General features: G+C 36.9%; 1 pseudogene; it reads right to left on the reverse strand.

Annotated features, from left to right (window-relative positions):
* Nucleotides 1–35,646: 35,646 nt before the first annotated feature.
* LOC125777911 (small nucleolar RNA U3) lies at nucleotides 35,647–35,780 on the reverse strand (annotated as a pseudogene).
* Nucleotides 35,781–72,089: the final 36,309 nt, after the last annotated feature.

Below are 72,089 nucleotides of genomic sequence, written 5' to 3' on the forward strand. Positions count from 1 at the left end.
CACATATGATGAAGTAATAGATGCAGCTAAAAGGTTCGGAAACACAAAATCACAAAGCGAGCTCCTTTTCAGAGCTCTTTACGCGCTGTTTGCGAGAAGGGGTCTTCCCAAAAATATGGAAGAAGCAGCGATTAGTACTTTTGCAGAAACCTAATAAACCGGCTCTAGAACCAAGCTCGTACCGTCCGCTCTGCATGCTGGACACGCTTGGAAAAATCTTAGAGAAAATAATATGCGTACGACTTAAGAAGCATCTGGAGCAAGAATATCCAGGACTTGCCGAAAACCAATTTGGTTTCCGTAAGCACAGGTCAACCATCGATGCGATCACAAAAGTGACAAATGTGGCAAGCAAGGCCATCGAAGGAACGAGGTGGATGTATGGTACAAAAGAATACTGCGCAGTCGTAACGTTTGATGTAAAAAATGCGTTCAACTCTGCGTATTGGCCATATATAATGAGGGCCATCGAATCCAAAAGAACAACAAAGTATTTGTTGAGAATTATCTCCAAATACCTTTCGAATAGGTTGTTACTCTATGATACCGATGATGGACCAAAAAAGTACAGGGTGACGGATGGGATACCACAAGGCTCAGTTCTGGGCCCACTACTGTGGAACGTGTTACACGACGGAGTGCTTCGACTTTCATTAGAAAGAGGTGTTCAGATTATCGGGTACGCCGATGACATTGCGGTAACGGTGGTAGGAAAAGAAATCAACCAGGTAGAAAGCTTATGCGAGGACACCGCTTTAAAAATAAAGAGCTGGCTCACGGCGAAAATGGTCCAACTAGCAGCCCAAAAAACGGAAGCAGTGCTAATTACCAGTAGAAAAAAAGTGGAAAACGCTACTCTTAATATTGATGGCTATAGTATAACGACTCAGCAGTCATTAAAATACCTAGGCGTTGTAATAGACACGCGACTTAACTATTACACGCATATTGACAAAGCATGTGCAAAAGCGACGCGAATAACGGTGGCCCTATCGAGGATGATGGCCAATATTGGAGGACCAAGCCAGGGCAGACGAGCACTCTTGGCTAAAGTGAGTCAGTCGGTGCTAATGTACGCGGCGCCCATGTGGGGACTAGCAATGCATAATAAGACATACGTGAAGAAAGCAAGATCTCTGACTCGACTTAATGCAATAAGAGTTATTTGTGGATTCCGCACGGTGTCTCACGAGGCGGCTGGACTCATAGCGGGCATCATACCACCGGACATAATGGCACTAGAGATCAAAAGGATCTACGAGAAATCAAGAAGAGTTGGGAGGCGTCTTACAACAGCAGAATGAAATAAAGAAAGGGAGGAAAGTTTATGTGGGTGGCAGAGGCGCTGGGACATGGCAGGAAATGGAAGGTGGACATATACGCTAATCAGAAAGGTGAAAACATGGGTTGAGAGGAAGAACGGCGATTCTGACTACTACCTGACGCAATTCCTGACCGGACACGGATGCTTCCGAGAGTACCTGTATAAATACGGGCACGATAGCGGGACGGAATGTTCATTCTGTGTAAATGATAGCGAAAACGCGCAGCATATTTTCTTTTACTGTCCGAAATTTGAAGCAGAAAGAAACGACTTGGAAATTATTATCAACGAACGTATCACTCCAGATATCGTGCACCACATGATAAAAAGCAAAACCGTGTGGAATAGAGTGAAGAATTGGTCCGCAATTGCCCTACAGGAACTGAGAAACAAAGAAAGGCAACGAAGTAGCGAGAGCAGAAGAAATAGAGAAGAGTAGTCCAGAAAGGAGCCCCTGAAGAGCCAATTTTGGCTGACCCTGGTCCTGCGAAGAAATGCTGAACGGTAGTACCGTAGGATTAGTGAACTGCAGTCGGAGTTAGGGTTTAGTACGTAGGTGTACTGTTACGCAAGTTCAGCATGGTAAGATCATCCATACTTGGCGTGGTCCCGAAAGAGGTGTACCCTTAGCGTGCAGTATGAATCGTGTATGCCGTCTGGGACTGACGGTATCTATGAAAGATTCCCCCTTCGAAACAAAAAAAAAAACATATACTATATGTACATATATTTGAATATATTGCAGAACAAATAATGCACAAGTATACAAACATACATATATGTACATGAGTAGTGAATATGCCACCAACAAAAAATTGAAACATTGTTCTACAAAAAGAACAAGGGTCTCGAATAGCAAAAGCATCACAAGTCAATATGCCAGCCGAATTGGCGAAGCCCAAATGTAGTAAATTTTACAACAAAAATTATTTCATTCATAAATGCAGGCGCATATTCCATAAGCAACCTCGCTTCATTCATAAAAACAGACGCCGTAACATCTTCCCGCCGTAACATCTTCCGCGTCGATATGTATGCAAGCTCATATAAAAACATACATATTTACGCTAGTTTGTTGGCAAAGCTGTTGCAGCGGCAAGGGAAGCGGTGACAATCGGCGGCCATTCGTTTATTTTTTTCGGCACTGGTTGGATTTTTTACCAGCAACACAATGTTGTGACGCTTTGTCGTCGCATCAGTGCTTCGACAGATTGACTCTTTGGCAAAACGTTAGTTTCGACCATTGGTTGACCGTGACAACGGCGATGCAAAAAGATGCGTGCGGCACTTGTTATTCCCTTATGAATGTTTGTAGATATGTACATATGTGGTTCGTATTTGCTTTCGTAAACATACAGACAAATGTGCCAAAGAAATAATATATCGTCACCTGAAATGCAAAATAACGTATCATCAAAAAATTCGAAATTGAGTGTCATATTGATTACGCTTCACTACTTCAAATTACATACATAATATTTAATATGTTCAACATTTTCTGGTTCTGCGGTCATATATAAACCAGTTTTAACCAATATTAATATTTTGTTTCACTCATGTTCCGTTTTATTCCATGTTTCATTCATGCCACTGTAAATTTCTGAAAATGTTGTTACGTTATTTTGCATTTCAGGTGACGATATGTACATATATGCCACAGATATTTTATTGCTACAAATATGGAAATGATAACGAAAGAATGCGAATATGCATATATCATGAAGGTCATCAATTTTCTTTGCAGAAATGAAGTTCTTTTGGCACATCTTCATTTTGTAATAGTCGAAATTAATATAATTTTTGAAATAATAATTTATTTAAAATTATTTTTTATTTAATTTTTCCCGATTTTGAAAACAAAAATTAAAATGTTTACCATTTTTCGGAAAACAATGGTTCATATAATTCAAAATAATTACGCATATGTGACTCGGAGAATGCTGTTTTACATTCTCTGTGTGACTTTGTATATTTTTCTTCAAAGCATTTCCCTTTATTTATTCTCGCATGAATTCAGTCGTTTTACATGTATTTCTGCCATTGAACGAGCTCATTTCTGCTAAATAGCAGCCAGAATGGTGAATTCCTTACTATAATTTTATCAGCTTTGTTAATTCATTTTACACCTTCTCTAGTTATATAGTTATCTATCAAACTCGGTAGTAATTTGACAAAACCGTCACAGGTTCTACTTTCTCCATTAATTTTTTTTATAGTAAATCCTCTTCGTGAGGCTTCAACCAAAGTCTTCCTCGACAATAAAGGAGGTGGTTCCACCTCATCGTCGTGTGGCATGTATCCAGAAATTAACCAGAAACCGAAGCGTTGTTGAAATTGGGTAAAACAAATACCGTTAATTCAATTCCGAACATCGGTGGTCGCCAGCTGCGCCCATGTCCCGCACCTCCTCTAACAACTGTTCGAGGCTAAGGACAGAGTCACCGATTGGCGACCGCGAACCAGAAGGTTCAGCTGCCAGCTAGATGCCAGCCCTTTGTCCACAACCTCCAATCTGGCTCCCCTCCATGCCAAAGAGACTGTTTCCTTATAAAGAAGAGCCGATCGTTTTTCGGCACATCTAGTGAACTTATGTAGCCTCTGGTTTCATCCGACACTCTTACAGTTTTGGGGGTGGCCCAGGGTTTCCTTTGACATCTTCCCTTCTGCAGTTGAAGACGCCAAGCTCTATTGAGCCAGCGTACTTATCGATTTCGCCTCAACTTACACCTGTAAGTGAAATTTGACTTCAATTGTCAATTCAAGAGTTTGAGTTAGGAAGAACTTGGACTTATAGAAGGTCGAGTTATGGAAGTTCATCTGTATCTATACATATTTATAAAAATTAATTGCTGTTCGTTTGTCTCGCTAAAACTCGAGAACGGCTGAACGGATTTATCCTTTCTTAGTCTTGAAATGGTCGTGGAGGTCTAGGGAAGGTTTAAAAGGCGAAAAATCGTATAATTGCCGGAAAAATTTCAAAAACAGCCATTTTCTATTTTCCATAAGTGACGTGATGTCACATCGCATGGCATGATATCACATCACATTGCATAAATACCCATCTTATATAAAAAAAAAAGTTGGGCTATAGCTGACTAACCCGTTACATGAAATGAAAAATGGCCTGAACCACTTTGAAGGAAATCCAGTGAGGATGGTCATTGCGTACTGTGAATGGTACGGTGTGTGCAACTTTTTGAGAAGCATGCCATCAATTACAATTACTGGAACATGATAATCGATGGAATCGAACCGATGGATGATTTGATAGCTACTTGGCATGCCACTGAATTTCGCACACTTTTCGCGATGATCATTTCGACACATCTGCCTTCAAATCGGCGTCAATTATGTGATACGAACAAAAATGACATTGCCGAGGACACTTTAAATCGTATTTGATAAGAATTGGAAATAGGCAAATTCCGGTTGATACTTCCAGTGGTTTGATATCAATTCCACCTGCTTTTTGTCAGTTCACTTCAACGAAAGATGAACTATCACGAATGTTTATCCGAACATTAACCAAATTATCGTAACTACGATTTTTTGAGTGCACGCACAATTTTAGCAGCCAAAAATACGGATGTTTATGACTTAAACTGGAAGATTCTATGTCAAATTCCGGGAGGTTTGAGCTCATACAAATCGATCGTCTTGACAATGAATACGAAGTCGTAAATTATCCAGTGAAATTTCTAAATGCTTTGGAGAGACTTGATATACATATGTACATATTGAACATATGTTTAAACAACATAAAGTAACATTTTTTTTGGTGATAACTATAAACCCCAGAAATTTCGTTTTAATCAATTATTTCTTTCCCTCCCAAAAAAAAATCAAAAAATCGATTTTTTAAGCTTCTAAAGCAGGCTCCCTCCTTAAATATCTGCATTTTTTCCAAAGAATGCGAATATGCATATATCATGAAGGTCATCAATTTTCTTTGCAGAAATGAAGTTCTTTTGGCACATCTTCATTTTGTAATAGTCGAAATTAATATAATTTTTGAAATAATAATTTATTTAAAATTATTTTTTATTTAATTTTTCCCGATTTTGAAAACAAAAATTAAAATGTTTACCATTTTTCGGAAAACAATGGTTCATATAATTCAAAATAATTACGCATATGTGACTCGGAGAATGCTGTTTTACATTCTCTGTGTGACTTTGTATATTTTTCTTCAAAGCATTTCCCTTTATTTATTCTCGCATGAATTCAGTCGTTTTACATGTATTTCTGCCATTGAACGAGCTCATTTCTGCTAAATAGCAGCCAGAATGGTGAATTCCTTACTATAATTTTATCAGCTTTGTTAATTCATTTTACACCTTCTCTAGTTATATAGTTATCTATCAAACTCGGTAGTAATTTGACAAAACCGTCACAGGTTCTACTTTCTCCATTAATTTTTTTTTATAGTAAATCCTCTTCGTGAGGCTTCAACCAAAGTCTTCCTCGACAATAAAGGAGGTGGTTCCACCTCATCGTCGTGTGGCATGTATCCAGAAATTAACCAGAAACCGAAGCGTTGTTGAAATTGGGTAAAACAAATACCGTTAATTCAATTCCGAACATCGGTGGTCGCCAGCTGCGCCCATGTCCCGCACCTCCTCTAACAACTGTTCGAGGCTAAGGACAGAGTCACCGATTGGCGACCGCGAACCAGAAGGTTCAGCTGCCAGCTTGATGCCAGCCCTTTGTCCACAACCTCCAATCTGGCTCCCCTCCATGCCAAAGAGACTGTTTCCTTATAAAGAAGAGCCGATCGTTTTTCGGCACATCTAGTGAACTTATGTAGCCTCTGGTTTCATCCGACACTCTTACAGTTTTGGGGGTGGCCCAGGGTTTCCTTTGACATCTTCCCTTCTGCAGTTGAAGACGCCAAGCTCTATTGAGCCAGCGTACTTATCGATTTCGCCTCAACTTACACCTGTAAGTGAAATTTGACTTCAATTGTCAATTCAAGAGTTTGAGTTAGGAAGAACTTGGACTTATAGAAGGTCGAGTTATGGAAGTTCATCTGTATCTATACATATTTATAAAAATTAATTGCTGTTCGTTTGTCTCGCTAAAACTCGAGAACGGCTGAACGGATTTATCCTTTCTTAGTCTTGAAATGGTCGTGGAGGTCTAGGGAAGGTTTAAAAGACGAAATCGTATAATTGCCGGAAAAATTTCAAAAACAGCCATTTTCTATTTTCCATAAGTGACGTGATGTCACATCGCATGGCATGATATCACATCACATTGCATAAATACCCATCTTATATAAAAAAAAAAGTTGGGCTATAGCTGACTAACCCGTTACATGAAATGAAAAATGGCCTGAACCACTTTGAAGGAAATCCAGTGAGGATGGTTCGTAAAAAAAAAATAAAAAATGTTAATTTTTAACGCACTTACTTCTCAAAAAGTGATTTTTCCATATCACAATTTTTTCAAATTTTTTTTTTGTTTTGTTTTTCAAATGACTTATTTGTAAATTATTGAATCGTGATCTATCAGCAGGATCGCCACGATGTCACAGAACGACTTTTTAAACAACAGCTATGATGTTTGATGGACTTTATCTTGAAGCAACGTATGTATATATGGTGCTGTTAGATGCAAGATGTATTCTGTTGAGGGGCAAAAAAGAGATTTGCCGCACGCACATATTCTTAGGATGGTGAATGGTGGTTACACCAGATCAAATTGATGAAATCATTTCATCGGAAATTCCTGATCAGAGATAGACCCAGAATTGTGCGAAGTGGTGAAAACCAATCTGGTTTATGGACCTTGTGGACATCAAAATCGCACTTCGATGTGTATGTCTGACGTGCTTTTCTTTCGGAAATGCAAATTGGAAATGATAGATATCCATTGTATCGGATTCGCTCACCAGACGACAAAGGCAGAACAATTAGCATTCAATGTAGAGGTGTGAAGGTGACAACACATGGATTGTACCATATTCGCCATTATTGTCTAATTCACATTCAAAGTTCATATCAATGTTGAGTTTTGCAGTTTGGTGAAATCGATCAAGTAAGTTTGCAAGTACATCACCAAAGGACGTAGCGGCCAATAACCGATATGGCCGAGAACGAGATGAGATCAGCAAGTATCAAATGGGTCGATGTGTGAACTGCAATGAAGCATTTTATGAGATATATACTTTTGCAATTCATGAACGTTTTCCGACTGTTGTGCATCTCGCAGTTCATTCGTGTATTTCAACCCTTAGAGTACAGTACAGCCAGCGGAAACACTTCCAACGATTGCTTCTACTATTGATAAATGTACGTGGTTCCATTTCAATTGAGTCATTGCGTACTGTGAATGGTACGGTGTGTGCAACTTTTTGAGAAGCATGCCATCAATTACAATTACTGGAACATGATAATCGATGGAATCGAACCGATGGATGATTTGATAGCTACTTGGCATGCCACTGAATTTCGCACACTTTTCGCGATGATCATTTCGACACATCTGCCTTCAAATCGGCGTCAATTATGTGATACGAACAAAAATGACATTGCCGAGGACACTTTAAATCGTATTTGATAAGAATTGGAAATAGGCAAATTCCGGTTGATACTTCCAGTGGTTTGATATCAATTCCACCTGCTTTTTGTCAGTTCACTTCAACGAAAGATGAACTATCACGAATGTTTATCCGAACATTAACCAAATTATCGTAACTACGATTTTTTGAGTGCACGCACAATTTTAGCAGCCAAAAATACGGATGTTTATGACTTAAACTGGAAGATTCTATGTCAAATTCCGGGAGGTTTGAGCTCATACAAATCGATCGTCTTGACAATGAATACGAAGTCGTAAATTATCCAGTGAAATTTCTAAATGCTTTGGAGAGACTTGATATACATATGTACATATTGAACATATGTTTAAACAACATAAAGTAACATTTTTTTTGGTGATAACTATAAACCCCAGAAATTTCGTTTTAATCAATTATTTCTTTCCCTCCCAAAAAAAAATCAAAAAATCGATTTTTTAAGCTTCTAAAGCAGGCTCCCTCCTTAAATATCTGCATTTTTTCCAAAACTCAATAATTAAGACATTTCGTTTCATTTTATTCTTATGTTTCTTCTATAGAAATAAAGATAAATCAATTCGTAACAATAAAATAACTTGATTTCTTAACTTACATGTCAAATCTGTGTGCGACTATCTTCTTGTTTTGTTTCTGGCAGCAAAACCGATAAAATTGGTTTCCGTGACACCCAAAACCGATACAAATTCTGTTTCGAATATCAAACCAATAATGTCTGAATTCATGACACCTACTGCTTTTTTTGATGGGTTTTAATTCTAATTCCAACAACTATCAGATTCCACAACACCCCTGATTATTATGTTTCCCAATCTGCATGCGCCGAAACTGCGTAATGGAACCCATAATGTGATGCAGCTATAGAATACAATGGGACAGAAAGCTTGATTCTACGAATTTCTTTGAGTTCCAACGATTTGCCATTTCAGTTCAAACCTATGCACTTTCCAGGGAAAATTGCATTTGAGATTACAATCAACAGGACACAGGGTAGTCGCTAGAAGTGTGTGATATAAATCTGGAAATGCACCGAAACAAACTACGCTACATTGAAAAAAAAATGTGGAAAAATCGCAAATAAATAATTCTTAACATAATATAAATTAGACTTTCTTTTCATTTTAAAACATATAATTTCACGAGCACGTAACCAATATCATTTTTGGCTTTTTAAAAACCAAAGTTAATTTTCAATTGCCAATTCATGTAGAAATTTTCTCTTTTCGTGGTATTCTATTGATGGTTGACATAGAACATCCATATTTGTTGCGAAGTTCAGCTCTTCCCTCGATTTTTGCTTTTGTTATAACTTTTATTCTCTGTTTTAAAGACAAAGTAACATTATTTTCACGACCCATATTGTCATTTTATTTACTACATGTGGGCATGCGGACATATCAAACTATTTTTTAAGCTCCCAATTTAGTGCAATTTTTGTAGAGCATTTATGCGAGAAAACTTTTAATGGACATTCCGTCTTTGGAAAATGGATTTTAATGCATTTTGGGTGAAACTTATTTAAGCGGGTTTCATTTAACCGTGAAAATCATTGTATATGAGAATCTGAAATTGCCCATCTTCAAACTTATTAAACCGAGAAACGCAATTAAGCGTGGTTCATTTATCCGTGAAATACTGTACCTAATATAGGGTCCTCATTGTCTATGGTTGGGTGACTCGGACCACTATCTTGTTGCAGCCAAGATTCGCAGCCGCCTCTGTGCAGCAAAAAACGCCCGTTAACAAAAAGAATGAAAGTTCGACGTCGAGAAGCTGCAATCACAATAAACAGCCGAACGATTTTCTACTCAAATTGCACTCCTGCTCTCAGAGAGCACTCGTCAACAACTCGGTATAACGGAACTGTGGACGGCATTTTAAGTTCCTTACGCGCAGCTGCAACCAAAATCATTGCTATTAGGAAAATGCAAAAAAACAGCTGGTACGACGAAGAGTGTCGCAGCGGAGAGAAAACCGTACGGGATGGGATAGATACCGAGAGTTCAAGAGTGAAGCGAGAGGGAAGCAAGACGCATTTGTAGACAAAAAAAGAGAGAGGTCGAAATGCGTCAGTATAAGAGCTTGACCAGCTTTGCCGCAGGGGTAATGCTCTAAAATTCTACGAAAAAATGCAGCGACTAACAGGTTTCATAATCTTGTAGAACCCAAGGTGGTGATCTAGTAATCGTTATCCAGAGCATAAACATCAGGTTCTTTCGAGCGTATTGTGTGAAATATCAAAGCCCACCGCCAACAAACTGATTGGACGTTATCAGTGTGCCTTTAGACCTGGCAAATCAACAACCGACCAGATATTCACCATGCGCCAAATCTGGGAAAATACCCGTGACAAGAGAATCGACATACACTACCTTTTCGTCGATTTCAAAGTAGCTTTTGACAGTACGAAAAAGCGCTGCTTTTATGCCGCGTTGTCTTAATTTGGTATCCCCGGCTGTGTAAACTGGCGTTGAGCAACACCCAAAACTCCATTAGGATAGGGAAGGACCTTTCCGAGCCGTTCGATACCAAACGAGGTTTCAGACAAGGTGATTTCCTATAGTGCGACTTTGTAAAAATAAAAATATAATATGGCACATAAACGAGTGCGAATACTTAAGCGAGTGGTACTTGAAACAATATTTTATATATTTCATAAAAATAAACCGTGAGATGCAGCAAGATATAGACAGTTAAGAGGAATGATTTTCATTTAAGCGGAGTACTACTTAACCGGGAATCACTGTACAAATAAATCAGAGGAATATTGAATATTTTCTTTGAAATATTTCTTGAATTTAAAATCGACAAATAATCTATGTTGTAAATTTTATTCTAATATATATTAATACTTATTTTTGCGGGGTTGACACTTTTTCCTTCTCATACATTTCAGAAATATAATATTTAGCTTTTGAAATCGTCGCGAAAAGACACTAACGGCAAGGCATGCTCGGGGAGATGTAATAGCGTCTGCTTTTTTGAATGAATCGAATATGGTTTTTTAAAATACGTTTGCGTCCATGAATGAAAATTTTGTTGTTGTGTAATTTACTATAAATTTTGACGTCGGCAATTTGGCTGTCATATTGGTTCTGATGCTTTTTCAAACCATTGTTGTTTTTGTAGAACAATATTTGTAATTTTTACGGGTAAAAATAAAAATAAGCATCCACAACCCCATATAGGGCTGCCTCGAGGGATCACCTACCCATGAGAGGGAGGCAACATAGCAACGAGGGACGCTACAACGGAAACCGTAAGGAAAAGAAATCCCCAACTGTAAATGCTCGGCCGGGGCAACAAATGGCAGATAGCAAACTGCCTGAGAAACGCAGATTAGTCGTAAATACCAAATACAGCACCCGACTAAAGAGCACAGCACAGATGACAAAGAAAGAAAACACGCAACGAAGTAGGACCACGATTTTGACACACTATTTGGAAACGTTGAATTAGGGCTGACGGCTGTGGCATTCTGTTACCTCAGTATGCAAGAGTGACATCTTGCAGAAATGGCTTTAAGGGTAATGTCAAAGGCGCCTCCGTCCCGTTAAAACTTTGGCAGGGCTTCAAGTCAAGAGCAAACTCAAGGACAAAAAGGTGACAAGCTCCAGAAGCAGAAACGGGCACCCAGAACAAGAGTTCGACCAGAAGCAGTGATAATTAAACCGGCAGAAGGCCGGATCTACGCGGAGGTGCTTCAAAACATACGGCAACAAAACAAACTGGAAGACCGAGCAATATGGAAAACAAAATCAGGCACCTTTCTCCTAGAACTGAAGAAAGGAGAAAACCCGAAACCGGAGCTCGAAAATGTTCTCAAGGGAAATCTACGTGGTATAGCTTCTGTAAGCGAGCTAAAGCAGAAAGCCACAATTGAGATCCGAGACCTCGACTTCTTATCCACCGCATCAGAAGTCACGACCTCTGTAAGGCGTGTGCTAGAGAATTCAGATGAAGAAATCACAGTGAGGACAAGCGCTCCAAACACTCGCGAATAAATACGCGCATATGTGACGCTGACAGCCGATAACGCAAACAGGGTACTAAAAGAAGGTCACATAAAAATAGAATGGATCAGCTACAAGATGAAGCTTATGAAGGAAGTCAAAAAATGCTACAGATGCTTCGACTTCAGCCACTTACAATGGGAATGCAAAGGGCCCGACAGAAAAGGCCAAGGATTATGCAAGTTATCGCGAAGAAACGACACACCCTAATTCCCGTCGTAATAAGAGCCTACCACTCTGCACATGTCGCTAAGTCAGCACATTTTGCGTGAGAACATTGGCCAGACATCTAAGTAAACAAACACCATGCACGAGGCGCAAGGTCAGCAAAACGTCAGCAGAGGAGCTACAACGCGATGCGGGTTGGTGGCTTGAGCTAAGTTAGGAATAATTTAATGGGTACTTTATACTTGACAACTAAGCCGTGATGACGGCAAATAAAATAACTTCAAATTGAATAATACATTTGAATAATTGGCGCCCAACGTGGGGCTCGCGAGTGAAAAGTTTAATAGAAAAATATAAAGTTCTTAACTCGACTCGTGTAACTACGACAGTTGGCTCACTTAAAATCGACAACAATCAACTACTTGGACTCAGCGTGGACTTAAAGAAGAGACAACCTTTGGCCCGATCAATTAACCGGAAGAACCTGAACCTAATTTTAATCTATTCAAATCCAATGGAAGGGTAAGTGAGATGCTCGTTTCCTGGAATAAATATAGCAATAATTGTGAATAAAATAAAGGAAAGTGACAGAACAAAAATTAATGTGTGAAGGTCTGGAAGACCTTTTTAGAAATTTAAAGTTAGGAAGTCAGAAAGCAAATATGAACACGGAACAAATAACCGAGTTAATTAAGGCGGAAGTTAGAAGTGCTTTGGCAGCACAAAGGTTGGAGTTCGATAGGAAGTTAGGAGCAATCCAAAACCAGGTGACAGGCAGCAGGCCAAAGGTAGAAAAATATCTAAAGGTATCTGTAAATCCACTAGTGACATGTGACATAACGCTTGATGCTATCAAATCACTTCCAGAATTTCATGGTCACATAGGCACATATGTGTCATGGCGCGAGGCGGCGCATAACGCTTATGAACTGTTCAAAAGGTACGATGGCAGTGAACGACACTACCAAGCAGTTACCATTTTGAGGAACAAAATAAGAGGGGCTGCCGATGCGGTCCTCTCATCGTTTAGTACTGTGCTGAACTTTAATGCCATTATAGCACGTTTAGACTTTACGTACGCGGACAAACGTCCCGTATATCTTATAGAGCAGGAATTATCTACCTTAAGACAGGGTTCTAGGTCCTGTCTGGAATTCTACGATGAGGTAGAAAAGAAGCTAACGTTACTAGCTAATAAGACTATAATGTCTTACGAGAGTAGCGTGGCAGAAATTATAAACGAGAAATATAGGGCAGATGCCCTAAGAGTTTTCATTTCCGGCTTAAGGAAGCCCTTATGCGACATTCTTTTCGCCTCACGGCCGTCTGACCTTCCGTCTGCTCTTGCTTTAGCACAGGAGGTAGACTCAAACCATGAGCGGTATGCGTTCGCGGCCAATTTTGCTGCCAGGAACGTCGAGGGCAACCACATTAAAAAAAATAATAATATAATTTCAAGCCAGAACAACCATAGGACAAACACTTATGATCCACCCTCAGCTCATAAGAGCCCACACTACTATAGTAATAGGCAGTACAAACCCGGACATGCACCTCATTTTACGGAAAATCAAAGGGTAAATAACGGACGTGACAACGACAGACTAGTCAGAGCGGAACCAATGGACGTTGATCCATCCTTATCGAAATTTAAACACCAATCGTTTGACAGAGACCGAGGTGCCTATCAAGGAAACAGTAATAGAATGCAACAGGGCTATCAACAAAAACGTCCAGCAAATTCTGGACGTTACACAGGACCAAAGATCCAACGTGTTAATCATCTGGAGGAGGAAGTTGAGCTACAGAGTGAATCATTGTACGGTGCAGAAGCCGAACAAGCGGCGGATGACGTAAGTTTAGATCAACTTAATTTTTTAGGGGAAGGTCCCTCCTACCCTGGATTTCAAAGTTCCTAGGAGGGAAAGAAGTGAAACTCCTTATCGATACTGGTGCGTCGAGGAGTTATATGAAACCAACACCGGCTTTAAGGACACAACATTTCAGGGACACATTCTCTGTAAAATCTATTCACGGGGTTACTTCTATCATGGAAAAATGCTACATGAAAATATTTGGCGTAGTGGCAGAATTTTTCATCTTACCGGACTTAACATCATTTGATGGCGTGATTGGGCTCGACATACTAAACAGGGTCCATGCGAACATTGACCTTAAATCGAATACAATAAATCATGATTTTGGTGAGGAGGAAATCTTCTTCATTTCCAGTCATGACGTAAGCCATCTTAGGCTTCAAACAAATCTAGTACCAACAGACGTTAGGGAAGATTTTTCTAGAATGATCAAAAGGATGAATAGGGTTTTTGCTGACCCCAATGAGGCACTACCGTACAATACAAAGGTGATAGCAACAATTCGCACGGAGGACGAAACACCAGTTTACTCAAGATTATACCCGTACCCACTGAGTGTAGCGGATTTCGTGGACAAAGAAATCAAGGATTTGTTAGCAAATGGAGTTATCCGGCCATCAAGATCACCCTTTAACAACCCTATATGGGTGGTAAAGAAAAAGGGGGTAGACGAAAACGGACAGGCGAAGCAGAGATTAGTTATAGATTTTCGGAAACTCAATGAAAAAACTATCGGTGATAAATACCCAATTCCCGACATAACAGGAATTCTTTCCAATTTGGGTGGTAGTAAATACTTCACCACTTTGGACTTAAAATCTGGTTTCCATCAGATTAAACTATTGGAGCGTGATAGGGAAAAAACAGCTTTCTCTGTCAAGAATGGCAAGTATGAATTTTGCCGGTTACCTTTTGGATTAAAAAACGCGCCGAGCATCTTTCAACGCGCCATAGACGACGTATTAAGAGAGCATATTGGGAAAAGCTGTTTTGTCTATGTAGACGATGTTATTATTTTTTCGGAAAACAAACAGCAGCATCTGAAAGATATAGAATCAATTTTAAATGAATTATTTAGGGCCAACATGAGAGTGTCAGTTGAAAAATCCAAATTTTTTAGGACTGAGGTCGAATACCTGGGGTTCTTAGTTTCACAAGGAGGAATAAAAACGTGTCCAGACAAAGTCGACACAATACGAAGTTTCCCTGAGCCCACCACTCTAAGGGGACTCAGATCATTCCTAGGTCTAGCGGGTTATTATAGATGTTTTATAAGGGATTTCGCTAGAATATCAAAACCATTGTCGAGCATCATGAGAGGCGAATACGGTCGAGTTACTGCGTCCCAATCAAAAAAAATCAGAATTGATTTGACGGACGAACAGAAAAAGACCTTCGAAACAATTAAAGAAATTTTAGCGTCAGAGGATGTAACCCTGACGTATCCAGATTTTAACAAACAATTCGACCTAACTACTGACGCGTCGGCTCATGCTATAGGCGCCGTCCTCTCTCAGGAGGGCAAACCGATTACCATGATTTCTCGCACTCTGTCCGGGAGCGAGGAGCATTACGCTACCAATGAAAGGGAATTGTTAGCTATTGTATGGGCATTGAAAGCTCTTAGAAACTACCTGTACGGCGTAACAAACCTTAATGTTTATACTGACCACCAGCCGCTGACCTTTGCGGTTTCGGATAGGAATCCTAATTCGAAAATTAAAAGATGGAAAGCCTTCATAGACGAATGCAACGCAAAGCTAATCTACAAACCAGGAAAGGAAAATGTGGTGGCAGACGCTCTATCTAGGCAACATATAAATGCTTTAGATAACACGAGCATCGAGACAATTCATAGCGAGGAATCATCAACCCATACAATTGAAAGATCGGAAAAACCGGTAAATTGCTTCCGCAACCAGATTATTGTGGAGGTAGGCACAGAACCTCAAAGAAAAACTTTTATAATTTTTGGAAAAAAGACAAGGCATATCATTTCTTACCGAGAAAAAAAGGATTTATTAGAACTTTTACAGGAGGCCGTAAACACAACAGCAGTAAACGCAATACACTGCGATCTGCATGCACTTGCACAGTTTCAGCACGAACTGGTCGAAATGTTTCCAACAGTTAAATTCAGACATACGGAGAAATTCGTTAACGACATTTCGAATCCGAATGAGCAGCAGGAAATTATCGCTGCAGAACATAACAGAGCGCATCGAGCAGCGCAGGAGAACACAAAACAAATTCTAGAGGATTACTTCTTTCCAAAAATGGAGAAAAAAGTTAAACAATTTGTGGGAAATTGTCGAACTTGCTCGCGGGCGAAGTATGATCGGCACCCAAAGAAGCAGCTTATTGCTCAAACGCCCATACCAACATATTGTGGAGAAATTCTTCACATTGACATATTTTCTACCGGGTCCAAGTTCTTCTTGACGTGCATCGACAAGTTTTCAAAATTTGCGATAGTACAGTCGTTGAAATCAAGAACGATAGTAGATGTCAAACCACAGCTCCTTCAGTTACTCAACATGTTTTTCGGTACTCGAATAGTTTATTGCGACAATGAGAAGTCGCTGAATTCACACAGCATCAAAGCTACATTAAAGAATCACTTCAATATCGACATTGCGAATGCTCCACCACTACATAGTACATCAAATGGTCAGGTGGAGCGATTTCATAGCACACTAATGGAAATAGCACGATGCCTTAAACTTGACAAAAATCTTGATGATGTTGAGGAAATTGTCCTTTTAGCTACGATTGAGTATAACAGGTCCATTCACACAGTAACGGGGATGAAGCCCCTTACCGTATTTCGTTCAATTAAAGATGACAACCAAATACCATGCCGCTTAAGAAACGCACAGGAAAGAGAACTAACAACTCATAATAAGAACAGGCAGGATAGGGAGTTCCCTGTTGGAGAAAAAGTACTTGTTAAAAATAACAGGAGACTAGGCAATAAGCTTACGCCTCTTTATACTGAGGAAGAGGTGGAAAAAGACATGGGTACAACAGTTTTAATAAAAGGGAGAAGGGTCCATAAGGACAACCTTCGTTAAACTTAATCTAGAACCTAGGCGTTTCTAATGATAAACAATTAACAAAAAATTTCATATATGTTTTTAGGATTTTCATAATTTTGGCCATATCAATATCGGTAACGACAGGAAGGTTAATCGACTATACCAATGCAAGGTACATTCCGGTGGTCGGTGAGGACCTTGTAATTTGGGAAAATTCAGGACACATCAAGCATGTTACCAACTTGACACTTTACGAATTACTGAGAGACGAGACAATTAATGCCACAGACCACTTTCCTCAGTCACATATGAGGAAGTTACTAGACACGGACATAAACCAGATAAGTCGACTGATACAAATGATAAACGCTCACCACAGACAGGCGAGAAGCCTGAATGCCCTAGGGACAGTCCTGAAATACATTGCTGGAACTCCTGACCATGACGACTTCAATAGATTAATGAGCACAGAAGAACAGCTAATTAACTCGCAGGACAGACAGTTTACCATAAACACTCAAGTACAGAAAGAAATCAATAACCTTACCATTACAGTAAATAAAATCCTGAAATTAACAAAAGAAAGAGAAATAAACACCGGTCACCTTTATGACATACTACTGGCTAGAAACAGAGCAATTATTACAGAATTAAATAACATTATAACAGCTGTCACTTTCGCCAAAATTGGGGTCTTAAGTCCCATTCTCTTAGACAGTAACGAAATAAATTTCATAACAGGAGACGAGCACTTCACTGACCTTACCGTGGCCGATGTTATGGCAGTAGCTAGAATTAAGATATTACAGTATAATAACATAATTTACTTTTTAATAAGATATCCGATTCCTATGTTTAGATGTAAGAAAATTACTATTTTACCGGTAGCTCATGGCCACCAAATCCTGCACCTAGAAGAATCCATCTTAGCCAAGTGTTATAACCATACCGTAGCCGTAAAGAACTGCAGCGACACAACACCAACGTTTTGCTTACCATCTCCGACTACATCATGCGCTCTGCAACTACTGACTCGCAACACCGCTAATTGCAGTACAACATTTAACAACCTCACACCAATTTCACCGATAAGTGACGGCCTTGTTGTCATCAATGACCAATTGGCTGTCATCGAGGAAAATTATGAGGTCCCTATTACGGTCAACGGAACATACCTCGTGGTCTTCAAAAACAACGTAAAGATTAATGGTACGACTTTTTATAACGAAAATTCTACATTGCCTCTAAAACCTGAAACTCCATGGGCTTCTACAATCAACTTGACGCAGCACACAGAAATATTAAGCGCTTCTTACCTTCACCATGTGAATCTAGAGAATGTTCAAAGGATCAATCACCTGCAGCGATCAATCCATTATGGCCACGTTACAGGTTTCTCAGCCATTGGTGTCTTATTAATCATGGCATTCACTGTTTACGTCCTTCTCAGGATAAGGAGGACCAAGAGAGAGATTATCATAGCCGGGTCCGTTGAAACTGCAATTAAAACCGCTTCTTTGAGGACCGAGGACGTTCCCCATTTAGAAGGGGAGGAGTTATCGCGAAGAAACGACACACCCTAATTCCCGTCGTAATAAGAGCCTACCACTCTGCACATGTCGCTAAGTCAGCACATTTTGCGTGAGAACATTGGCCAGACATCTAAGTAAACAAACACCATGCACGAGGCGCAAGGTCAGCAAAACGTCAGCAGAGGAGCTACAACGCGATGCGGGTTGGTGGCTTGAGCTAAGTTAGGAATAATTTAATGGGTACTTTATACTTGACAACTAAGCCGTGATGACGGCAAATAAAATAACTTCAAATTGAATAATACATTTGAATAATTTGCATAAGATGTGGGAAACCCGGGCACAAGCTGAAAGACTGCAAAAATTCACCGAGCTGTTGTCTCTGCGTAGAACATAAGCATACCTAAAGAGATCACATCTCACGGTCTCGGTCATGCGAGTCGTATAGAGAAAAAACAAGGACATGAAGATCTTACAGTGCAAATTGCACAGACGCAAAACGGCTGACCACCTCCTGCCGCAGCTCATGCTGGAACTCGGAACAGAGGTAGCAATCGTTAGCGAGCAATACAAAGTAGCGCAAGATGGAACATGGCTGGAAGACATCACCGCAACAGCGGCAATATGACAAACGGAAAGGAGTAGTTTCAAATAAACAAACAGCGAGAGAGGAAACGGGTTTGTCTGGATAGAAAACGAAAGCATTACGGTAATAAGTTGCTACCTGACACCGAGCGACCCTATCGCAGACTTCCAAGCAAAGCTCGATGCCGGAAAATTCTCGACATGGTGGCTAGATTAGGCCTTATCGTTGCAAATGGGGAATCCCAAACTACTTTCAGAAGGCCAGGGTGCAACGGCGCAACCCCCGATATCACGCTGGTGTTCGAAGGATTCGCAAGCCAGCTGCGCGAGTGGAAAGTTTTGGAAGACTATACTGGTAGTGACCACCAATACATATCCTACCTCATAGGCCCAGAGAAAAATCCAGCAACGACGATAAGAAGAGGAACACGTAAATGGAACGCTTCTAAGCTAGATTCAGAAAAGCTCCTCGCAGCCATAGATGAAAACCCACCAAAATACCGCGCAAGTAGCACAGCTAGGCTGATCGTCCAAGCAACTCTGAGCACCATCACTGAAACATGTTAAGTAGCAATGCCCAAACACCGCATCTATGGAGCACATCGCAAACACTCTGTTCCCAACCCATGACCTGGGAAGAGACCCACCAGAACATACACAAGAGAACTCATGTCCGCCTTTCACCTTGGAGGAAATTAACATGGCAGCAAACACTTTAAAGACCAAAAAGCCCCTGGGCCTGATGGGATAGCAGTGGAAGTGTTAAAGCTAATCGCTATGGAACGCCCGCACTTACTGTGTATCAAAATGGCACATCAGTGCTAATTGAGCCCGATAGGGCTGCACTCCTACCTACTGCTATCCATGTATAACGCATGTCTGAACGAGGGTATTTTAACAGAAATATGGAAGAGGCAGCTTCTGACCCAAATAAGCAAAGGCAAAGGAGACCCAGGAACACCATCAGCATAATGACCTTTATGCATGCTAGATACAGCAAGAAAGCTATTAGAAAGACTGTTTAAACCCCGCATCATAACCGCCATAAACGATGCTGGAGGCCTATCAAAGCGACAACATGGCTTCAAACCAGGCAGGTCCACCATCGGAGCTGTGGAAGACGTCGTGCGCAGCGTGGAGGAAGCTCATCGAAAGAACAAGTTCTCGAGGCCAATAGTCCTCCTCGCAACAATTGACATATGAAATGCTTTCAATAGCGCAAAATAGGAAAATATGATCGACGCTCTAGAAAGTCGCTTCAAAACGCCCCTCTAGGAAACTACTGTACGATACGAGTGATGGCCCACAAAGTAAGGAAATAACCTCAGGAGCAGCGCAGGGAGCAATACTTGGACCAGACCTATGGAATGCCAGCTACGATGGAATTTTAAACGTTGAAATGCCTGACGATTGCTACCTCATTGGCTACGCAGACTATATCGCCGCCGTCATAACCGCGCGTAATACCGACATGGCCAGGCGTCGACTGACACAAGTTATGATACGAACACAGAGTGGGGTGGTTGGACTCACACGGCCTCAGCCTATCTGCTGAAAAAACAGAACTGATCCTGCTCACTAGGAAACATATCGCGCTGGAGGTAAATATGGAAGTTTATTCAGAAACTATTAAAACGACGAAAACCCTAAAATACCTAGGAATAAGAATGGTACTGGGCTCAAATCCAACATGCTGCAAAAAAGTCAGCCAACATAGCCATGGCGCTATCAAGACTCATGGCAAACACCGGAGGGCCACTTGCAAGTAGAAGGAAATTGCACAACACAGTCAGTGCTACTATACGGTAGCGAAATATGGGCCGATACATAAAATGCAGAACATTGACAAAAAGTGCTTGGTAAAGTGCAGAGAACAGCAGCCTCGCCTCGGCGTACCGCACTGTATCCGAATCCGCAGTGCTAGTGATAAGCGTCGTCATTGAATGATTAAAGAAATAGAGAAGTGGCACAGTAGAAAACACGGCGAGGTAAATTACTATATAACACAGATGCTTTCCGGTCACGGGTATTTCCGAAAATACCTATACAACATGGAAAAGCAAAAAGCCCAGCATGTATTTATGAAGACGAACCACTAGACGATGCAAACCATACCATTTTCAAGTGCCACCGATGGAAAGAAGCACGAAGGACTGTACAAAACAAACTCGAAGAACTAAGTACGGAAAATATCTTAGAGAAAATGATATCTAGCAGCGAAAACTGAAAAATAATTACCTCGTACGAGGAACACCTTCTACACACTAAAAAAAGAAACATGGACGCGGACTCCCAATAGAAGACGAGCCAAATAGCTTAATGCTGGCTACAAAATCGTAGGCATCCCTGTACGCAGGGAGAGTAGAAATTGACCTGTAATGGGTCCATCTGGGAAACTTTGCCCTGAAGTAATGCAAAAGCGGTCCAGGGGTAGGGGAAACGATTCCATGACAGAAGGGGGGAGTGTTTTAGTGGGTACACCACTCACGTAGTATGACGATCCCTCCCTTCGCACCATGCGAAGGCATTTTAAACCCTCCTTACGGCCTACACAAAAAAAAAATGTTTTTAGGATATTATGATAATATTTCATATACATACTTTATAGCATATATACATACATGCATACGAAATTATATAATATTACTCGTATCGAAGAAAGATTTAAAAAGTAGTTTTTATTTGGACATTAACTACAAATATTACCTTGAAAATAGCATAATTTCATTACAATAGTACAATTTTGCATGAATTCACAAAAATTCGCAAAATGATATTCATATCAATTGATATGATTGCATGTAAACGTATAAAAATATAAGCAAAAGAGCAACACACGTCTGTAATATCAATGTATATTTCTGAGCATAATTTTCATTGAATGCTCAGCTCTGTTCGCTCAGCACTGTTAAAATTTCTCCTTCTCCGGCAAAAGTGGTGAAATCCACTAATAGGATTTTGTTAGCTCATGACAGTTCACTCGCCTGTCCGCAATTGAACCTTCTCTATATTATACGTTCTCAGCATGTGTATTCATATGAATTCTTTTTGTGCATATTTATGAATACATTGCAATTGATTACACTTGAATTAAATAACCTTTTCAAAGCAATATTCGTAGTTATTTCTTGTATTTGATATATTTATACTTATGTGAATACTTCATTACACATGTATATAACAAACTATAATAATATATTATAAAAATTAAATATAATACAATAGTTATAAATGTACATAAATCGAATATTTTATCATTCAAAACTTACATACATATGTCAACAATATGTCACCCCCAAAAACTACAAACATTGCTCTACAAAAACAATAATCGTTTGAAATAGCATCATACATACTTATATGCGTTCACATGTAGATATGTCACCCGCAAAAATTATAAATTGTGTTCTACAAAAACAACAATCGTTTCAAGTAGTGTCAGCAGCGTCACAAGCCAATAGGCATGGCAGCCAAATAGTCGTTGCCCAAATTTGTAGAAAAATACACAACATTAACTTTTTCATTTATGAACGCATGCGCACTTTCATTCGGCAAACTCGCTTCATTCATAAAAGCAAATGGTGTCATCTCACCGAGCATGTCTTTGCCTACAAGCGTCTTTTCGCGACGATGGCAAAAGCTAAAAATCATAAATTGAACAATTTCTGATATTTGTATGAGAAGGAAAAAGTGACAACCCCGCAAATATAAGTATTCAAATATATTAGAATAAAATTGACAACATAGTTTATTTGTCGATTTTTAAGTCAAGGAATGTATCAAAGAAAATATTCAATATTCCTCTGATTTATGTGTACAGTGATTCTCTTGCAGCTTCTCACGGTTTGTTTTTTGAAATACATAGAAATTGTTGTTTTCAGTACCACTCGCCTAAGTTTCCTCACTCGCTTATGTGCCATATTATATTATTATTTCTATCAAACCACAAAAATCTGTATCTTTGATTGTGGCACATAACCGGGATTGACTGTATTTGTCAAGGAATGTAAAAAATATTTTTACGCGGCTTGCAAAAATCTTCGTCGATATGTAAGCAAGTTCACACATAAACATGCATATTTACGTAGGTTTGTAGGCGAGTCTGTTACAGCGACAAGAGAAGCAATGACAATTGGCGTTGGTTCGTTTGTGTTTTTCGGAACAGCTTGGATTTTCTACCAACAACACAATGTTGTGACGCTTCGTCGTGGCACCAGTCTTTCTACACATTGACTCTTTGACAAAACGCAAACTTCGGGCATCTATAAATATACGTTCTCTGGAGAAGGTTCACGATGTCGAAAATTTAGGGATATTTCAATTTTGGGATATTTATTGTTTTGGATGAGCATGTTCCACAACAGAAAATTATTAGCGTGTTTCACCACTTAACATCAGGGGCATGAAAATAGCAGAATTGAGCATTTTCAGTGTTAAATGAGAAAACTTACGTACGTTTACAGATTCGCATATTTACAATGCGCAAACGACTCTGCATATAATTTATATATGTACATTAGAGTGGGTCAATTTTTTTCATGACAAAGCGGTTATCAAAATCGTAAACTACGATGAATTCTAAGAAAATTTGCCCAAGAAACCATGGGTCTAAAATGAAAATCGAGCCTCCGGTTTTTAGCGAGAAAATTTCGTATATTGTATTTTGTAAAAAAAAAATCCAATTCCTATTCCACTGTCGATTGTTTGCTTGTTTTGTAGCTATCGAAGCTAATTTGCTCAAATTTGGTATGTGATGTTGTATTTAAGCAGAAAATTCGACAGTACAGAAATTTTTTATAGGGGGCGTGGCACTGCCCACTTATGAGTTCATATGCATATCTCTGGAACCACCCCACCGATTTCGATCAAATTTGGTATACATATTACACAATGCCTACCAAAGAGATATCTGGAAAATGATCGAAATTGGATAATAACCACGCCCACCTACCATATAACGGTAATTTTTGAAAACACTAAAGATCGGAAATTTTAATAACTGTTGAAGGGAAACATCTTGAGTTTGGTATTCGGTGTTGTATTGCAGCCAGAAATTCGACAATATCAAAATTTTGGCATGTCACCGCCCACTTTTGAGTGCATATGTAAATCTCTGGAACTTCTTTATCGATTTCGACTAAATTTGGTACACATTTTGGTTCTAAATAAGTAACTTGTTCTTTTTGTAGGTTGTACCCGACTTTCAGCGTATTTTGCTGGGGAATATGCCTCCTTCGTTGTCGTCAGAACAGGAAAAAACTCTTTCAATGGACGTTAAGTACTTGTATCGGATAGCCAACGCGATTCATAACGGTTCTTGTCCAGAAGATTTAGGCAACGTGAAACCTGGACCCATCGTTCACTCTCGTTGGTTAACCAAAGCTAGTAGACTTCTGCGATTGTACGTCACAACAAATTCACCATCCGAAAATTTAAGAATTTTAGCAACGTTTGTCATGAAAGTTTACGTACCTATGTACTTTAATGTTAAGTATTACAACTCGGTAATATATGGCAGTTCACTCTTATGTAAATATATTTGTTCAACGCAATATTTACCAAAAAATCTGCGCGAAATTGTAAATAATGTTGTTCAAAATAACTCATATTTTGCACATTCAGAAAATATTCTACTAACAATGCTTTTTGATGCCAGAAAGGAAGTGCGCCAGAGGGCTTTAAAAAAAATTTTGTACTATCGTGAAAAACTTTACGACCCAACAAAATTAAGAGCTTACAAAAAACTAACTATAAATTTTGACTGCACTGATTATGTTGAGATGATAAACTTAGATAACAATAGCAGTTTGTCGGAGCCGCCCTTCACTGCAAACATACCCTATGACCATTTGCTTGAATACATAAAATTTCCTCCACTTCCGGATCCACAAATTCCTCCACATATTCAAGGAACCGAGCGCTTTGTGCAACTGCTGACTAGCGTTTCACGTCGAACTATAGAAAAAAATCGTGATGGTGTTATGGCAGTCACGGTTGCAAGTCGAAACGCAACATCTAGGATGGACAGCAAACAAGACCTTAAAACTAATTAATTCTGAACTTTAGAAGTATATTATATTTTGTTTGGCCCTTAACAGTTAAGTTTTTGCTTTATATATAGATATAAAATGATATTGTTAACTGCAATACGATTTCGCGGAAGATGAAAGCTATTAAAGTTTGAATTTTATTTATTATTATTTTAATTTTTATGGGTGGATAGGTAACATATACACACACCGACCACAGCGGCCAACGACCATACCACGCTGAATACATCGGTTCTCGTCCGATCACCGAAGCTTTTTAAAACCCGATTATTTTATAAATATCTAATTTATTTTTAAGGGTCACAACGTTTTATTTCTTAAAATTACAAAACCCATGAGCTTTTACATTTCTTGTGTATTGATGATTTAATGGCCAATTTCATAAAAAACTTTTTTAACATTAATCTAAACATCAAAATTAGACCGTTATCTATACAGCTTCTAAAGCTGTTGGAATTTCATTTCGAACAAATCCAGACATAACCACTACTGTTAGTTTTCTTAAAAGATTCAATAACATTTTTGAATGTTTTAAATTTGTGTAGAGCACTTTCTCAAAATTGCAAGTATATAGAGATCTTAAGATCAACTTGATATGCATCACAAAAAGAACGCTGCTGAGAAGGTGTAGCAGCACCTGTACGGTCACAGCTTGATGTTTTCGGCTCCAGTAGTTGTTAGTATTTTCCATTTCATTTATTGAAAAAAAAAAAAAAACAAAATGAAAAGTTTCTCGTTAAAAACCGGAGGCTCCGTTTTGATTTTAGAGCCATGGTTTCTTAGGCAAATTTTCTTAGAATTCATCGTAGTTTTCGATTTTGATAACCGCTTGGTGCATTTTTTTTTGCTCCATACAAATTGACCCACCCTAATGTACATACATACATACACACATATGTTATATTTTATATCAAAGCAAACAAGCATGTACATACGTACAAATTGAACCATTTCATGTCGAATTCCTTAAAACCTTTTGAAATACATATGCAATAAAGCCATTTTTATGGTTTACCTAAATAATTAATGTAGAGTTGATAAGATATGTATATATTTATATATTGAGTTGTCAAAAAACTCTTGCGGTATTTTTATTGAATCAATTGGTGTGGCACCCATACATCGAGTTTCTTAGTGACTCCAAGCTTCTTCAAATGGTTTATAACGGTTTGATGACTACTATGCCGGTCTCTTTCGACCAATTCAGCGATTTTATCGCAATTTTCGACGACAGGCCTTCCGGATCGTGGCGCATCTTCGACCACCTTTACACCAGAACGAAAACGTTGAAATCATCGTTGTGCGGTGGAAATGGAAACTGTATCGGGTCCATAAACTGTACAAATTTTATTGGCGGCTTGAGATGCATTTTTGCCTTTATCGTAGTAGTACTGTAAAATATGCCGTATTTTCTCTTTATTTTGCTCCATGTTTGCGACGCTATAACTCACGAACGACTTACTTAAAAGAAACGACAATCAATCAAACACGTGTTAGCGCGTGAAATGAGCTTTCCAGAAAGGTATAGCATGACCCGATGCGACGAATGGAACTAGAACTACGCGCTTTCAGCGCCAACGTGCGAAAATACCGCAAGACTTTTTTCACAACCCAATATAACATTTAGAAATTACTTTTGGCCTGCTTCACGACCCCATGTACTTGGTATAGTTAAACATTCATCACCGCCATGAAAAAATCGTAAAACATCACCGCCAAAAACATATCCAACATATTTCACTCGTGATATACCAGTACCATAAGGTTGAACCGACCAGTGTGCTACATGAAAACTGGCGTTAACAATTGACTGTTCGTTTTCTTTAGTGGTGTGCTATTGATTAGAAAATACAATAGTATTAAATAGTAAAGGGTTTGTTTGAAGTTAGGTATATACCAAATATCGTTCGGTGGCTACAGAAACTAAAATCAGATCAGGTATGGCATGACCCGATGCGACGAATAAAACTAGAACTACGCGCTTTCAGCGCCAACCAGCGAAAATACCGCAAAACTTTTTTGACAACCAATATGTCATATAAATATTTACAGTTTGCTTTATAAAAAACAAAAACAGACAAAATATATATTTATATTTCTATAATACATATTTATGCTATATAAATTTCATTACTCATATCTATGACTTACACCTAATATTATTATACTAAGTTATATTAACATTTATCTACATACATATCGTCACCTGAAATGCAAAAGTATCATCAAAAAATCCGAAATTGAGTGTCTGTTTGATTACACTTCACTACTTCAAATTACACACATAATATTATATTGTTCAACATTTTCAGGTTCTGCGGTCAGATATAAACCAGTTTTAACCAATATTAAAATTTTGTTTCACTATGTTCCATTTTATTTCGTGTTTCATTCAGGCCACTTTAAATTTCCGAAAATGTTGTTACGTTATTTTGCATTTCAGGTGACGATATACAACATATCTATTTTCTAAAACTTAAAAATATTCCGTCATGATCACTATATGGTGTTTCATATGTGATACTTGAGGTCATTGCTGGATCCATGTTTGTCCATACCCAATCTATTGTTGTTTGCTGTTTTGTTGTGGCGACCTTGTCCAATGTTGATTGAAATCTTAACTGTTGTAATCGAGCCTCGATTGCTATCTAAATTGTTGCAGTCTATACATGTACATAAGTGATAAAGAAACTGTCAAATTTTTTTTTTTAATAGTGGGTAAACGTTTGCTGAACCTGTGACGTTCCTTGAGAATGATCCTTTTAATAGATCTGGGCATCGATCTTGTTTTGAGTGGTCGTTGGCCGGGCGTCGTCGGGATGACCTTGTTTCTCCATCAAGGCGTGCAATAACATTTCATCCCTCTATTGGAAATTCGCCTTGAGATAAAGCCCATGTCTCAGCAAAGCACAGAATATCAGCAGAACAAATCAGTTTATTTGATCTGATATCCGCAATATGCTTGTTTAGACTCCTTACATTTTGGTAATAAATATCCAGGCATTGTTCCGATTTTTCGGCTAGAAATCTGTAGCATGTCGTCAACGCACCTTCTGTCCTCAATCTATTAAGTTGAGTTTTAATGGGATCCTGCTGTCCAAACGGGTTCGGAGGAAAAAATTTCACAATTATATACAATCCATTGGCATTTATGGATTTGCTACATCCTACATATAAAGCTGACCTGCTAATTATACCCTCTAAATGAACCGCGACTTGAGCGTACATTCCACCTTCGCTTTTATGTATATGATGGCTTCAGCTGGAATGATAGGGCACTGTCTATGTTCTATAGTTATTTGTTAATTTCGCTTGTATGAATGAACGGACCACGCTCATGGTTGGTTTCCAATCTGCATTGCGACTATGCGGCTGCTTGGAACGTACAAAGCTTCGAACTCTTGATTCTGTGAATTTCATCCATAGTCCCACCACTGTGCTTTCAGGTCCAGACGATTCGGTATCCACCTACATTAGTTCCCCTTTAGCACCATTGACTAATTCATCACTCGTGCTTATGTTGACTGTTACCATTTAATCGATATTTTGAGCTGCAATGTATGAGGCATTCCCTGTGTTTCTGATGGCTTGAACCCCTTCACAGCTTCTAATATGTTTGCTCTGCTGCGTTCTGTTAAGGAACTTGACTTAATTGTATCCTTCGCAGTCGAAATGAACTCGTCGGTAATCGTGTTCGCCAGTTTTGTTGTGTTGAACTTATTTGCTTCAACATTTGAATAAAAGAGATGGATGGCTTCGTTGGGTATCTCATTAGAGGTCTTTTCCCTGCTTTTGATTAATTGGATATCAGCGTGTGTCATATTTCCCTCTGACATGTTGTTTAAAGCAATGACAAATTCTTGATCTTCACGCTGACGCATTATTTCGGTGAGCTCGAAGCATCGAAATTGATCCCAAAGCGGTTTTCCTGTAATTGCACTGTAAAGATCATTGCCATTCGGCGCAAATATCCATCGATTTCCTACTGGTGGCAACTGTTTTAAGTCACCAAACACGATACTTGGAATGCCTCCAAAGTAAGCACTGCTCCTAAAAATTTGCTTTAGCCTACAATCAAAATACGCAAACATCTTTGCTCCAACCATTGAAATTTTATCAATTATTATAAGCCTGATACCTATGAGATTAGCATGAATAGTGTTCAATGTGTCACTGCTTGCCAGTGGGTGCGAAGAGTAACACCTTGGCTGTTTCGGGGTTAGTTCCTGGTACACTGTTAGCGCGCAATGTCAACGACTGATATATAGTCGTTATAAGCCGGGTTTTGCCCACTCCAGCACCACCTCCGACATATTTGTAGAAGATTTTCTTCTTACTGACATTGTGCATTACATGAGCAAAATATTCCCTCTGCTTGTCTTCAAGAGATTGTGCCATTGCCAGTAAATCTCCTTCTAATATTAGAGATGGTAGTTTAATTAATCGAACCGCCTCTTCCACATTATTGTTGTCCTCGAGAAAAATATTAACATCTCCTACATGCTCTGGAACAGCTAGAGCTCTGAATTCGGGATCCAAAAGTTGAGAGGCAGCTCTGTAATCAGCTGTTTCTTCCGCTGAAACATGCAGGTTTTCCAGAATCCCTTCAAGATCATTGGATAAAAATGTGTCATATTTGAGTTTATTCTGCTCAATTTGCTCCTTATGTCCGTTGCAAACACTCTTGACATCATTATTTAAAAGCTCGGTTTCTTCATTTCTCCATGGGTGAAACATCATGGCAGTTTCTCGGTAGAAATTAGCTCTCGAATTTTCAACGGTAAAACGTTTCCAGTGTAGACTAAGTGCTTGTTTCCTTATTTTTTAATCCTGATCCATCTTTTAATGCCATTGGAAGTGCAGCTGTCGTGTCATCCTCGTTTTCTACTTCATTGTAGTCTTCATTATTAACAAAAGTATTCCTACTTGTTTTGGAAAATCTGAACCATGCTGGAAAATCTACTAAGCATAGTTCTTCCAATTGAAATGTCCTTTGAGAGTGGTGCTCCAATACACTCGGTACACATATGTCTGTGGAACTCTCCTGTAAAGCATCCAATTGTCTACAAGCGTCTTTTCACGACGATGGCAAAAGCTAAAAATTATAAATTGAACAATTTCTGATATTTTGCTAGAAAAGTGTTAGGGAAAAGTGTCAACCCCGCAAACTTGCAAACACACATAAAGAAGTGGCAACATAGCTGTTGTCGATTTATAACATTTGTCAATTCTAAAATATTTTTCCGTGGCTCGCAAAAATCTTCGTCGATATGTATGCAGGCTCATACGTAAATATTCATACATATTTACGCAAGTTTGTTGGCGAAGCTGTTAGAGCGGCAAGGGAAGCGGTGACAATAGATCTTTTGCTTATTTTTTCGGCACAGCTCGGATTTTCTACCAACAACACAATGCTGTGTCGACAGATTGACTCGTTGACATGAAAGCAAAAAACGCGAGCTTCGCCATTGGTTGTGTCAACGGAGATTTCGCATGAAGCATTGAGTGTACATATTTACATATATGCATATGTACATGTGTAAGTTGCATCTAGACAAACTTACAAACAGTATCCCTATGGTCTGTCATATTGGTTTACATGCACACATAATTATATATGAGCACATGTGCGACCGCTTGGTCTTTTAACATAATATCGAAACTTTTAATAACCAAAGCAAATATACATATATTTTTGTACATAAATACGTATATGACCTGTCAAACTCATATAAAATGTATATGTAGGTAGTAATACTTGCAAGGATTTTATGGAATACATCATAAAATAGGTCAATTTTAAAATACACACTTACATATGTGTTTTCATAACAAATATATGTATGTGTATCGATCTATAAATTATAAGCAGAGTCGTTTGTGCATAGTAAATAAGCGAATCTGTAAGCGTACATTCCTTTACATTGAAATTAGCATTATATCTCTCGTTTAACACCGAAAATTCTCAATTCTGCTATTTTCGAGTCCCCTAGTCCCTGCTGCAAAACTCTGGTGAAACACGCTTATGATTTGTCTGTGGTGAGACTTCCTCATCTCTGCCGAGTACCCCTTCGAAAAGTTAGGATATTTGAAACGTGAACCTACTATTATTAAATTTTTTTGGCTAACTCGATCGAGATGGAGGAGTTTCACCACTGCCAGCTCAGCAGGAGAAATTTTAACATTTTCCCTTGAACAGAGCTGAGCGTGAAATAAAAATTATGCTCAAATCTATATATTGCTCTAACAGACGTATGCTCACTCTTTTGCTTATATTTTTATACGTTTATATGCAAACATGTGTATTCTATGAATTCTTTTTGTGCATATTAATGAATACATGTGCAATTGAATAAATTTGAATTAAATTACTTTTTCAAAGGAATATTCGTACTTTATGTGAAAATAAAGCCTATTTTCTTTAGTTATATTTGTAATTGATTCATACTTATGTGTATACTTCATTACATATGTACATACATATAAAGGGTGATTTTTTAAGAGCTTGATAACTTTTAAAAAAAAAAAAACGCATAAAATTTGCAAAATCTCATCGGTTCTTTATTTGAAACGTTAGATTGGTTCATGACATTTACTTTTTGAAGATAATTTCATTTAAATGTTGACCGCGGCTGCGTCTTAGGTGGTCCATTCGGAAAGTCCAATTTTGGGCAACTTTTTCGAGCATTTCGGCCGGAATAGCCCGAATTTCTTCGGAAATGTTGTCTTCCAAAGCTGGAATAGTTGCTGGCTTATTTCTGTAGACTTTAGACTTGACGTAGCCCCACAAAAAATAGTCTAAAGGCGTTAAATCGCATGATCTTGGTGGCCAACTTACGGGTCCATTTCTTGAGATGAATTGTTGTCCGAAGTTTTCCCTCAAAATGGCCATAGAATCGCGAGCTGTGTGGCATGTAGCGCCATCTTGTTGAAACCACATGTCAACCAAGTTCAGTTCTTCCATTTTTGGCTACAAAAAGTTTGTTAGCATCGAACGATAGCGATCGCCATTCACCGTAACGTTGCGTCCAACAGCATCTTTGAAAAAATACGGTCCAATGATTCCACCAGCGTACAAACCACACCAAACAGTGCAGTTTTCGGGATGCATGGGCAGTTCTTGAACGGCTTCTGGTTGCTCTTCACCCCAAATGCGGCAATTTTGCTTATTTACGTAGCCATTCAACCAGAAATGAGCCTCATCGCTGAACAAAATTTGTCGATAAACACATTTCGAACCGAACACTGATTTTGGTAATAAAATTCAATGATTTGCAAGCGTTGCTCGTTAGTAAGTCTATTCATGATGAAATGTCAAAGCATACTGAGCATCTTTCTCTTTGACACCATGTCTGAAATCCCACGTGATCTGTCAAATACTAATGCATGAAAATCCTAACCTCAAAAAAATCACCCGTTATAACAAACTATCATAATATTATTAAAAAATTTAAAATTTATCACAATAGTGATAAATGTATTTTAATCGTACATTTTATCATTCGAAACTTACATTCCCACTAGAGGACCCGCCCACGTTTTACTATGGCTGTTACATAGGTAGTACTAATAATGCTAATACCATCTATATGATTTCTATTAGTTAGATTATAAATATTTGTTAAATCAAAATGAAGTTCGTGCGTTAAGAAAGAATTGGTTTTTGGGGTAAAAATACTATTGAATTTGGGCTCTACATCAGCGAAATCAATCGAGTCCAATCGATTGCCAACCTAGTAGACTGCATATTAATAAACAATTCTCAAGCGTGGAAAGACTAAAAAATCGGCTGGTAAGGTTATGGCATCAGTCTTTTGGGATGCCCGTGGTATATTATTCATCGAATGATAAACGGCCAGTTTTAATTCATTGCATTGTGTGTTTGATTGCAGTTCTATTCTACCATTCCCAATATTTAGCAATTTTTTTTTTTTTCAGGAAGGATCAGTTTGAAATAGTTCCCGTTTAAATATTGCATTGCTCTGTGCAATGCTTCGAAAAGATTTCTGTATATCTCAAATTTTAATAGACCTTTTAATCAACACTTCAGTTATGCTGCCGTTTTTTATGCCAGACCTTTTGCAATTTTAAATTGCCTGTCAAGATATCCCCTCCAATAGTTAGCAGGTATGAAAAAAATGTTATAGCTACTCATAGATGTATTGAATCACCCAATTTATTATTTAAGAACGAACAACTCTGTCCACAATATGAAAACTTTATCTACAGATGTCGCCTTTTACTTTGGCATCGTTTTGTTTAATGCACGTTTACGCCAATTTAAGGTTTGAATATTGGATACTGCGATGGTAGCGCCATCTATCGGATCCAATGTAAAACATTCCATTTAATTACAAATGAAAAATTAATTTAAAAAAACATTTTCTAGTGGACCAAATTGTGAATCTAAACCATTCTCGAATCTCCTTAAACACACACAAAAAATTTCATCAAAATCGGTTCAGCCGTTTAGAAGCAGTTCAATTACAAACACTCGGTCAGAAGATTTATATATATAAAGATGTATGTTGACCATACATAAGTATGTATATGTTTCTGTTCGCTTTCGCGAATTCAAATCATATTATCACTTATCAATAATAATATGTGCGCGCTGCTCATATGTACATACATAAATATGTGCGTATGACATTGGCACGCAAATAACGCATACACAATATTTTTACCTCAATATAGTTTCTAACAATCCTTACCGCTGGTGGTGCGCACAGTGAGACAACGCCGGCATTAAATACAAGGAGTCATTGTAGAGCTCTGAAATTTTGCACAGGTTATTTTTGAGACAATTCCAGTTTTTAAAAAAAAATTAAGAAAATTCGCCCACTTTTACGACCACCTTCCATACAGTCGAAATTTGTAAAATGCCGTATTGTCCGTAATACTTTAGGTATAACTTTCAATTTTGGTATACTTGAATGTTATATAGTTACAAACATTATTTGAAGTAAAAATTGAACTTTGGCCCTTTTTTAACCCCATCACCCATACTACCTCAACATAAAAAGTGCCATATTTTCCAAAATATATTAAATACAACCTTCAAATTCTATATTACTGTGATTTATATCATTTAAAATGTTTCATGCAAAAATTACAATAACACGCCCACTAATACGCCCACCTCCCATTGAAATGCAATAAAAAAAGGTGCGTGGAGTCCCTACGCGCGGATGAAGTTATACTTCTTAGTGATATTCAGAAATGCATATCATTTTGTATGAAAAAAAACTAGAAAACTTAAATTCACATTTTATAAATTTACTATGCACATAAAATGAAGAATAAAGCAAAGTCTAAATGAATGAATTTTGACTCAGAAAGTAGTTCCGTCTCTTCGTTGCGGAAGAGAATATGCAGCGTAATCATCTCTCCAATTTGGCTGCCGGATTGACTTGTGAAAATCAATTTTTTGTTGGTGACATATTCATATGTGTACGCATATGTATGCTTGTATGCTTGTGATTTATTTGTTCGGCAATGTATGCAAATATATGTACATATAAGTATATATGAATGTATGAACATGCAAGTCAATGCGCGCACATGCGTATACATACACTCATATGAGCATGTGCAGATACACAAGATAGGATAGAAGATGTATGCCTTTTAACATCGTATACTATACAAATAAATATTTTTCTTACTAATAGAAATTAAAATAAAGAAAAATATTTATTTTTATAGTATACGATGTTAAAAGCAAAAAATTGAAAATTTATTCTGTCGGGATTCGAACCTGGGACCTGTGTTAGCATCTTGACCTTCCAAGCGCTTACCACCAACACCACCATTGACAATTAGGTTGCGCTGAACATACGATGGTTCTAATAATTTTGTTTAAGTATAGAAATATACATACTTTGTAGAACATTTGCTTTTGCAATAAATTTATCACAGCAATATACATATACATAATATGTATATACATATACATGTCTTTGATAAATTTAATTTCTATTAGTAAGAAAAATATTAATTTTTATAGATACGATGTTAAAAGCAAAAAATTAAAAATTTATTCTGTCGGGATTCGAACCTGGGACCTGTGTTAGCATCTTGACCTTCCAAGCGCTTACCACCAACACCACCATTGACAATTAGGTTGCGCTGACTTAAGTATGATTTGGTTATGAATGCAAGAAACATACGATGGTTCTAATAATTTTGTTTAAGTATAGAAATATACATACTTTGTAGAATATTTGCTTTCGCAATAAATTTATCACAGCAATACATATGCATAATATGTATATACATATACATAACATTGCTGTGATGCCCTGAGAAGTATAGTCTTAATAAATTTATTATTAATTTTTTGCTTACTAATAGAAATTAAATTTATCACAGCAATATTATGTATATGTTTATGTATATTGCTGTGATAAATTTATTTTCTATTAGTAAGAAAAAAATATTTATGATATTTATGATTCTGTGAATTTATTCATTAAAATCGCCACTCAGAAGTCGTTTTATCCCTTATAAGCGAGCGATTTTCTTAAATCTCACGCTCCTAGATAAAACGATATACCTCGTCCTCGTGGGTCAATTTCAAAAACCACAGAAATGATTTTGTGTGATTCTGAAAAGCCAACGCAGAGTATTTCAATTAAGAGTCACACAAAATAGTTGAGAATTCGCAGAAAGGCAAACGAAAGAAAAAGAACTATAACTTCAATAATGCACAAGCATACAAACATACATATGCGCACACATGTGAATATGTCACCAACCAAAAATTGAAACATTGTTCTACAAAAACAACAACAGCATAAGCATGGCAACATTGTGTTGTGTTGTTGTGTCGGCTGAGCTGTGCCGAAAGAAACGAACAAACGATCGCCGATTGTCACCGCTTCGCTTGCTGCTCGCACATCTTCGCAGACAAGGTTGCGTTACATTCATATGGATGGAACGAGGTTGCGCAACTTTGCGTTACTTTTATATGGAAGGTTGCGCAACCAGAATCTATCGCAACCTTTTCCGGCGTCGTATAAGAAGTATAACTTCAAAAAACTATATTTTTTTCATTCAATCGACAATTTTTTAACATCATCATGGTATTCTAATTTTTTCAATTTGTTTCTCATTCTAAATGAATTAATATAAGGATCTGATGATATTTGCAAATAGTGCATTACATCTTCATTCGTAGAAATACGTGAATTTTTACGAGAATGGAATAGCCTACAGTTTCTATACTCCTTATTCATTGCTTCTTGCGCTTCTTCGGATAACAAGTAAGTGCTATAATATGGCTTGCTGGGATTAACAGCTAAAAGTTATTATTAATACAAAGAGAATATTCTTATTTACGTGAGCTTCTTTTTTTTTCTCCTACTTTTTACTTCACTAAAATTGATAAGAACACGATCATTTATGTGTGTACAGATGTACATATGTTTGAGCAAAAAAAAAAACTGGTTTGACTCAGCGGATGGAAAAAATGCCCAAAAACCAACAACAACCAAAACCAAAATTATGCTCACTCTATTAGGCTGCTTATGAGCTTTGGACAACAAAAATAATTATAATGCAAGAGACTATTTTCTATTTTCCTGCCAGGCGACAAGCGGCACTACAATATAACAATTAAACTAACCACATTAGAAAGTGATCATAACACAACTTAGATAAGAACAATATCTTGCACTAACAATTTAAATTAAAAATTGTGCAACTATCTAACCCAAAGTCAATGACCTTCAACAAAATTATCTATCAAATTAATAACGTAAATAAAATTTATGTAAACAAGAATATTTTTATTAAAACATTAACGATCTTTAAAGCATAATTCTGAATAACTAACAAAAAACAAATGTAATTTATTACTATTCTCTTGCACAATAAGTGAATAGTAAACAATTAAAAAATGTAAAAGTAAAAAATTGTAAACATGCTATTGCATGCTAACATACGTAGGGGAAACTGGGGTACCTTTGACTTTGGGGCACATTTGACTATGGCCTTTTCGAAGTCAAGCCAGTAAAATCAATCGCATTTATAAATTGGGAATGGTGAAGTAATTGATTTTATTCAATATGTTGAAGTTTACCAGTTAGTGTTTATACATTTTGGTGAAGCAACACGTGTTTTTCTCTTTTCTCTTCGTTCTGTGTTATTTTGTGGCAGTGATATGCAAGACATTTGTGAAGTCAATTGAACACCATTTTAAAGTGCTAAGTGAACTTAACTAGTATTATTCTGAATAATTTTGAAAAGATTTGGAAATTTAAGAATAAAAGAATTGAAAAGGTAAGAAAATTGAAATTTCTAAAGTAAACTCAGTTGGGGTACATTTGACATTTTTGAATGGGGCACATTTGACAAAAGTCAAATGTACCCCGTCTCTGTTTTGACTATGTAATGAATGCACTTTATGCAATTTAGTGTTGATATTCAGCAGGAAAATGGTACGCAATTACAAAAAAAACAGATTAATCGGTGTGCCATAAATGAAGATAATATTAGAAAGGCAATAACGGATATCAGAAATGGGACTGAAACGCAAACTACAGCTGCCATCAAATACGGAATAAATAGAACAATTCTAATCATGTGTTTAAAACATAAGGCACCTTCTGGCAATCTTTCAGATTCTGGCAATGATAGCAGCTCTGATGATTATTTTAAATTTCAATCGAAATTCACATCTCGCCAGACATTTAATAAGCAACAAGAAACCGATATTTGTGATTACGTCAAGAAATGTGCTTTTTATTCTTACGGCTTAACTTATCAAACTTTAAAAAAGTTTGCATATGGTTAAACTAAAGCTAAAAATTTGGTTACTCCAACTGCCTGGGAAAAATCCAAAGAAGCTGGAAACGATTGGCTTTACGGATTTCTTAAAAGAAATGATTCTATATCTCTTCGTAAACCTGAAAAGATCAGTTTGGCAAGATTACGCGGTTTTACTAAATCAGCAGTGGAAAGCTTTTTCAAAAACCTTACTACGTTGTTTGAAAAGTACTCATTTCAGCCAAAAGATATCTATAATTTGAACGAAACTGGTTTAACTACCGTGATGGAGCCTATTAAGGTAAGATAGGCTTATACATTTAGTCGTATTTTTAGCCTGGTTGGAAATACATGTTAATGACTTTAAATAACATATTTCTTCTCTAGATTTGTGCTGCAAAAGGACAACGTTCTGTTTCTCAAGCATCTTCCGCTGAGCGCGGCAGCTTGGTTACAATCGTTGGCATAGTTAACGCTTGCGGAAATCGTTTGCCTCCGGCTTATACATATATTTCCTCGTGTACGTTTCAGTGAAAGATTCGAAAGTGGATGCATGCCCGGTTCGTTGATATTGAATACAAAATCCGGATGGATGATTTCCGAACTCTTTGCAAATGTGCTGAAACACATTAAAAAACTTTACGAACTGTTCAGTTGAAAACCCAATTCTAATTTTGCTTGATAATCATGCGTCACATTGCAGTTTGGAAAGCATTAACTATTGCGCCGAGGCTGGAATTGTATTACTTTCTTTTCCTCCACACACATCCCATCGTCTACAACCATTGGATGTATCAGTTTTCGGACCCTTTAAGCAATTTTGCCGCAAAGCCTTTAACGATTTTTTAACCACAAATCCTGGAAAACAAATCAGTATATATGATATCGGCACCGTAACTCAACAACCATTTCAAAGAGCATTTCCCCAGAAAGCATAATGAACGGATTCAAAGCAACAGGAATTTGTCCTCTCAATACCCAGGTTTTTCAAGATGAAACATTTGCGCTGGAGTCTGTAACAGATGTGGAAGTTGAACGCGTTCATCCTGATAGATCAGATGATATGAATTCATCAAAAAATGCTACAAAAAATTCACAAAGCAACCTAAATCATAACTCACCATGTACTACGCCAGAATCAGTTAGGCCTATATCGCTGCATGCATCCACGAAATCTTCGAGAAGTGGAACTTCCCGAATCCTTACTTCTTTAACTGAAAAAAGAAGGATTGAACAGCTTACTACTATAAAGAAAAATTTTAAAACCGCCAAGCGCACTCTCAAGTTTTCACAGAAGAAACACAGCAGGCTAAAAAGAAGAAACCAAAAAGAAAACCTCAACTGAAAATCGAATCTTCAGACGAAAGTACGGGTAACATTAGCTACGCTGACACAATTGACTCTAATGGATTCCCTCCTGATGATGAAGGTTACCTTGAATCCCGGGCAGATGATTTAGAGACACACAAAATAACTGATGATGATAATTTGACTGTGGGAGACTACGTTCTGGTAAAATTCCAAGAAAACATCAAAAGCACCGTTTTCTATGTAGGTCAAATAACAGAAACGTTTGGCAACTGCACTTATAACATCAAATTTTTGCGAAAGACATCTCCTTCAAGTTTGGCTTTTGTTAATATAGAAATTGAAGATTTGGCTATAATTATGCGCAGTGAAATAGAGCTGAATATGCCAGTTCCTGAAAATCCTGCTTCAACTTCACGGTGTCGTACAAAATACATTTTTAAACTGGACTTATCAAAGTATTATATAAAATAATTTTTTATCAAAACTTATAATTCATTTCCTTTAAATTTTTCTTTTCTTTTAATTCAAAACTTGTGACTGAAATATTTTTTGCTTTCCAAAATTAAAATAAAATGAGTTTATATATAAAATGCTGGTTTATTTTAATTCAAAGACAACACAAAATTGTTTTAAATATGCATGTAGGTGTCAAATGCTCCCCTCCTAAAGTCAAATGTACCCCGTGACAGCGGCACATTTGACAAAATGACTTTTTTTTTAAACTGTAAATTAAAGTGTAAAAGGGAGTCGCTGAAAAAAAAACTCCGGCAATATTATAAAGCTGAATAATTGCTCTAAAGCAGGTAACAACTTATTTTATAATAACTCAAACACATTTCGAGAAATTTTATTTCAAAAAAAAGGTGTCAAAGGTACCCCAGTTTCCCCTATAGCGACAGAATGTGCGCGTTACGTACTTTTTGTAGTTTTTTGTATGTTTAATGTGCTTTTGCAAACTTTTGCTATATGTCATCTACTTTAAATTAAAACTGAGATTTCAAACTTTCGTTTGGTATAAGTCTGCACCTAGGGCGAGGGGCTGCTCTATATTTCCTAGGCCATTGAAAATGCAAAATGTTCAATTTTTGCACCACAATTCTGTTGTTAAGAAAAAAAATTGTATTTTTTTTTTAATTTTTTTTCATTTACTCGTTCTACAATAACTAAATTAATTAAAAAAATACTTTCAAGTTACATTTATTATGTATTTTTATTTTAATAAGCTTTTGATTATTACATATTGAACTAACTTATTTCAAGCGCGTTGGCATACCTCAACTTTGACTTGCTCTAGACCAAAAAGTAATGAAGTTATGAGGCTGAAATTTCAGGGAATTGTTACTCATATATCTGTTATTATACTGTGAAAATTTCATCCAAATTGGACGACACGTCAAAAACCATTTTTTGCCGCGGTTACTATTGGGCTGTCTCACTGTGGGGCGCAATGATAGACTTTTATTCAGGGAGAACTTATTCATTCTAGTTTTTATTTGGTATTTTCCATGCTCATATACAAATTTCAAATCTATCTTAAATAACTACATATATGTGCATGTGTGTATGTTTGTATGTATTGCAGCATATTGTTTATTGCTGCTTGACATGGAGTTGTTTTCAAGTGTACCATTTAATACATGTGTGTGTGTGTCTTTAATGTTATCTGATCTGTAACTTTATGACTAGTGTCCCCATGCATTTTTATTATTATTAGATGTGCATTGCATGTAAATGCGTTATGTATATATGTAAGTATATAAATATATAAATAGACTAGCAGACCCGCGTTGCTGTGGCTGAGTGATTCAAGAAGGATTTGAAAGACAAAATTTAACACAAATTAAAATAACATTTTTAAAACATATTTAATAAATACTTTCAATATTTTTTTTTGATATATATACCCTAAATGTCTTTAATCGTAATAAATCACAGTTAATGTTCAATGAAGCGCCAATCGATGTACAATATTTTTGGTCAATCGGTCCTTTGTTAATACAAATAAACTTGATAGTCTTCCTACTCGTGAACACGCCACGTATAATTGCCCATGGGAAAAACATAGATTTTTCAAGTCTAATCCGCAAATAGACATTGTTTGGCCTTGAGATTTATTTATAGTCATCGTGAAAGCTAAACGAATGGGAAACTAGTCTTTTAAATGGTATGGGAGAATCGGATGGTATCATCGGAATACGTGGTAACAAAACAATTTCTCCTTTAAACTTTCCTGTCAAAATAGTTGCTTCAAGAACGTTTCCAGTAATTCTTTTGATCACCAAACGTGTGCCGTTGCATAGTTTAGGAGGGTTTAAATTACGCAGTAGAATAATCGGTTATCCAATTTTCAATCGTAGATTGTGTGGTGGCATTCCTGATATGTCTAAAGAATTTAAAAATTCAATTGGGAAATTCACTGCCTCGTTTTCTTCTACAGTAGCGTCGATAGACTTAAATTACATTAAATCACCAGGTAATAATTGTTGTATCTGGTAGTTAATCAGATCAACATCTACATTTTTCGCTGCTAAAATTGCACGATTACTAAACCAGTCATGATTTAAATAGTTATTTAGTATATCTGGGAAGACACTCTCAATCAGTTAATTTTTAGTTTGAACGACAGTACAGAATTATCTGGCAATTTAATATGTTGAGTATCTTGATGAAATTCTATTTCACCGTTTCCAAGATCCAGTAATTGTTTAGAAAATTCTTGTGCTGTTGGATCATTTTGGAGTTGTACTCGCATGTTTTTTGTCAGTCTGAGTGTTTCAACATTTCTCCATAATGTTGATTGTTTTAGACATGCATTAACTTCATCTGCAAAAGTAGAGCGAGGAATAACCGGCAACGTTTGCCGAAAATCACCAGAGAGTAATAAAATAGTACCACAGAAATGTCTGTCACTATTGTTTAAATCCTGCATAGTCCTATTTAATGTTTCCAGTGAATGTTTATGAGTAACACTGCCATTCCGCTTCTTTTTTTGATATTACACATTGCATTTGGATTGTTATGAATATCTAATGGTAGCTTGAAAGCGGAATGTGCTGTCCACAACCATCCAACAAAGTAGCAGCTATGCCTGATGATGCAACTGCTAATGCAATTTTATGTTGTGACCGTAGTTTCGCAAGAACCTGGTGCATCTAAATAGAAAAAACCGCCTTGTTTGGCATTAACAGCCAACATAATTCGATTGCATATGCTCTTCTGCTCTTCAGTTAATAATGGTTCATTGTTAGTAACAAATCGTCACCTGAAATGCAAAATAACGTAACAACATTTTCAGAAATTTACAGTGGCATGAATGAAACACGAAATAAAATCGAAGATAAGTGAAACAAAATATTAATAATGGTTAAGACTGGTTTATATATGACCGCAGAACCAGAAAATGTTGAACATGTGTAATATTATGTATATAATTTGAAGTAGTGAACCGTAATCAATAAGACACTCAATTTCGATTTTTTTGATGATACGTTATTTTGCATTTCAGGTGACGAAATGTATTTAAATCACGATTATTAAATTGTTCTTCTCGCTGCAAATCACTATTTACTAAGTCTGTAGCTGGGCGATCAGGAGATGGAATACCATAATTACTAAGTGGTAAACTTGAGATCATAATACATAAATCTTCAATCATTAATAATGCTTCGTTATACATATCTTGTGTGAAGTCTAAGTTTGTAGAGTGGTTCATTTTTTTATGTCGGTAGAGTATATCTTCAGTCATGTAGTTCTTATATTTTTCCCACAATGTAGATGACTGTGTTGGAAAACATGTCGTCAAAATAATGGCAAATAGTTGACGAATATTACTCGGCGAGGACGTTAAAGCAGCATCAGCAAGTGTCAGATCCCAATGGCTGTCATCTTCTAAAAGTTGCAACGCGTGACAAGCATCTTTATATGTACTGAACACTTGGCTATTAACTGTTCGTAAAAATTGAAAAGAGATTGGTCCAGGAACATTTACCAACAATAAGCGCGGAAAAAAGCATTCACGTTGTTTTGGATGTACAGTATAAAGTCGTCCCAGTGTCTTAGGTTTAAATATGCCTGCAATTGAAGGATGTCGTTCTCCCTTTTTACGTGGTTCCCATTTTTTAGCTGACGTGTTCCATGTAAAATAGCATGGAATATCAGTGTATAATAGTGTTTTTGCGAATTGACCATACATATCAAACAAAGAGTGAAAAATTCGGTTAGTGTCGTTTTTGGTGGTTCACATGCTTTTTGCAGAATATTTTCTTCGGTGAAATACACACGCTGTCCATTTTCAAGATGCACTGCAAGATGTTGGATAGCAGGTTCTCTATGGTGTATGGGGAAGCTAAGCATGCGCCAGATAGCTTCATTGCTGCTAATGTATCTACCCATTTGGTAGCGTGTTATTTCATCATTTTCGTCTATATTTTGTACTCCAAATACGGCCAAATCACTGTCCTTATGAACGTACTTGCAAATATACTTGATGGATTTGAACTACAAAGCTCAACATTAATATGAGCCTTGTACGTTTTGGAGAGTAGTGGTGAGTATGGCACTACCCATTGATTGTCAATTTCTAATTGGTTAGAATTTGAAGTTTTCATTTTATATGTATGACCACCATTATCAGCGTTTCTGCGGCGATACAATGGATAACCATCAATATCAGTAATGGTATCATTTGTGAATTTCTTAGGAAAATTTTTCTTACATTTCCCATTTTCCATGCATGGTGATGTCATGTTAAACGCTCCACACGGTCCATGAATCATATGACTTGTAACAATATTAAATAATTCTTGATCAATTGAAGAATCTGGAATTTCGGCTGAAATAATTTGATCAATTTCCTCTTGACGAATTTTATCTTCAAGCCAAATTAAAATATGAGCACGAGGTAAGCCTCGTTTCTGCCACTCAATTGAATATAACCAACAACACGTTTTGCCAAAAACTGAATATTTTGTTATAAAATCAATCAAAGATTTTAATTTTTGTTTAAATACTCGTGCAGTAATGTCGTGACGATGTAACCGAATGAATCGCAAACGTTCGCTTTCAATTTTAGCAAACATATCCACAACGTATTGATGATACAATTGACGATATCGAAAGATATAGTTGTCTTGATTGTGTCTAATCATTAATCGGTACGAATAGTAGTTCATTGAACTAACTTTTTTATTTAATTCATTACCATTGACTGGATCACACTGTTTAATGTTGATATGATATCCATCTTGTCCTTGCCAGAATATCAGTGGGTACTGGAGTGCATCGTACGAACGGTGTAAATCTGAAATTCTACTTACTGAATTATCTCGGCGTGTAATTTTTATGGATCTTTTATCAACTGGATCACCGACTATAATAATAGCAACTTCATCAACGGTTGGTGCATTGAATCTGCCGGCGTGTTCTCCCACAGCCACTTTGTCCGCTTTAATGACAATTTGATAATTGTCACTTTTTAATTGTGGTGACACTCTTTTAAACAATTGAACCAATTGATTATTGCTCTCCAAAAATAATTCTAACGACAATACAATTGCACGTTCTTCGCAATTGCCCATAAAATAAATCTGAAGAAATTTTGGATCTTCATTTGGCATCGGCATCAATGATCCAATTTTATGGTATACCTGGCCTTGAATTGTGTTTCAAAATTACGACCATCAGATGACAAATCACAAACCTTGGATGCTCCAAACGACGTCATTTGGAAGCATGAATTGAATTTTCGTGTCTTAAGCGGCCCACTCACGACAAATTTGTTTGACAAATCTGTTTGAGTTTGAGGTGGTTTTTGTCGTGAGTGGGCATGTTGTCAAACGGATTGAAGGTTTGCGACAAATTTCAAAAACTAACAACCGATTTGTGGATTCGTTTGTCGTGAGTGGCGTGGTTTGCAAACATTTGGTCAGTTGCTTGAAATTTTTGCAGAGTAAACATCAGCGGATAAAAAAATGGCAAGCGTGAGCAAACATTTTTTGGAAGAGTTTATTGAATTATTTAAAAATGAACCGGCCTTATGGCAATGCAAAAGTGAAAATTATAAGAATAAATGCCAAAAAGATAAATCGTGGAAAAATTCAGCTCCATTGAATTTAATAGTTTTACATGTGAGTGGTTATATCTCTCACATAACCACTCTTTCATCCATTCTTTCTTCATTATTTTTTTTTTTTGCATTTGGCTTTTTTCGCTTCATGCACTGGTGTATTACTAGTAGCGCAATTACATCATCCGTGTTATAATCAGACATGTTAACTCCGCGAAGCACACAATGGAAATAAAGTTTGTCAAATCGGTTTGTCGTGAGTGCTCAACCGTCTTCAAACAGATTTGTCAAACAAATTAGTCGTGAGTGGGCCGCTTTACGCAAAAATAATTTTGATTCATTTGAAATGCCAGAAAGAAGGGATTTCAAAGGTTCAGGTGGAGTAGGGAGTGGTGGCAATACAACTTTTCCTGAAGCGCAACACATGCCGGGTGTTTCATTGTGAAATTTTAACGCCAGACAATAATTGCATATTTTGTCCATCGCACCAATAGCGACTTTAGAATCAGCCGAGTAATTGATGTCTGGTTCGTAATTAAATGCAAGACGAACAAATGATCGACGTATTACTGCGCGGTTGGTCCGATGATTTTCTCGGTTTTGTTCTCTAAATGAATCTATGTTTTGTTGACGTGCCAACCTGGCTCTCAATGCATTTTCTTGTCGACGATTATCACGCTGTTCTCGTGATTCTCGTGCACGAATTTCAACTGTACGAATTCTTTGAGCTGCATTTCTTTCTGCTCTCTGTTCGACTGATTCATGACTTCTTTTAACACGTGCACGTCGAGTGTCTTTGCTACGGGCGTTAAGGTTAGATTTTTTGGACGGCATTTTACAAAAATAGTATTTGAATTTTTAATGTGAATGAATTTCACTGTTCTCTGATTTTGTAGATTATATATTTGGTTGTACTTATGTAAGTGTAAATTAGAAGTAAAACAAAATGTTAATTAGTAAGATTTGAATTAATTCGGATAAAAATTAAATTTAATTTAGAATTTCCAGCACCGGTTAGCAAATAAACCGCTGTAGATTTTTAAATTCTGAATTTCAGTTAAACGAAAAGGTCTCCACTTATTGTAGTTGGTGCTTTTGTTGTGGGTTGTTTTCCAATTGGAGAAATAATACCCAGCTGTTTGCATAGGGTTGCAAAGTCTTTAAGTTTTTTGTTTGTTTTTTCAATGATGAGTGAGCAATAAAAAAATAAATGTAAAACAGTACAGTCAAAACCAGTATTTTATAAATCAGCTAAAATATATTGTTTTTTTTAACTTGCAATGTGTTTAATCTCAAGTAAGATTTATCATTCCTTACCACTGGTGGAAGGAAATGAAGAGACCTTCACTGAGCTAAGAACTATTTCATTCTGTTTTTATTTTTAAATTTGGAAGCCTTATATACTATTTTTCAAAATATCCTAAATAACTAAATATATGTGTATGTTTACATGTATCTATGTTGACTATTGTTTTAACCTATGTTGTGTGACCTTGGCTTTGTTTTAATGTGCGTACATTTACAAACTGTTGCTAAAATGTATTCTAAGAACCCGTGGGTCATATGCAAACATCTTATCCTTAGTAATGTTTGTGTTATTGTCTCTAGAATGCAATTGTTTTGCATGACAATGCATTTTAAGTATGTGTCTGTTTCTGTATATGTGTATGGATGTTCAATATATTTGATCGATAGATCGGACACCGTTGATGTTGGGGGTCGTCCGGATAACGGGGGTGTCCGGATTATAGATATTTTTTTTAATGGTTATTTGCAGCAAAGAAATTTGACACAATAAACATACATTTTTAATTCAAATTCAGTTTTTAATAAAATTTTATGTAAACATGGATACTTTTAATTATTATGCATTTGAAAAAAAGTATCAATTTTGGTCTGTTTGGAGTATTCTCTAAACATTTTATCTGCAGTTTCCTTTAAGCGTTTTAAAGTTAAAATGTCCATAGCCGAAGCGTCAATTTGTTCTGCCCACTGAATCGCTTTGGAAAAAATACTTTTTGCTTCACTACTACTGATTTTATTTTTCACTTCAACTATGCTATAGTCAGAGTCAGAACCATTTTCCTCAATATTATCGTTTTCTAACACAGACTGCACAATTTCCCGATCAGAAAAATCGTATTCGAATTCATCTCTTCCAGTGGCCCATTTATGGTTTGAGTATCAACTTGAGCGTCCAGATTTATTGAAGCGATGATGGTATGAATTTCATTGATGTCTGAATTAGCGGCTGTAAGTTGAGCCAGAGGTATCAAATCTTCCTCCATCCATTCTTATCGGTAACTACACAACAACTGGTTCCAACTGCGTACAATATTCTACTGTGATATACCTAACCACGCATTGTTTAAAAGTGTGACGCAATTTCGTAGCGTAAAGTTTTTTAATGCAATTCCAATATCTGTATTATCAATTAGAAGATAATTCAAAAGTTGTTTTCTGTAAGACACTTTAACATTTTGAATTAAATTTTGATCTAAAGGCTGTATGATTGCTGTGCAATTGGGTGGAAGAAAGACAATTCGAAAATTAGTGTCTATGTCAATATATTCTGATCTTGGGTGGCATGGAGCATTGTCGATTAGTAAAATAGCTTTTAATGGTCTATTATTGTCTTGCATCCGGTATAAAATATTTCCTGTACCATTCAGTAAATAAGAACGTGGACATCCAACCTTTTTTAGTTCCTTTATAAGTTACAGGCACATTGCAATTTTTAAATGATCGTGGATTAGTTGATTTGCCTATTACCAAAAGGGGTAGCTTATGTGTGCCAGATGCATTGCAACAAGGCATAAAAGTTACGCGATCCTTTGATGCAGATTTTTCTTGCGAGTGCGCTAATGTATTTGCAGGAATAACTTTCCAAAAGGCTGCCGATTCATCTGCATTATAAATCTGGTCATGGTCTAGGTCCATTTCTTCTATAATAGATTTTAATTTTTGCCTGAATGGTTCCACTGCAGAAACATCACTGCTTACTTTTTCACCACAAATTTTTAATTTCCTTATGCCATGTCGTGCTTTAAAATTTGAAATCCACCCCAAACTTGCCCCAAAATCATTTTTGCCAGTTATTTGATTATAGAAATATTTTTCTTTGTGTTGAATCATTTCGGTTGATTAGGAATATTCTGGTTTCTCTGTTGAACAAACCAAGTCACTAAGGCCTTCTCCATATCCGGATGTTCTCCTAGTCTCATGGTCTGCCTTTTTTCTGAGAAATACCACTAAGTTATTAAATTTGGAAACCAAAATTGGTTCCACTTTAACTAACCTGGTTTCTGCACACAGTTGGACACATACTTTCTGATAGCATCACGTTTCTTTTTTATGTCAAATACAGTAGATTTTGTTACCCGAAATTGTTCTGCAACGTATCTAAGGGTGCCTGCAGAGTGAACCCTTGAAGCCGAGCCGAACGCATTTTCCCATTTACGCAACACGCGAATTTCCGCTCGGCTCGGCTTTAAGCGCCCACTCTGCGCGCACCCTAATTAATTTTCCTTTATCAAGACGATCTAATATTTCACATTTTTTCTGAATAGATAGGGTTTTATGAGCTGTTTTATTTGTTTGTCTGTCGCTCATTTTAATAACAAAGAAATTGAATGCAAGTCCAGTCACTGCCACTCACGCACTATGAAATAAACAAACACTATGAATAAACAAACGGTGCACCGCCGTGTAGAGAATAATATTATTGTTGGAATAAATACACCATAATTGGCAACACATGTGCTATGTGACCCAGTTGGAAGTACCTAAAACATCGGGTAATGGGTGAGTATTCTCTGAGACGGCAGATAGACCACCCTATCTTCACTTTGCCCAATTTTAGTGCTACTTTAGCGTCTTGAGCGCGCAGACAAATAAGAGCTATTTGTGTGCCACTTCGGGTTTTCCTCATATTTTTGACGCTTGATTTCTCCAGGTTTTGGAACCCACACTCTTTTTTTAGTGCCTCGCAGATTTCTTCCGGTATTGTAATTTCGTCCAAGTCCTTACATACTATTGTGACGCTATGAGTTTTTGGATGTATCAGCGCCCTTTCACCCACCGCTCCCTCTAAGATGGTTTGGAATGATTCGGCTCTCTTGTCCGCTTGATTTTTTAGCTCAATCAGAAGGTCTCCTTTCATCGTTTTTCGTATGTATGACACGTTTGATCCCAACTCTTCAATACCGCTGTCGCTTTTTATTTTCCGGAGAATATCCGCATACGAAGCACCTTCCTTTTTCGTTATTATGATGGCGTCCGGTTTCGCTCTTATTTTCTTTTGTATTGGCTTTCTATTTTTAACTACATCCACCCATTTTTCGCATACGGTATGTTGCCCCGTAATATCTACTACTTTCTTGACCTCTCTGGTCATTTGTTGCTCATTTTATAATAGCCTTTTTTGGCTTTTTTTTGTGGGGGGTAGTTCTCCCGATGCTTCTCGCAGCCGCTTTGGGGTGTACAGCTCTTTGGGGATATGAGAAAGCTGTGTTGCTTTCTCAGCCATAATTTTCTTCTCTGGTTTCTCGGCTTTGTTATATAAGCTCATTATGGTACTCATTAAATCGCGCATAGCCTGGTTTACGCGCCTTTGACCAGCCATCATATTTTCCAACTCTTTTATTTTGCAACCCATATTTAAAGTAGTTGGACGATTCAGTATTTAGTGATTTCTCTTCACTATTGCTTGTCCGGTCAGCAGTTTCGTCACTAAATGTTGATCCAGCAGCGGCGGGTTCCTCATTTCGGCCATTGGGGGGCGTTCTCAGAATTTTAGAATTCCTCCGAAAAGGATTCTCTGGTGTATGCCCCATACTATTCTCAGAGGCCATACCTCAGTGAGAAAATAGTTGGGTACACCCGTCAATGAGTACGTTCAGTCTCTGCTGCTAAAATCTAATTTATATTATAAATGGTTGGCAATGCCTGAACCAAGAACAAAACGAAAAAGGAGAAAAAAGCGGAAAGCGAAAAACGGAGAACAGCTGATTGATCAAAACAAAGCGGCAAATAAAAAAAAAAAAAAGCAATGTGATTCCCCTACGAAAAACTAGGATTATTTCACAGATAATCCAAGAGCTCAGAAAAACACATCCACCTCACTCAAACACTAAACTTTGTCAAAAACACTAAACTTTGTCCTTGACATGGGGTTGTTTTCAAGTGTACATTTTAATACATGTGTCTGTGTGTGTTTAATGTTATCTCTTTTCTAAATTTATGACTTTATGTGCTTATACGCTTTGCATAACACTTTTCCAATTGGAAAATAACCGTAGGTTCATGTCGTTGCTAAATTTTACATGTTGAGAAAGCAGAATATTTATGCAAAACCAGGTCATTATTAAATAGTTTTTCATTAAATATGATATAAATAAATGCATACATGCGCATCTCCTAAATAGAAATAGTTATTCCTGCATACACACCATCTGTGGCCATCGAATGGCATTCACATAGGGTATTGTAGTAAACTACCTCCCGCATACAACACTTCGCTGTTGGTATTTAATTTTAGTAAAGGCCTAACTATAATGTGCATAAAAGGCTAGCCAGTCAAAAACGCTACTCCCTTCCTTCCTTTTCCTTTCTTATCGGCAAAATGTGTGCAGCCATCAGCCATCTTTGCTTTGTTTTCATTTGAACAATGTTGCCATTGCCCAATACGCATATATAGTTTTGAGCACATCTTTGTTTTCAATTACAATTTTTTACAATACAAAATATCAAAACTGAAAACAAACTATTACAAATAGTTTATATATTTAAAAATAATAGCATTCGACTCTGATTTTGAGTTATTTTAAGAAAATTTCAAACATATTGAAAAGATTGAATTATAAAAGTTGATAATTACTGCAGTATATCGATATTGGCAACCCTGCGTTGTGAGAGAGCAATCAGCTGCGACGTTTGCGGCGGCAAAATCCAAATGTCGCGGATTCTCACGTCATCGTCACGTCAGAGAGAAGGGAGTAGCGTTTTTCACTGTTTAGTTACATTGCGCGCCCATAAATTAGGTCGTGCCAGCTGACACGACCCACGATTCTGCGTTGTTCACTGTCTAGCCTATAAGCTAGCTTAAGCCAGCGTAAGCAACTGTCCGAATACACACAAATTGTATGTTGCAACTATAATGTACTTTACATCAAGTTTCGTCAAGTTTTTTCAAACGTCATTTGCTTAAATGCGAAACTGGTCGCATCATCCGTACGGAATCAGCTGTTTTCGCGTTTTGTCAACAGATACATCATTTTGAATTTGAAGATATAGGACGACGAATGTTTTATGCAAAGTTCAGTCGAAATTACTGAAAAAAGAAATGTTTTTACGACAAAAAAGATGCCCTTTATTTCAATCGCGTGTACATGTATAAAAAATATATATATATATAAATCCCTTTCATTTCTAGGAATCGTACAAAAAAACCATCCTACTTCCTCTTCCTGTTTATTTCCCTCACTGAACATGACCGAAATCTTTTTTAATTTCACTAATTTTTGTTAATATGCATATTCCGTCTAAGACAGAAGTAAGCATTTTAATTGTTTTTAAATATTTTAATTTTCTAGTAGTTTCTGCAAAATCCAGACGAAATATAAAATCAAAACACGAATTTTTTATTGACCATTTTCTCTTCTGCATGTAAGTACATTATAGTCATTCAAAAGTCTACTCTCCGTTCCTTACGCATTTGACAGGCTTTTCGTTAATTTTTTGACAGTAACATACGGCTGCATATGCATATTATAGTTAGGCCTTAAGTGTTCAGTGTTGTCGGTGTTGTCAGTTTTGTTTTTGTGACAGCTGAAAATTATAAACTTTTAATTTAATTTAATTTAATGTGAATGAATTTCACTGTTCTCTGATTTTGTAGATTATATATTTGGCTGTATTTATGTAACTGTAAATTAGAAGTAACAAAATGTTAATTATTACTTGTGGAGCCGATAAAATTGTAGCTTATATAAAGCGTTTGTATTTTTAACATAGCGCCATCTGTTAGAATCTTTTTGTACTAACAAATAATACAAATAATTTGCAATAATATAATATTGCGAATATAAATTGAGATGTAAGCTATCTTATCATCTAAGTTGGACCAAATTACATGTATATGCCAAATTTCATGAATATCAGTTGACTCGTTTTTGAGTTTATTCCAGACATACGCACGGACACTGGATTTTTATATATTAAGATATTTATATTTAGTAGAATTTCGGCTTTGCTGATATGTAAGCATGTTCAGTGATATTTGAACACACAACACACATACTTCTATGCGTTCACATGTAGATATGTCACCCGCAAAAACTACAAACATTGCTTTACAAGAACAACAATTGTCCCAAATAGCATCAGCAGCGTCACACGACAATATGGCAGCCAAATAGTCGATGCCCAAATTTGTAGAAAAACACCTAACAACAATATATTCATTCATGAACGCAAGCGTACTTTCAACAGGCAAACTTGCTTCATTCATAAAAACAAACACTATTACACCTCCCCGAGCATACCTAAAAATCATAAATTTAACAATTTTTGATATTTGTACGAGAAGGAAAAAATGACAACTCCGCAAATATAAGTATTCAAATATATTAAAATAAAATTGACAACATATGTAGTTTATTTGTCAATTTTCAAGTCAAGAAATGTTTCAAAGAAAATATTCAGTATTCCTCTGATTTATATGTACAGTCATTCCCGGCTAAGTAGTACTCCGCTTAAATGAAAATCATACCTCTTAACCGCCAATATATTGCTACATGCATCTCATGTTTTGTTTTTTTGAAATACATAGAAATTATTATTTTAAGTACCACTCGCTTAATTATCCGCACTCGATTATGTACCATTTCATATTTTTATTTTTAACAGTCTTAACAGTCATTCCCGGCTAAGTAGTACTCCGCTTAAATGAAAATCATACCTCTTAACCGCCAATATATTGCTACATGCATCTCATGTTTTGTTTTTTTGAAATACATAGAAATTATTATTTTAAGTACCACTCGCTTAATTATCCGCACTCGATTATGGACCATTTCATATTTTTATTTTTAACAAACCACAAATATCTGTATTTTTGGTCATGGCACATAACCGGGATTGACTGTATTTGTCAAGGAATGTAAAAAATATTTTGTAATTCTGAAATATTATTTACGCTGGTTTGTAGCCAAGCTGTACAGCGGCAAGGGAAGCGGTGACAATCGGCGGCCGTTCGTTTATTTTTTACCGCACAGCTCGGATTTTCTACCAACAACATAATGCTGTGATGCTTTGTCGTCAGGTGTATATATTTACATACAAAGTTGTGTGTAGACAAATTTACAAACATTATCCGTATGATTCTTTCAAATTTGTTTACATGCACACAAAATTACATACATATGTATGTGCATATGTGAATGTGTGAAATTTATGCGTATGGTTTTTTAGAATTTTTTACATGTACACGCAATTATATGAATATGTGAATCTGTTCGACGGCTTGGTTAAAAGATGTTATCAAAACTTCTAATGCCCAAAGGAAATAAATTCATACATAAATATATAACTTATCATACCTATATTAATTAAATATTTAGGTAATAATGCAAATTTGACTTTATTATAAATTTTAACGGATTTAATGGAATTCATAATTAAAAGGGTCTAATTGCACATATGTACATACATATGTATGTATACTTATGTGCTTGATATCAAATACATACTTACATACATCTTTCATAATATCTATAAATGATATCCATAGTCGTTTGCGCATTGTAAATATGCGAATCTGTAAGCGTACCTTTGTAAACATTGAAATTAGCATCACTTTTTTCATTTAACAATGAAAATGCTAAATTCTGCTATTTTCGACCCCCACATGTTAAATATTGGTGAAATCCGCTAATAATATTTTTGTGGTGAAATCCACTAATAGAAAATTCAACCCCTCCAAAAAGAAGAACATTTTGACAATCGGCACACCATTAACCTTCTCTATAATACACGTTCTCTGCGGGTTATTTATGTTTACCTAATTGCAAGTAAGTTCTACTCTTGTAGAACCCCCAAAGGTGATCTAGTCACCGATGCCCAAAGCATACTTAAATTATGGAGGGAACACTTCTCCAGCCTGCTGAATGGCAGTGAACGCATAACGCAAGGAGAAGGTGAACCCGATTCCTCAATCGATGACGATGGAGCAGACGTTCCGTTACTCGGCCATGGAGAAGTTCGAATAGCAATTACCCGCCTGAAGAACAACAAAGCGGCAGGGGCTGACGGATTACCGGCCGAGCTATTCAAACACGGCGCCGAAGAACTCATAAGGAGCATGCATCAGCTTCTTTGTAAAATATGGATGGACGAAAGCATACCCAACGATTGGAATTTAAGTGTGCTATGCCCAATCCATAAAAAAGGAGACCCCACAATCTGCGCCAACTACCGCGGGATCAGCCTCCTTAACATCGCATATAAGGTTCTTTCGAGCCTATTGTGTGAAAGATTAAAGCCCACCGCCAACAAATTGATTGGATCTTATCAGTGTGGCTTTAGACCTGGCAAATCAACAACCGACCAGATTTTCACCATGCGCCAAATCTTGGAAAAGACCCGTGAAAGGAGAATCGACACACACCATCTATTCGTCGATTTCAAAGCTGCTTTCGACAGCACGAAAAGGAGCTGCCTGTATGCCGCGATATCTGAATTTGGTATCCCCGCAAAGCTAATACGACTGTGTAAGCTCACGTTGAGCAACACGAAAAGCTCCGTCAGAATCGGGAAGGACCTCTCCGAGCCGTTCGATACCAAACGAAGTTTCAGACAAGGCGACCCTATCGGGCGACTTTTTCAACCTGCTTCTGGAGAAAATAGTTCGAGCTGCAGAACTCAACAGAGAAGGTACCATCTTCTATAAGAGTGTACAACTGCTGGCGTATGCCGATGATATTGATATCATCGGCCTCAGCACCCGCGCCGTTAGTTCTGCTTTCTCCAGACTGGACAAGGAAGCACCACCAACTGGGTCTGGCAGTGAACGAGGGCAAGACGAAATATTTCCTGTCATCAAACAAACAGTCGTCGCACTCGCGACTTGGCACTCACGTCACTGTTGACAGTAATTTCGACAGATAATTTCGTCTATCTTGGAACCAGCGTAAACACCACCAACAATGTCAGCCTGGAAATCCAACGCAGGATTACTCTTGCCAACAGGTGCTACTTCGGACTGAGTAGGCAATTGAAAAGCAAAGTCCTCTCTCGACGAACAAAAACCAAACTCTATAAGTCGCTCATAATTACCGTCCTGCTATATGGTGCAGAGGCTTGGACGATGACAACAACCGATGAGTCGACGTCGCGAGTTTTTTAGAGAAAAGTTCTGCGAAAGATTTGTGGTCCTTTGCGCGTTGGCCACGGCGAATATCGCATTCGATGGAACGATGAGCTGTACGAGATATACGACGACATTGACATAGTTAAGCGAATTAAAAGACAGCGGCTACGCTGGCTAGGTCATGTTGTCCGGATGGATGAAAACACTCCAGCTCTGAAAGTATTCGACGCAGTACCCGCCGCGGGAAGCAGAGAAAGAGGAAGACCTCCACTCCGGTGGAAGGACCAAGTGGAGAAGGACCTGGCCTCGCTTGAAATATCCTATTGGCGCCACGTAGCGAAGAGAAGAAACGACTGGCGCGCTGTTGTGGACTCGGCTATAATCGCGTAGGCGGTTTCTACGCCAGTAAAGAAGAAGAAGAATATAAAATAAATGTGTACAAACAAATATAAAATCCAGGGATAAAGGGATGTCCAACTTATTCCAGAGTGAGAGCGTCTCAAAATTAACGTTTTTATAACATCTTCAATTTTAGCTGGATCGGACAAAATAATAGTTTTTGGGTATTTAAATTAAAATATCCAACATTTATTACAATTGAAAATTGCTAAAAATTGTGGTCATTTAATATATGGAGAAATTATTAAAATATTTTTATGTTATATTAAAATAACTGACTTTTGAACATTCAATACTTAATAACGGCATTAAGCTTGTTAGCTCTCAATTAGTAAAAGTTTTTAATAATTTTCCATTGAAAATTAATACCATGATGCATCACATGAGAAAACGTCAAGTGAATTTATATTTCGTGTTTTCTTTAATTCTAGAGTAAGGCAACAAACCCCTCCTTTTACATATTTTTTTGTTGAGATTTCAATCTGGCCATCTCACGTTTCCAATTGTTAAATCCAAAAATCTCCTGAACTTTGACAGCTGATCGAGTTCAGGAGGTTTCGATGTTTAGCAATATATGGATGAAAAAAATGTATGTGGGAAATAAAAACAAGGCAAAATACACTTTTTTCTATAAATAAAAAAAAAAGATTTTATATTTTCGGACTATAATATTAGGTATACAACTTTGCTTCCGCCGTTTTTTAGTAAATTTTAGGCTTTATTGTATAAAAACGGTTCGAAAGTGTTTTCCCTTATTATCTCAAAAAGCAATGCTTAATTAACACACGAAATGCTTTATGATCCATTTTTTTTTGTAAACTAACACAAGTTGCTTTACAAAAATTCTTTATTTTTGTAATACCTAATAAAAATCATATAGATGGTAGTAGTAGAGTAATAGTATTATCTATGTATGTGTCAGCCTCAGTAAAGCGTGGGCGGGTCCTCAGCCGCACTTTTCTTGGAATTAAAAAAGAAAAGCGAAATTTCCCGCAAATGTCAATAATTCGGCTCAAAATTGCCATTTTCAGTTGAAAATAAGTTTGGGATGCAAACAGATCTTTTTTTTTTGTTGGGTTAATATTGACGCAAATGTCCAAGATCGATATAAAACGATTTAATCGACCAGTGCTTGACCCTAGATACAGCTATTGGAAAACGGCGGAAGCAAAGTTGTAGACCTAATAATTGTAGTATAAATTGTACATACCAATTAAATGTAAGTATATGTATGTGGAAATTAAAAAAAAAATATAATTTTTTCTACAAATGTCCTTTTTGAAAAACAAAAAGATTTTATATTTTCGGACTATAATAATTTTATATACCAATTAAATGTATATGTATGTGAAAAAAAGAGAAATACTTTTTTCTACAAATGTATTTCTTGAAAAAAAATATTTAACCCTGATTTTTTTTTTGAGCTCAAAAAATATATGTTATAAAACTCACGACTCTGAACAAGATTTGTTCTATAACTTTGTTTGCAAGTGAAATTTACCTCAGCTAGGTAGAAAAACCCTGGTTGGTTCCTAGCGGAACCACTAGGCACCCGAACTTCAAAAATAAACAAGATGAATTAAAAAAAAAAACATTTTTATTTCGATGTTGGTCAATGTTTTTGTGTGCTGTTGCATGTCGATTTGTCTTTTTTATTGTAAGACAAGGATATACAGGATACACCACAGAAATATATACTACACCATTATTGGCCTTAGTTCTGGTGAAATCAGCAAAGCAGTTTTTTTCTGGTGTAAAACACAAATGTACTCCACATTTCCGACATCGTACTTTTGTACGAGATGTGCAATTGGGATTCTTACATCGCCGCTTTCCCTCCTTCACATACTCTGGTAAATGCCCAACGTTATCTAGGCGAATGTCACGTAGTGGTAGCGGACCAGACATGAGGCGTTGACGTTTCGCAGACATTTCTACTTCCAAATTTGTTCGTCGACCTTTTCCAATTCTCATATCAGTACCAGATTTTGTCAGGCACTGGGCAACTTCTGACACAAATTCATGCAATACCATCTTGGGCTCAGTTTGATTGGTGTCCGCATGATGTCGCTTATATAAAATCCAGGCATTGATGATAGCCATATCACACATGTGGTAAGATAATCGGTTTGTCCACTTTCGTGATTTTATGCGAATATGACTACGACCCAGTGACGAATCCAAGAGGAAAACGCCGCCCATGTATTTGTTATACTCGTGGATAACGTTTGGACATTGAATGCTCTCTGTAATTTTTTTCTTTTTGTTGTAACGTTCAATGGTAGGTGCATTCGCAGGCGTTTCACCATTGGCCGCAAGATATGGCTTTATTCCAGCCATTGTTGAAGCCATGTTGACAACTTTATTGTCATTCTAAGCCACAGTTGTAACATCAATTCCGTGAAATGAAGCAGCGTATTCTTCCCAATCACCACGATTTTTAAATTTCTGCTGTAATTTGCACAATGGAATTCGTGAACGGCGAATAGTCCCAAGTGAATAGATGCATTGTGATCGCAAATATACCATCAACGGAATCGAAGTGTAATAATTGTTAAAAAAAAAATTGCATGATTTACAAATCGCGGAACCGAGCGGGCTAATCTGATAACAACATTTGCTGACGCACCCAAGTTTGGTTTATTGTCTTGACGGTGGTCGTCATCGCCAGAATAAATTTCAAATTCGTAGCAAAATCCGGAATCATCGCACAGTAGGAATAATTTATCACCCCATGGGTGTGGCTTATCTGGCATGTATTGTTTCATATAGTGCTTTATTTTCGTCGCACAGATTTGCTCGTCAACACATAATCTTGCTCGCATTGGAACCTTTTTGAAGTTCCTATTTAGTGCCGTGAGTATTGGGCGTATTCTGTACAAACGATCATATCCCGAATCGGGTTGTGGTATTTGTCCATACATTTCAACTGCCTCAGAGACCCGATTACGTCTGCAACTGCGCGCAGCATCCGATGATGTTGATGGCAGTTGCTGGCATGACGCGGAAGGCTGCCTGTCACGATTAGAGCGTGGCATTTCATCGTTATTATTAAAATGCAAGAATTGGCGAATTTTATCGTAGCGATTCCTTGGCATACAATCCATGATTGGCTTGAAACCATAGTTACCCCAATATGATCGAATTCCGGGATATTTATACACCGACATACATATAATAACTGATTCTCATAAAACGTTTTATTTCATCAGGCGTGGTGTTCAATGGTTTTTCAATGTTTTGTTGTATTGCGTACAAATTGCTCTGTTCCACAATATTTGAAATAATGTCGTCTGACATAAGAAATGTAAAAAACTGAAGCGGCGAATGCAATGCCAATATCTCCGGTGTCAAAGCCTCATCACCTCGAAATCTTATCCAATTAGCGTATAATTGAAGATTTCTTTTTCGCCACAACGGTTTTTTGAATACATCAGACTCTTTGTCAATCTATACGCCTTCAAACATTGTGGCATACTTTAGCCATCGGGCGTGATCACCTACAACAACTGGCTCTTCTGCAACATCCATGCCTAATAAAATTCTTATTTAGAAACAAAAAGCTTTCGTATAAGAGAAAGGGATATTTTACATTGATTTGGTTCACTATTTTCTTCTATAACTGGATTGCCGATATCGACATCTGCAATATCTGCCACATTCTGAACAACAGCTAAGTCAGCAATGTTCTGAACATCCGCTACTTCGTCTTCTAAATCTTCACTACGCAAAGCAGCACTAAAGTCAAAATCGGGGTCTACATCACTGTCATCAGCAGAAAAATCGCCGCCGTCTTCGCTTTCCGACCACACAATAGAATTAACGAACTCGCTTAGCTCTTCTTCAGTTCGAAAATCACGTATTCTACGAGACATTGCTGAAAAAACTACAAAAAAGCCATAGTATAATCATTTTGTATATAATTTCATATTTGCAAAATTTCGTACTCCGGGTGCCTGACGGTTCCGCAAGGAACCAACCAAAAAATCAAAAAAATCTTAAAAACAAATAAAATTTACTTACCTATAAAACTTATCATAGCTTATTTACACTATTATTTAAACTTTGAGATTTTTTCCAGTTCCGATTTTAACGAATTATTCCCAAAAAAATTATTGCAAAAACGCGATTTCACAAAGTTCAATAAAAATGTGGTAGATGCACTCAACTCAATACAAACCAACAATACAGCCAACTGACGTTTATTACAAGTGGGGATTGAATTAGCATATGGCGCATGAATTAATTAACGGTCTTATAATGACAAGTAAATTCTAAAATAAAATTCGTTAAACAGAATTTTGAATTTAAGCGGTTGGTTCCTGGCGGTACCAGTGTGTTATTAAGGGTTAATATTTTTGGACTATAATAAGTGTAGCGTAAATTTTATACACCAATTAAAATAATAAATTTGGCTAAATGAGCCTTAGTCGTCTGCCCCACACCACACCTACACCCATCACTAACACGCACACTCACCACACTCACCTCGACATCACCACACTCCACAGCAACACCACCCACACGCGAGAGCCCTGGATCCACACACTCACACACACACCACACTACTCAACATAAAAAGGGTCAAGTGCTGAATACAATGCTGGCGATAGACGACAAACGACATCTGTCAAATATTAAAATACACACGTTCTTACGGACACTGTTATTTTGACAGCTGCACGACTACACGACTGCAGGCCGACGGTTGTCGTTCTCACTAACTTCAACATACTCTTATATTTGCCAACGACAGTAGGACGATAGTAGAGTTGACAGTAGAATGGAAGATAGAGAGATGAGGAAGAGTGGTGGTGCCACTAATATGTAAAATGTAAAATTATTCACAGCTCTAACAAACTTGACGTTATTTTACAAATAAGAGCATAAAATAGCTCTATTATACCATTTGTAATAACAATTGATAATTTAAAACAAATAAATTTACCTATTTACTTATTTTTTGCATAAAAAAATTCACTTTGAACAAAATATTAAAATTTCATTGAAGTGCAAGTTATTAGTATGGCCACAACGAAATTGTGTACATGCAAAATGGAGAGCTGTGTTGTCTTGTGTACATGCGTTCATGTAGTACAGTGGTTCCCAAACTTATTTTATCTACCGCCCACTTTGAGAATAAATATTTTTTTAGCGCCCCCCTTTTTCCACCTATTTAAAAACCACTATAACTTCAAATTAATTATTGTGACCTATATATGTATATTAACGGAGAATTCTAAACGAAACTTTTACTATAACCAGCAAATTGAAACCTGAGCGCAGTAGGTAACATACAACGCCACTTAGGTCTCAAGTTAACACTTACGGGCTCCACCTGCCAATAAGAATGATTATTGAAACACAACTTTATAGTATTAAAACAGAGAATCTTTTATTAAAAATAAAACTAAAATAATCGATCCATATGAATCTGATGTTGTTTAATAAGTTTGTTAATATCAGGTTCCAATTTACTCACGAACAGTCGCAAGTCGCCACGTTCGGTAACAAGCAAACGATTTCTATTTTTAGTAAGCAGTGTTGTCACAGCACTAAATCCACGTTCACACAAATATGACGATGGGAATGCTATCAAGAATCGTTGAACGATTGACCACAATCCAGGGTACAATTACGAGATCGGTTTTTGTAGCCAAAATTCTTGGTAACCATTTTTGAACTTGATTTTTATTTCCTCGTTTGTTGTCAATTCTATAAGTTCTTCTTCCAGCTGAGGTGACATTGCTGTGTTGACATTGCTGTGTTGACATTCTAAATCGGATCCAATACCCAGTCTGGTATTTCCAAGTTCAAAATGTCTGGGATCGTTCGGTGAAGTCAATGTGGAGGTTTTCCAAATGTTGGCAGTAAGCAAACAACTCGTCGTTACTGCATGATACTGATAAATTCGGAAAATTGTGAAACTCACGTCTGCCCAGATTCTCTTTGTGTGGAAGCAGTTTGGCTGAGAAAGTAGCAACGACGTTTTTTGTTTTAATTAAATTTAGTTTATCGCATTGCAGTTGGGGATTCATGTCGTTGAACAATTTATACAGGTCTGTCATGTAAGCTATATCATTCTTTGATGTTACGAGCTTGTCTTGAAATTCTGTATCTTTAGTTTTCAAGAACTCTATAACAGAGTCAAACAGGTTGTAGACTCGAGTCAGACAATTGCCTCTTGATAGCCAACGAACTTCAGTATGAAACAACAAACGATTGAAATCCTCGTCATTAGTAACACAAAGCTGATGAAATAATCTATCATTCAAAGAGCTGTTGCGGATTTTATTGACTGCTTTGATGACATATTGCAGTGATTGAAATAGTTTTTCACTTAAGTTTCTAGCAACTGAATCTTGTCTATGAATAACGCAATGTACACCAAGGATATCCGAAATTTTATTTTATAAGTGCGCTATTAAGCCTTTATGGCACCCTAGCCGGAGCGCCATCCGTAGCAATTGAAATAATATTTTTCAAAGGAATCTCTTTCTCATCGCAAAACTTTTCCAATATATTGAATATGGTTTCGGCTTTTGTATCGGTTTCTAAATTTCTTGCAAATAATAGTTCTTCACATATTTTCTCATCTTTAATAAACCTCACGTAAGACAACAACAATGCTTCATTAATTGGTAAAGTGGACTCATCGAGCTGAATTGAGAATTGGCTCACAATGATTCTTCAATGTTTTCAGCCATTTCATCAATTCTTCTTTCCACAGAATTATTACTCAAAGGAATTTTTCGGATAATATCTCCGGCCGGTTTATGAAGCACGGTAGTTATTACTTCATTTATTACTGGCAATATTAACTCTTCTCCGATGTTATGTGGTTTGCCTTTTTGAGCAATTAGCAAAGAGATATTGTATGAAGCTCGAAGTCCATCGTCATCTTGCTTAGCAGCCGCCGAAAATAGTTTTGCTACACTTGCCTGAGTATTATGCTTCTTCTCTAGGTCTTGAAAATATGCTACATTCTTTTCTCTCTTATGCATTTTATTCAAATGATTTTGCAGTCTTGAAGGCTTCATTGCTTCATTCGAAAATGTTTTTAGACATAGAAGACACAAAGGCGAGGATGGGTTTGTGGGATTTTCAATGAATCTGAATTTAATGTAAAAATTAAATTAAATATTACATTCTTTATATAGGAATGCTTAAGCACAATTATTATATAGTAGTCCAAAAATATGAATACTTATTTTTCCTAGAAATACATTTGTAAAAAAAGGATCTTTATCCTTTTTTGTTGCTTAAGATAGTACTCAGTACTGCCTAATTAAAATAAAAAAAATCAATTATGTATGTTGTTTCACGAACAATATCATTTAATCAACCAAAAATTAATGGTGAAGAATTAACAATAAATATCGACGAGTAAGGCGGCGAGAATCCAATTTCAACTTGCCCGCGCTGCCGTTCGGATTGATTCAGGTGTATAGATGAAGTGATGTAGCGCGCTGGATGGTTGACGATTCGAATTAACGCGCACAGGATCGGTGAAATGTTTGATTGTAGAATAGCTTGAGGTGTTATCGCGGCGCAGTGTATCGAACGAATTGAGGTTGCGAGTTGACCTTTCGAATTGTTTAGGACGAATGAATCCTCCATCCCGATGTCCATCCTTTTTGTTGAGTGGGTACATGTGTGGTGAGTTGTGTTGGTGTGGTGTGGTGATGTGAGTGTATGGTGTCATCGGATGTGGTGCATGTGAGTTCGTCCTTAGGGTGCGCCAGTTTCTCCCGGGTAGAGTGGGGGGACGCTTAACTCATTTAAACATCCTGGGCCCCCTAGGCGAATATTTTGCCTAGTACTATATGTATGTATATGCGATTTCATGTACATATGTCGACGTACTGCTAGTGATGTAGCATGGCGACCGTCGGATATTTGGTGTTGGGGCTCTAATCATATTTATACCTTTGTGTAGAAACGGCTTTCGTTGGATATGAATTTTAATATACATAGTACGTTTGAGATAAGCAACTTTATTTTGCGGACGACATACCGGTTTAATATGTGGATTATTTATTATTGTCTTTTCCATGTTATTTGGAATTGTTGCAATTTTTTTTGTATGATCGATTATGGTTTGTTAAGGACAGGTACTCCACGCCTGGCTCAAGTATGGCCAGAATGGGTGCTCCTTTGAAAACTTTCCCTGAGGTTAGGGCTTTTTTGAAATGGTTTAAATTTTTTTTTTTATTTTTATGAAATATAGCGACGCCACGACTGACTCAGATATGGCCAGAGTGCGTGCTCTTTAGCCTTGAGTTTTGAGCTGTGGAATTAGAGGATTCTTGCGAGAGAGTGGCCGGTTATTGCGAACGGCTTCATTAGAATAATAATTTTTTAAGTGGTATGTTCAAGTTGTACAGCAGATTCTCACCAACTCCCTTATGTGAAGCGCTAATGTACGTGCGATAAGAGCTACCTTTGCTTTGGTTAAGTCTAGGTGTCCCACTGTATCGCATTGGGAGTATGGTAATCCCTTGATTTTCTTTTGAGATTTTATTTATTTTTGAAAGTTTAAGCCTCTGTGGGGCAATATTGTAAGAAAAGTGTCGATTTTCTTTTTTTTTTTTTTTTTTGTTTTGAAATAGTTTTGTTATGTTTTAGCGTCTATATACTAATTTGGGGTTGAGATTTTTTAAGCAGGATTTATGTATCATTATTGGCGAAGGCCATCCTGCGGGGTCGAAAAGTTACGAACATATACTTGTGTTTATAAATGAGGTAGTCAGAGGGAATCTGACCTTGCTTTTTCTACCTTTATGAGGGGTATTGGATAATTGTGGCTCTAGTGGTAGTCGTACGACGTACCGGCCATTATTTGATCGAGTAGTTGAGACTTTAGAGAAGTGCTCACAATACTGATCTTGTATAGTTTTCTTTGTTATTGGAAGTTTCCTTAACTTTTGTAATTTCCTTAATTGTGAATTAAGGTATTTGTCCCCAACTTGAGTTGGTATGGTGGAAACTGGTTCTGCAACTAGTCCACTTTGTGTTTCACTGTGCAGCGTTTGAGATTTTTGTGCCTTTGAGCAGCATGGTGTCTGTTGGCAATTTTTAGTATTTTCAGTTTCCTGATTTGCTTTTGCAATTATACTCTTGGTTTGTTTTATAAATGCGCTTCTTTGGGGTGAGATGGGATATCTGCTGTAATGAAGCATTGTATGATGTCTTTTATGACAATGTAAGCAGTTAAATTTGCTTTTGCAATTTTTAAGATTATGTGTATGGGACAAGCAGTTTGTACAGAGTCCTTTTGATCTGACAAAGTTGTTCCTTTCATTTATTTTAAGTTTTTTAAACTTTTCGCAAGATTTTAGCTTGTGCCCTCTTGTGCATAGTTCGCATGACGTTTGTTTTTTCAGTTCGGATGTGAATGATTGCGTTTTGTAAAAGTTTCTGTTTGGATTGTTTTTGTTCCTAACTTGGGGTCTATTTAAGCTTCCATTTTGGTCGTGTTTATTCTTAGTTTTGATTATTTTTTCTTCTAACCTTTCCGCAATTTCATATTGGGTGGTGAGAAAATCTTTCATTTGGTGCCACGTTGGGCACTTTTTTCGTGATGAGAGCGATTGCTCCCATAGAAGTAACGACTTTTCTGGTAATGCGGAGGTGCAAATGTTTACCAGAATTGGGTCCCAGCTGTCTGTGGGAATATTTAGCGTCGATAGAATCGACAAACAATTAGAAACAGTGGATTGTAGTGATACAAATTCTTCACTTGTTCCTTTCTTGATTTTAGGCAAGTTTAATAGTGTCATTACTTGTTTATCGACCAGTATTCTTTCGTTTTCATATCTAGCTTTTAGAGCTTCCCAAGCCAAATTGAAATTGTCGTCATTTAATGCGAACTGTTTAACTATTTCGCCTGCTTGACCTTTTGTTTTGTATCGGAGGTGATACAGTTTTTGTGCCTTTGATAGTTGTGAATGGTTGATGTAAACGGCTGTGAACATGTCCCGGAAGGACGGCCATTCTTCATAACCTCCGTAAAAGGTCTCTGTATCACATGCAGGCAACTCGAGTTGGATGCCTGAACTTGCCTCTTGATTGTCTATTTGTGGCAGCTCTACTCTACTGTGGGGAGTAGGTGCGATTGCTTTAATGAGCTTTAATTGATCAGAGATCATAGCTTTCGTTTCTTCATATTGGTCCAAGCAGTTTTTGTAAATATCGTAAGCCGATGATTTAAAATTATGTGTATCTGAATCGTTAGAATCTAGAATGGCGTCATGAGCCACTTGGAGCCGAGTCCAAAAGTTTTCAAGATTTTGAATTTTGATTTCTAATAACGACTCAGAGTTTTCATGAATCGGCAAAGAGGCAAATCTAGTGCAGTATCTTAATAAACTGTCACTTTGTGAAATGAATTTAACAACCTGATTTGAGCGTGTAGCTCCTACAGGTGTATTTTGATTATTGTTGTTGTTAACCATTTTTGCGAAATAATATTATTTATTTATTTTATTTTAGCTTTAAGTTTGAAAATATCCGCACTTTTACTTTATTACCAACTTTTACGTCCTTATGTTAGTATTTAGGTACACCCTAATACTTGGACCTGTGTGTATGTAAGTATGTATGTGCTTATGAAGGTACTTATGTTTTGTGCAATTGAGAGCTCGCTGAGGAGATCAATATGCTTTGCACATAAGTATGCACGAATTGTTTGTTATGATTTGTTCGTAAGCAATTGAGAGCTCGTTAGAGAGATCAATTAGCTTTTTGTCCACAATCCTGCTTGTTTTTGTTTGTCAAAGAACAAGAGGTATGCCGGATAATTGCAATGTGGACTTTGAACTTTTATGTTTTATTATAAGATTTACGTTTGCATATACGGTGGTACATGTATATATGTATGTTCGTACTGAGAAGCAAGCGGAAAAAACGAAATAAGTGATGTGCAGGTATGTTCCCTATGCACTTATGTATGTATGTAAGTTTTGTTGTTTAAAATTTATTTTATGTGTTGTTTTTTATGTTAAAATTTGATGTTTGCCTTTGCTTACTTCGTTATATGCAATCCTACTTACTGCTGTATTAAGCAGAAGGGGTATTGCCGGAAAATATTGCAAGTAAATACTTGAATTTTGTCTGCTTTTTGTTTTTGTTAAATAGTTGTGTTTTAATACACAAAGGTAAGCTCAAAATATAGGCATTAAATTTTTTTTTTTATAAATATTTCCATATATTGTTGCCAACCGCTTTGTTGCGCTATTAAGACGGATTTTAAATTGAAGATTTTATATTATATTAGTACTTATGTATGTATGTATATGAAACCGTCTTTTTGTATACATATGTATATGCATATTATTAAGTATAAAAAAATGGATTAAATACGCTCACTTGGTTACATCAAGGGCTTTGTAGTTGTATATATGTATGTGCTCCTCTCCGAACCGTTTCCAGCTGATTTGTCTGTTCGCCTTGTTGCGATTCCTGTGCTCCAGCTGGATACCTCCTCGTGCTGTCGTTTTGTTGTATGTATGTATTATTTGTATATTTGTTTTAATGTTCGCGCCCGTTTCTTTCGTTTTTGTTTGTTTTTATTTACATATGTTTTGCTATAAATTTTCGCGCCGATTGTCTTTGTCTTTGGTGGTTTTTATTGTTTTCTGTTTGTTGAAATTGTTTATATTGTTATTGTTTTGTTTTCTTGTAATATATATATGTATATATTTTTGTAAATATGTTTGTATTTTTAGGTATATTTTTTTTTTGTTTGGCACACTACACTTTTGCTTTTCAAGCTTTTTTTTTTGTTTGTTCGCCACTGCACTTTTTGTTTTTCAATCTTAGCGCTTTTTTGTTTGTTTGTCTATTTGTTGTACATGTTACAAATGTATGTAAAGTTATTAGTTATTTTTTATTGTCACTTCACCGCACTTGTGTGTGTGTTTTTTTTTTTTTTTTTTTCACTGCACAATTTTTGGTTTTATGTATGTTTATTGTGGTTTTTGTTTCACCACAGTGCCTTTCAGTGAGGCTCGAAGGACCATGCTTAAGATAGTACTCAGTACTGCCTTAATTAAAATAAAAAAAATCAATTATGTATGTTGTTTCACGAACAATATCATTTAATCAACCAAAAATTAATGGTGAAGAATTAACAATAAATATCGACGAGTAAGGCGGCGAGAATCCAATTTCAACTTGCCCGCGCTGCCGTTCGGATTGATTCAGGTGTATAGATGAAGTGATGTAGCGCGCTGGATGGTTGACGATTCGAATTAACGCGCACAGGATCGGTGAAATGTTTGATTGTAGAATAGCTTGAGGTGTTATCGCGGCGCAGTGTATCGAACGAATTGAGGTTGCGAGTTGACCTTTCGAATTGTTTAGGACGAATGAATCCTCCATCCCGATGTCCATCCTTTTTGTTGAGTGGGTACATGTGTGGTGAGTTGTGTTGGTGTGGTGTGGTGATGTGAGTGTATGGTGTCATCGGATGTGGTGTATGTGAGTTCGTCCTTAGGGTGCGCCAGTTTCTCCCGGGTAGAGTGGGGGGAGGCTTAACTCATTTAAACATTTGTTTTTCCCAGAAATACATTTGTAAGAAAGGATAAAGATCCTTTTTTTATTTTCCACATACAAGATTTAAGGAGTTCAAAAGCTCAAAACGTGCGCTATATCAGCTACCTACCCGACGTCATTTCGCAAGTGATAAAATACATTTTCTAAGAGCTCAAAGCAGGCGCTACATCAGCTCGAACCTACCTACCCTACACCTTTGCGCAAATGATTATACTCGTATTATGATAGCAAATGCCCACATACAGATTTGGCAATGGCAATAGCAATACGTTTGACAGTTAGTATTATATAAATTCTATCCTGTCGAGATGCCCCGTTATGAAACGGAGCGACCGATTGACATGATTTTCATTTTTTCTATATTCAATAAAATAAGACAGATATATGAACTACGCGGAGAGAAATATAGAACCGAGTTTGGTCACGCAAGAAGTAGTAGTTGAATTTAAAAAAAAAAATCAGAGCTTAACCAAATAATTTCCTTTGAACTAGCTTTTTCCATGTAAATACACATGCACGAAGCGAACTGCGTTTAAAATTTTTCATAAAGTGTCTTTGTTTCGAAGTGAGCAGGTGTGAAAAATTTGAAAGAAAAAAAGGTAGCAAAAAATGCGAATTTTGATAGAAACAAAAGGTAAGTACCGTAATATTTTTTGAAGTGTGTTGTTTTTGAAAGAAGTTAAGTTTCAATTTGAATAATAATAAAGTGAGAATATATGACAACTATATTTTGTAAATAAATAAAATGTTCTTTTTGACCATTAACGGTATTTTTTTCCTGGTGTGACCATATGGTCACACTGGGCTAGATTAAAAGCTCATTTTATGTAACGTAATTTTTGTTCAAATGAATTGAAAACTTTATAATTCGTGGTGAATTCTTTCCAAAATTTCAGACGTTTAAACACACAAGAGGTTATTTACTATCTAAATGACTTTTGTGATAGCGATAAAGAAGATTCGCCCGCTGCTCTATATATCTTACCTCCGGACAACGAAAATGGTGCAATCAGTGGAGAAGATGATGGTGATGAAGACGACGTAGGTAAGCCAGAGGATATATGTGTTGGTCAATTGAAGATACCTTGTGAGATAGTGATGAGCAATGGCAAAAGGGTTTTAAAGATTGATAATGATGATGAGGAGGATGACTTGGAAGTTGCTGATTCTGTGTTGATCGACATATTAGAAAACTCTACTCAGAACTTGCAAACTAATTTGTTAGAGGAACAGGGCGAAATGTCAATAGAACCGTTCTCATCACAACCTGAAACGTATGTCAGCGGCTTACGAAAAGTGAAAACTACACCGTCTTCAGTGCCACCGCCACTGTTACGTAAGGAATCACATTTTACGTGGGTAGAAGATAATTGATCTCCATTTTCCCTTCACGAAATTTTGAAGACTGTAAGGTGAAGCCACATGAGCAACTTGAAAAGTTTTTTGACGATGAACTCATAGAGCACATTATAAACGAATCGCGAAGATATGCAATTTTTCTTCGTAAACCCAATCCTCAAATTACCAGTGCGGAGCTTAAAGTTTTCATAGCCATCTTGTTGGTCAGTGAATACAATGGTCGAAGTTCATTTTGGATCGTTCAGGTCATTTTGGAGCGTTGACAATGACATGCGCAATGAGATGGTATACTTAGCTATGCGTAGAAATCGATTCGAGGAAATTTTGAGATTCTTACACTTTGAGGATAGTTGTAAAAAAATAACTGACGGAGATAAGATGTGGAAACTGCGGTCCTTAACCGACCACTTAAAATCAAATATGCTGAAGCATTTCCATCCGGAACAACAGCTTTCATTTGACGAGAGCATGATATCATATTTTGGGCATCACGGATGCAAGCAGTTCATCAAAGGAAAACCATTACGGTTTGGTTATAAAGTTTGGTCCTTGTGTACGATATCGGGATATTTAGTTAATTTTGAAATTTATCAAGGAAATAATCCTCGTTCCAATAGTACCTACGAGCAAATATTTGGAAAATGCGCAGCTCCACTGCTGAATATGATAGACGATTTTACACCAGCGGTTCAGAATCTACCATTTTCCTTCTATTTTGACAATCTTTTCACCAGTGTTCCTCTGTTAGTTTACTTGAAAGCTCGAGGATATACCGCAACAGGTACGATCCAGGAAAATCGGCTGCCAAAAAGTTACCCGATTGAACATAAAAAAACATTGAAAAATAAGGAGCGTGGTCATATTGAGTCTACAAAATTGAAAGAAGCTAACATTTTTCTCACAAAATGGAATGTAACGCAGTTGTTAGCATCGCTTCGACTACGTATGGCGCAAACCCGGTAACAAATGCAGTTCGATACTCACAGAAGCAAAAAAAAATTATTGATGTTCCAGGGCCATTAGTTATCAGGGAGTACAATAAATATATAAGCGGCGTAGAGTGTATGGATCAGAATGTGGACTTGTTACCCATTCGATACGAGGAAAGAAATGGTGGAATATTATCTTTACGTGGCTAGTTGACGTTTCGGTACTAAATAGCTGGCTGCTACATAGATCAGTCTACCCAGAAATACCTCAGCTCGAGTTTCGGCGACAAATAGCCATTTACTATTGTAAACACTTTCGTCCTCGAAAAAGGTCTTTGGAAGGAACAGCAGAGGAGACATTGAGGCATGATGGGCTCAACCATTTCGTTCGTCCATGCGAAAAAAGAAGACGTTGTGCTGCCGATTTTTGCGTTTCTGTTGGTAGAACCGAGTGCTCGAAATGTAACGTTGGGATTTGCGTAAAATGTTTTGAGAAATATCATCTGCCATCTGAATTATTATATACGATACGGTATAAAATGTTTTTATAAAAAATAGTTTTTAATGTATATTATTTTAATTAAAAATAGTTTTCAATATATACTTAAATAACTGTTTAAATCATTTTCTTTTAATTCACACTTGTTTAGTTGAAATATGTGGGATAAATCTTTGCTTTACTTCAAATAAAAACATGAGAAAAATTACCCTATATCATGCCTAGTGTGACCATATGGTCTTACCTCAAAAGTCGGTTTAGGATTGATGCCTTAAAATAAGGATGGTACGTAAGTGACCATTGGACCTATAAAAGTCATCCCTTTAAATATTTCAGAAATCCCAGACAATAAAAGTACCAGGAGGATTCGAGTTAAAGTATTTTTGTTCTTTCCTTAATCGTTTTCGAACACTAAGCTCATAAAGTTGACTATTTATAGCAAGTTTGTTAGCAAGAGGTGATTTGTGTAATTTCGTCGGTGACTAAAGTATTTTTTCGTAATAATTTCCAAAGAAAGATTTAAAGTTAATACATTCAACCTAAGGTAGTTCAAGTGTTTATATTGTATATTTGGGTTTGAAAAAAAGTGTGTTTATATTTTTAATTGTTTTTTGTTTTAAACCTTAAAAAAATTGGTATTTTTCATGTTTATATATACATATGTTT

This window comes from Bactrocera dorsalis, chromosome 3 (genome assembly GCF_023373825.1).
Source record: "Bactrocera dorsalis isolate Fly_Bdor chromosome 3, ASM2337382v1, whole genome shotgun sequence".
NCBI classification, from domain to species: Eukaryota; Metazoa; Arthropoda; class Insecta; order Diptera; family Tephritidae; genus Bactrocera; species Bactrocera dorsalis.